Source organism: Leucopleurus acutus, assembly GCF_964270905.1.
Source record: "Leucopleurus acutus genome assembly, chromosome: 4".
Lineage (NCBI taxonomy): Eukaryota > Metazoa > Chordata > Mammalia > Artiodactyla > Delphinidae > Leucopleurus > Leucopleurus acutus.
Window position 1 is genome coordinate 56,977,016 of NC_139146.1, and position 72,089 is coordinate 57,049,104.

Consider the following 72,089-nt stretch of genomic DNA (forward strand, 5'->3'; position numbering starts at 1 on the left):
TTGAATAAAAGTGGCGAAAGTGGACATTCTTGCTTTTTCTTGATCTTAGAGGACATGCTTTCAGCTTTTCACCATTGAGTATGATGTTAGCTGTAGGCTTGTCATATATGGCCTTTATTATGTTGAGGTAAGTTCCCTCTAAACCCACTTTCTGGAGAGTTTTTAGAAATTAAATATTTTTTGATGTATGTGTTATGATTTTTTCAACCAAGTTTTCACCTAATATTTGTGAATCTCAAAGAACAAATAAAAGCCTACTAGCATATATCTTAATATTTAAAAGTTATAAATCAAGACAATAAATATCACATCTTGACACATACACCTTCATACTTGACAAATATTTTGAAACCTTGGATAGCTGATAATTTTGTTGCACAGAACATGCCATCTTTGTTCCATAACTGCAAAACATTTTGATTTATAGTTTTATAAAGAGTACTTAAATGAGCTAACCAATTAATTATTTCATTTTAAAATAATCTATTTCCTGCTTGTCTGTTTGTATACTCTCTTAACTTCAACATTTGTCCACTTACAATCTTTATCAAATAAATTTTGGCACAGATATCATAAAAGAATGGAAAACAACATCATATTCCATCATAAAATTTTCATTAAAATTTCATGAAGAAGATAAAAAAGTGCTGTCTCATTTTCTTTTAACAAAATGGGATGATCCAAGCGATTGTGATGAAGTTCTTCCTGTTGAATGACCCTAAAAAGAATAACACATTTTCTTTTTGCTTTTAGACATATATTTTTACATGTCATTTGTTGAGTTTGAGAAAATCCATGCAGGATATCATCGTCAAAAAGGACATGGTCTGAAATTTGACTTATACAACTGATTTCACCATCCTTAGAGTCTAGACTCAGTGTTGTCTTTTGCATTCATTTTCTGATTCATCTAATTATCGTAAAATGTCTTATATTGATAATTGTACTTTTCTTTAACTTTAAGACCAGAAAATAACAAATTGTGAATTTTAACTTTGTTCAAAGAATGTTGAAAAGCAGACCACAAATATGGTGCTTCCAGTCTTTTTCTTTTTTATAGGTTCTTGAAAGCTTATGCAATACTTTAATCTATGCAATAACAACACTAAAAAAGGTTGAATTAGTGACTATTTATTTCACTACTGTGTCATTCTTTAAGGGGCTCCATCATTCTGTTTCCATATTGTCTTAGTCTATTTTAACACAACTGGGATTAATTTATGAGTATCAGTAAATAATAACAGTAATGATTAACAGTTTAAATAACAAATAAGATGATAAAATAGAAAAAATGTTTCAATGTATAGAAACAATATCACTAAGATCTCATAATGTATCAGATTTATACAAGTTGTAGTGAATCCTATGGTAATTACAAGATAGATTTAATTTAATTTTATTCTATTAAAAATAAGTAATCATTGTTCTTTCAAAGACCTCTAAGAAAAAATAAAATTCATGAAATATCTATTCTTACAAATAGTTAGAGCTACTCAAAAAATAAAAATAAAAATTGAGATCAGTAGATCTTAATGTTATCTTGAGGGTTAACGGTGATATGATTTCAACTGATTTGCAGCTGCAGAATAAGATTTAGAGACTTCACTGGAAAACTTATCATGAGAGTTGGGGATCTGTAACTAATGACTCAAAACTGAGTCTGAATTATAGTTCAGAGTAATAATCTTAAAACTTTTTGAAAAAGTTTGAAAAACTCTGTAACCTCCTTGAGCATTTTGAACTTGTCATATATATTTTTAAATCATATGTTTAAAGAGTTTCAAATGATGCAATTTTTAGAATTTGTCAATATTGACATTTCAAATAAAATGTTACATCATTCTTCAACTCTAGCCAGTAGAATATAAATGACATTAATTTGATTCCTACTCTCTCCTTTCAGAAATATAATAAATATCTCCCTTAAAATTTAGAATTGTTACCTCTTTATATTTTCTCCTGTAACTAGCTTTTTCCCTCCATTTTTCTCACAAAATTTAGTCTTAAATTTGTGTTTAAAGATCTTTTATTAATCAACCTTTTATGCTTCTCTGCAGTGCATATATAATTAAATTTATTTTAGTAATAGTTACTATTTTCTCCAAGTGTTATTTTATTTCCTTCTGCATAGAGTAACTAAAGAACTTATTGTTAGTAATCAATTGATTAAAACAGCACAAATATATTACATATTTTCACAAACAAAAAATAAAATTCAAATTTTGTTGTGGTGATGCTCATAATGATATTGATGGATTTGGGATTTATGTTATCTTGATTAAAATTATAGTGAAATATTTCTTGGTGAGGAAGTATAGTTTGAATTCATGCACTTTTCAAAATATGTCCTGGAAACAGTAAGTACTTCCATTTATTTGGAGCAAAAGATAAGAGTGATAGTTTGTAAGCAGCCTTGATGTAATTAGAGCTGTGTTTTCTAAGGCTGACTTAATAAATGTAATAAAGTGTTTGATGTTACCTCCTTAATACCAGTCGCCTTCTGTAAAGACAAATTATATTTGCTTGTGGCTCAACTTATATTTTTACATGGAGAACTACAAGAAATCAAAGTTTACAGCATGAATATTACATAGTGGATATATTGAGAAATTAGCAGATCTGTCTCAAACTTACATTGCTATAATATTAATGGGCCAAAAAACATTACCTGAAAAATGGACAATAGGCTGTTAACTTCACTTATACTCCTATTTACAATGGTTTGTATTATTACTTCCATTTCCATGTTATAATTTTTAATGATATGGTTTTTATATGTTACTAATTCCGTTTTTAATTTTACTAAAAGAAATCAGTTATTCTTATTAAAATTACAGACTTAAATGTTGATCAATATGATTATCTTTGTGATTTCCAGTGAACAGAGAAACAGAAAATTCAGCTACCAGCTATGTCTAAAATGATTTATAATATGGCAATGTTTTTATTTTAATCTAGTAAGGTTTCTGGGAATTCAGTCTAGTTTATTAGAACTTACTTTCTCTAATCTAACGTATTGCATTTTCATTTAAAATGAAATTTGTTTGAGTGATATTAAGTTTTATTTCTGAAATGGAACACATGCTTAAGTTTGTTTGATGTGATATTAAATGTTTTTGAAATGTACACATGCCTAAATCTTTACATATTTCTTTACATTCTTGAGTATATGCATTGATGTGAAATTTCAGAATTCAACACAGTTTTATAGTTTTTAATGTATTATTTATTAGCCAAATACAAACATCTACTATTGTAATCTACTAGACAGAATAAGGGCTGTATTTCCTGGAACATGTGGATATATCACCATACATGGTAAAGAGACTTTGTAGATGTGATTAAGGTTACAGATCTTAAAATGGCAAAATTACCCTGGATTATCCATGTAAGCCTCTTCTAATTACATTAGTCCTTAGAAGCAGAAAACTTCCCCAGTTGTGGTCAGACGTAGATGTGACAACAGTAAAAGGGTCAGAAAGAGGTGATGTGGGAACCACTGGACCTATATAATTGCTAGCTTTGAAGACTGGAAACCAAGAAATGCAGGCAGCATTTAGACGCTGAAAAGGACATGGAAATGGAGTGTCCCCCTAAAGTCTCCAAAGAGGGACATACTCTACAAAGACCTTGATTTTTGTCCTGTGAGACCCATGTCACATTCCTGACCTCTAGAACCTTAAGATAATATATTAGTGCTGTTTTAAGACACTAAATTTGTGGAAATTTTTACAACAATAATAGAAACTAACACATTCATTATGTTATTTTGATTGAATAATAAAACACATATTTATTTCATCTGTTAACCAGTAAAATCTGTTATCCCCCAAAAAGTGTACAAGAGAAACAATACTTCTTTTTTTGGATGAGTCTGTCATTGATCAGTGCCACATTTCTTTGTGCTCAATAATTTCCTTATAAAATTGTCTAATCTTCTTATTAATAGCATTATAGAATCCTTTCACTAAATAGAACATTATTAATATCTTAATACCATGTATTGGGTAAGAATATAATTTCATTAACAATAATACCAGTAACAGAAATTAACAAATTAACTTTTCAGTACCTGAGAGAAATCAAATCAAGGTATGTGTTAGAAAATAGAATATGCTTGCAGGTTATTCTAAATGCTTTGCATTTATGTTGAACCTTTGCAAATGTGTTTCTAAAGCAAATCTCACTTGGTAGAAGCAGTTGTGAAAACACAGTTCTCTTAGTCCTCTTCAACACATTTCTTTTTACTCTCAGAATTATCATCACTTACATTTTCCATAAAATCTCAAAAGTAATATAATGATAATCATGCAAAGGGAGAAAAATGCTTAATAATTATTATAGCTCTTATAATAATTTATATTATTATATATTATAATTTATATTATTTATATATTTCTATGTAACAAATCACTCCAAAATTTAGGAGTTGAAATGACAACCATTTATTATTTCATATAGTCTGTGGATATAGGCACTTAGTGGGGTGCTTCTGTGGAGTTCAAGGTCTCCTACAAGTTTATTGCCAGGGTGTTGGCCGGGGTTACAGTTTTATCTCAGAACTTGATGAGCTGAAATATCAGGTCTCAGGCAGCTGTTGTTGCAGGATTCACTTCCTCATGGACTATTAAACTAAGACCTCATTTTTTTCCCATCATGCAGGGGCCTTTGCACAGGGTTCTTTACAACATGGTAGGTTCTCCAAGGGTGAACAGTCCAAAGAGAGAGTACATAAGAGCATCAAAAATGGAAGTCAAAACCTTTGTGATCTAAACTTCAATGCAATGTCCCAACACTCCCGCCGTATTCTGTTCTTTTGAGGCAAGTCATTGAATTGAGCCCATACTCAAAAGGAGGTTAAATAAAAGCATGGATGCTATGAGGCAGGGACCATAGGGTGCCATCTTGAAGGCTACATACCACACGAGCTCTTTAGATTCAATGTGTTTGTTAACTATTTATTTTTAACGAAAAAAGATATTTCTATTCAAATGTTACGTATTCACTGTTCCCTTTATTGCTTTGTGAGGAGTGGGGAGATTTTAGGAGTAGATGGGGAAAGTCAATGTACATGACAAATATAGAAATGTGGTCTTATTCAAAGCCATATACGCTGAAAGGAATTATAGTAAAGTATTTCCAAAAATGAATTATTCCTGAAATAAAGTTCATATGCCATACAGTGAATTAAAACTTAGCCTGTGTATTAGTTTCCTGGGGCTGCCATAACAAAGTACCACAAACTAGGTGACACAAACAACAGAAATTTATTGTCTCACAATTCTGAAAAGTAAATCTGAGATTCGGGTATCAGCAGGGTTGGCTCCTTCTAAGGACTGTTGGGGAAAATCGGTTTTAAATCTCTCTCCTAACTTTTGGTAGCCTCAAGCATTCCTTGGCTTGTATATGGCATTTTCTGTGACTTTGCATCATCTTCCCTCATGTGTTTGTTTCAGTGCCAAAATTTCCCCTTTAAAAAGGACACCAGTTATATTGGATTAGAGCCCATCCTAATGACTTCACTTTAACTTGACTACCTTTATAAAAATCTTATCTCCAAATAAGGTCACATTCTGAGGTCCTGGGGATTAGGACATTGACATATCTTTTTTGGGGAGACACAGTTAAATTCATAACATCCTGTGTTACACATTTTTATTATTATCATTCCTAAACCAGGAGGTAAATGTGTTTCAAGCAGGCATGTCATGCCTCATACTGTTCTATGTGTGGACCCCAGATGGTCAAAATCTGTATTCTGTGAATGCTGCAGAGGAACAAGAGCTGAAAAATAAAATAAAATAAAATAAAAAAGTAAAAAATGGCAATTTCTTCCAGAAATGCTAGAAAACCAAACTTATTGTTCAAGAATTGGCACACAAGTCTGCTCATTTCCTCTGATTCAAGAAACAGTTTGTGATCACAGCAGCTTTGCCAAAGTCCAGTAGACTGTGCTATAAATGTGACAAATAGTGAGGATGGCTGACTTTTAATCAAGAGAACAAAAAACTTGTGACTTCTTTTTTATGCAATGGTACCAAAACTGACTCTTCTATTAGAAGCATGCTCAATTTATTTTTTATAAATTATGTTGTTTTAATATAACACTGCCACAATGTCTTTTTCAGGGAAATAACAATTTACATTTTCATTGTGAAATTAAAAGATGAAAGCTATACAGCAATAAACTAATAGGGGAATTTTATTATGCTTCTTTTTGGCACGTACAAGTAAAATCTCGATTTGTCTTTTAGAAATATCATAGTACTACTTTAGTGTTTTTTTCTTTTGTTCTTTTTATTGTTACTCTTTAAATTAAAGGTAGATGATTTATTTTGTTTCTACAGTGAAAGTGAACTGCTCCGAGTTTAGTGCCAGAAGTACTCAATCAAACTCTAATTTAACTGTGTCCAAATTCCTTAATTCTGTGAATCATCAATAAAATAGAAAAATAATACCATTGAGAGTGGAAAAAATCTAAGATGACCACTTAGGTAGTTATATTAAATAGATAATTTCATTACAAAGTTGATTTCCAACAATGATACCTTTAAAAGTTTTGAATTAAATGCATTGGTATGTACTTGTTTTTATGATAAAAGATTATCCTTAATTCTGGGTTCTTTTAAAGAAATATGTCAGATACACATATAAGTACAACCAAATTTGATAAATTTTATGATATGTCCATTGGGTTCTATACACGGACCATGGTAAGATAGGTGTGCAAATAGTCTATTAGGGGTAGCACATGTGAAAGATAAAGGCAGAAGTGGACAGGAAAATTATTCAGAATATGATACATAACTGACAACTGTAAAAGAAAAGGAGGAAAGAAGAATATAGCAGGGAGAATCTCCAGCCATTATACAGATTGGACAACCCAACCAGGAGCTCCAAGGCAAAGATTATCCATGAGGTCATACCCCTGTTCTGCAACAATGGACTACTCTTGTATCTACATCATGACCAGTCATTGGCTTGGCTCCAAAGGTAAGATGCATCCTAAAAGAGATTTAGGTAGACTCTTTCAGCTAATAGCACACCTTGCAACTGAATGTCAAGTCCTCTCTTGAAGGAAGATTGCATTGGTACACTTCCATGGCTACCATGCCTTATGCCATATAGACTCACTTCCCTAGACATGTTTGGCATACAGCTTCTTCATGGTCAAGATGTCCCTTAAAAACAAACTTTCCCTTATTTAATCTTATGCTACAACCTCCTTGATCAAACCCATTTAAAATTAAGTCAAATAGGTATAACCACCTCTGGCTAATACTTGACGGTTAATTATTTTTTGTTATTTTTTTGTACAGCATTATTGAGATATATTTCACACACCACAAAATTAACCCACCACAGAATTCACCTACTTAAAGTATACAGTTGAGTGGTTTTTAGTACATTCACAGGTTTGTGCGACCATCATGAAAATCTACTTTCAGAATCTTTTCAACATTTCCCAAAGAAATCTCATACTCATTAGTAGCAATCCACATTCCACTGATCCCCAGTTCCAGGGAACCACTAATCTATTTTCTGTATCTACGGATTTGCCAGTTCTAGACATCTCACATAAATAGAACCATGCAGTAAAAAATCTTTTATACCACATTTCTCTCATTTTGCTGTTTACAAAGTTCATCACTGTTGTAGCATATATCTGTATTCTTTTTTTTTTTTTTGTAGAATAACACTCCATTGTATGGATACACCTAACTTCGTTATTTATTCATTAGTTGATGAATATTTATGTGGTTTCTCCTTTGGAGCTATTAAGAAAAATGCTGTTATAAACAACCATGTACAAGATTTTTATTGGTATATGTTTTCATTTACCTTGGGTATATATAGATATATATGACTAGAATTGTTGGGTCATACAGTGGCTCTATGTTTAGTATTTTAAGGAACTGCCAGGTTATTTTCCAAAGTAACAAGCAATGTATGAGGGTGTCCAAGTTTTTCACTTCCTTACAAACACATTTTATTTTATGTCTTTTTTATTTTAGCCATCCTAGTGGTTGTAAAGTATTACATTATGATTTTGACTTGCATTCCAGTAATGACTAATAATGCTAAGCATCTTTTCATGTATCTATTGGCCATTTGTATAACTTGTTTGAGGAAACATCTATTTAGATCATTTTCCCATTTTTTTAATTGGGTCATTTGTCTTTTTATTGTTGAGTTGTAAGAGTTTGTAATATATTTTGGATACTAGACACTGTATGTCTAGGTACTAGATAAATACATGTATGATTTACAATTATGTTATCCTTATCCTTATCCACTACCAAACTGTCTTCTTTACTTTAGCTCTATAGTAAGTTTTGAACTCAGGAAATGTGAGTCTTGTAACTTCGTTTTTTTTTTTAAACTTTTTCTTTCAAAATTGTTTTGGTTATTCTGAGTCCCTTGTATTTCTATATGAATTTTAATATCAACTTTTCAGTTTCTGAAAAAAACTGGAATTTTGATAGGGGTTAAATCTTCTAGTTCATGACTATAGGATGTGATTTCATCTATTTAGATAGTCTAATTTCTTTTGATAATTTTTTGTAGTGTTTAGTGCACAAGTCTTGTACTTTTCTTTTGGATGTTATTGTAAATGGAATTTTTTTAAAAATTCAGTTTGGATTGTTCATTGCTAGTGTTTATAAATATAATTGATTTTTGTATATAGTATCTTGCCACATGGGTAAACTGTTTTATTAGTTATAAGAGTTTTTTGATAGACTCCTTAATGTTTCTGTATACAAGATCTTGCTATGTTCAAATAGAAATAGCTTTACTTCTTAAATTCCAATGTGAATGCCTTTTATTTATTACTTCCAGTAAAATGTTAGATAGAAATATCTTTCCCTAATCTTAAGGAAAATATCAGTGAAAGACTGTTGATGTTAGCTGTGTGTATGTTTGTTTTTTCTGTTTTTATAGATGCCCTTTGTCAAGTTGAAGAAGTTCCTTTCTATCTTACGTTGTTGAGTGTTTGAATCATGAAACTGTTGAATACTGTCAAACACTTTTTATACATCAAGATGTGATTTTGTCCTTTATATTTTAATATGGTATATTAAAGTGGTAGATTTTTGGATATTAAACTAACATGGCATTCCTGACAAAAGGTGGAAGGTTTTTTATTGACTTGATATCTTCTTTATTTTTGAATATAGACATTTACAGGTTTGAATTGCCCTATGAGCCCTGCTTTTGTATCTCATAAGTCTTGGTATGTTGTGTTTTTGTTTTATTTTCTAATTCCCTTCATGATTTGTTCTTTGATCTATTGATTATTTAGAAATATTTTGTTTAATTTCCATATATTTGTGAATTTCACAAATTTTCCTCTGTTTTTGATATCCAATTTAAATTCATTGCAGTCAGAGAACATTTTTTGTATGAGTTAAATTATTTTAAATGTATTGAAGCTTGTTGTATAATTCCACACATGGTTTATTTTTGAGACTATTCCTTGTGTTCTTGAGAAGAATATATATCTGCTATTGTTGGGTAGAGTGTTCTGTAAATGTCTATTAGTTCTCCTTTGTTTATAATGTTCAAGTTTTCTACATCCTAGTTTATCTTCTGCCTATTCCATCTGTTATTGAAAGTGGGGTATTGCAGTCATCAACTACAATTGTTAATCTCCAATTACAATTGTTAAATTGCTTGTTTCTACCTTCAATTCTGTCAGCTTTTGCTTACGTATTTTGGTACTCTTTTGTTTGGTGCATATATTTATAGTTGGTATATATCCTCCTGAAGAACTGAAGCTCTTATTATAAAATGCATTTTTTTGTCTCTAGTAACCAATTTTGTCTTAAAGTCCATTTTGTCTGATATTAGCATAGTTACTTCTGTTCTCTCAGGTAGCTGCTTGCATGGTATATTCTTTTCTATTACTTTAATTTTTAACAATTTGTGTCTTTGAATCTAAAGTGTGCCTCTTATAGACAGAATATAGTTGTATCATATTTTTTATGCATTCTGAAAAACTGTGCTTTTTAACTGAAGTTTTTATTTTCATTTAATATAATTTACTAAATTATATTAATATTAGTTAATGTTGGCAGCTATTTTGAAATATAGCCTCTTTCTTCCCTTATGAAGCCCATTACATTCCCAGCTTGGTTATTGATTTAGACCTATGGGTGACAAACATGTCTTTGGCTTGCAAGCTGAAGCAGACCCTGAAAGTGCCCCATTTTGAGTGAGCTATTTGCACTTCTTGTAGCTGAATATCAATTTACTTTTTGATGGAATATCTGAGTATCTGAATCATTCACCTTCATGGATGCCATAGATATCGTATGAGCTTTTCTTTTTTCCTTTAATTCTCATTTTCTTTATTAACTTATTTCTATTGCCCAGAGTTTCATGGTTACATCAATTCCCAGGACTATGAACTTTGTGTCCTATTACCAAATAGCTGACTGATGACTTGGACACATTTTAGAAACACTGAATAATTAAAACTAGTCTAAAACTCAACCATTCATGTTTCATGATCAAATGGAGAGAAAAATATTATTCTGCATTATTATTATTCTATGTTACAGATGCATTATAAAATTCTGTAGTGAACTTGAAATTTATATGTGTATATTTCGGTGTAATTTGGACATGAACCCCAATAACTGATCTATAGCAACATTAATATAGGTATGCCTAATATATGTGTACTGCCCCTCTGTTGCTTGAAAACCCTTTTTATCTTCGTGCTTTGACAATCCACACCAAGCCCCAAGTGTTGACACCCTCCTCACTTGTCTGTGTTCTAACAATCTGTGTCAGGCAACTCCACTTCAAAGAAGCTCTCTTTATTCTACTTGGACTCTGACTTCCATACTGGCTTCCTTCCCACCTAAATGCCCTTTTCACTTATCTCAAGCTTTGTCTCCCTCACTTAGGCATCCTCACCCTACATAAACGCTTTACTCACCACACTCAAGCTCTGGTATCTTGTGCTCAGTGGCCCAGTTGTTCAACTCTGACATGTAATACCAGGCATTTCTCCTAAATGATTGCATTCCTCACACTGCCTGGGCTCTAACATCTGGCACTGGGCCATCCTGGCTCTTCCTTCCCATCAAACCCAGTGCAGACATCTAACACGCTTGGCACCATTTAAAAATAAATTAAATGTTAATCTTTAGAAAATCTTCTCTTGTTCTCTCTCTCACTCTCTCTCCCTCTGCATTGAATACTACTGAAAACAGAAAAATAACTGATTTTATAAGGGGAGTTAGTGAATCAGGAGCCACAGAATATCACTCTCCAGAGTGATAACACCTAGATGAAAAGGAAAGAAGAAACCTTTTGTGATCTTAAGAATATTAAATGACTTAACATTGTGTAACTGATTCAAATAATTTTAGTTAGATTTGGAAGGTATATATATCTTATCTAACCATTATTATGCATACAAATCCCTTGAGAATACTCCCGAGTTGTACAAGACACTTTGCAACAATTCTAGGGCTAGAAAATTTACTACTGTAGCATTCACTTATAGGGTCTAATCTAATGCTCTATAGCTAAAAATAAAGGTGTAAACTTCATAAAGTAATTATTCATTTATTTATTCCTTCTTTGTGTCCTTCATTCTTCAACAAATATGTTTGAGGAACTATTAAGTGACAAGTATTATTCTATGATAGTTTAAAAATGGACACAAATTCCTAATTTCATGGAGCTGACATTCTAATGGAGTAAAAAGAAAAAAAAAACAAGATTAATAAGTAAAATATAAGGCATATTGGTTAGCTATAATTTCTTTGAAGGAGAATAAAGCAAAGAAGGGGCATATGGAGTGTCAGCAAGCACTGGTGGTAATCCAAGTCATAATTTTTTTCTTCTAATGGTATAGTAGGCTGAGTAATCATCCACATAGATATTAAGTCCTAACTGATGGAATTTGTAAATGTTATTCTACATGACAAAGACTTTGCAGATGTGATCAAGGAACCTGAGATGGGAAGCCTATTCTGGATTATCTGGATGGGCCCTAAAAGTATTTACAAATATTCTAATAAAAGCAAGGCAGCAAGGGACTTCCCTGGTGGTTCAGTGGTTAAGACTCCATGCTTCCAGTGCAGAGGGAGCAGGTTTGATCCCTGGTTGGGGAACTAAGATCCCACATGCCATGCAGTGTTGCCAAAAAAAAAAAAAAAAAAAAAAAGCTAGGCCGCAGGAAACTGAACACACAAAAAGCAGAAGGCAATGTGAAGATGGGGCAGAGAAAATATTGAAGGTGGTGGCTTCGAAGACTGGACATTTGTGGCCACAAGCCAAGGAATGCTGCCAGTCACCAGAAGGTGGAAGAAGCAAGGAAGAGATCCCCCCCAGAGCTTCCAGCAGGAATGTGACCCTGCAAAATCTTTGATTTTGGTCCATTGAAACTTACTCTGGAATTTTTGGACCTCCAGAACTATGAGCAAATAAATTTTTATTGTTTTAATACACCTAGTTTGGGCTAATTTGTTATAGCAGCTACAGGAAACTAATGCTAATAGTGTCTGGGGAAGGACTCTTTGAGGTGATATTTGGGTAAAGATATGATGGTATGAGGGGTTGAGGGGTAGAGAGGTCAGAAGTTGGAGTTAAGGGCAGATTGTGCAAGATTTTAAATTTTACTTTTTAATTTGGACTTATATTCACAGGGAAGTGACATTTGAGCTGAGTCTTGAAAAAATAGTTCAAAATATTACAGGAAGAGGAAATAATATATGTAAAGTCTTGAAAGCATGAGAAATTGAAGAATACTCTAGGATATTAAAAGATTTAATACCTTACTGCATGCACCTATCAATTAGAAAGAGTTTAGAGCAAAATATGTCCTTTGGTATATGATAATGTTAAGCCATAAAACATGTATACAGCAGTTCCTTTTTCAACTTGGAAGTCTACTACTTGCATGGAAGAAAAGTGATCTATAACATGTACCTGATGATTAAATGATGTTCTTAAAAAGGTAAGCGCTCCTCTTGGCAGGAAAACTAGAAGTTATTTCATCTGATTAGGAATCATACTGAGGCTGACATCTTATCACATCTTCAGCTGAATTGTGATTCATTTCCATGAGGTACCCAATAAAAAAAATTAGCAGCAGTTAAGAAGTTCTAAATCTAAAGTTCATAACAGTTCAATAGAAAGCTAGACATGCTTTCTATTGAACTGCCTATCTATCTATCCATCATCTACCTATCTATTTATCCATCATCTACCTACATCTATAAGCTATCTAGTGGTTACTGTAACTCAATCTCAGTGAATAAATCAAAGTTGAAGTTCATTGTTATTCATTTATTTTTTCTGGTACATATACAAGTATTCATATTTTGAGTTCCTTATGAATGATACATGTATGAATAATAATACAAATACTTACAAGTGCTTCCTATATGCCAGGCATGCTTCTGAGAAATAATATGTATTATCTCATTTAATCTCTACAGCAATAAACACTATCCCCATTTTACAGATGAGGAATCTATATTTTGTTTTCAAACTGGAAACAGAATATTTAATATATTTATAACATTATTTGAAATATCTAAACTATTAGCTTGTAGTAATATAGAGTCAAATATCACAGGAATAAAATAAATGCAAGAGTCAGTTCTTATGTAGTAATATTAGAATGTCAAAAATATTCACAAGCATAAGTATAAGTCAAGGAGATGGAATCATACTGGATATTAGCATTGTATAGGCCAAGAGCTAAGTGGAGTGATTGTCCAATTCAGAGCTATAATGCAAGGTAAGATCATATAGGCAGAGGCAAATAAGCTACCAAGACATTAAGACTCAGTGATTATACATAAGTAATATAATTGTTATTCCATTCAACTACAACTTGTTGGTGTAAGGTCTCCTTTCAATTAGTGGTAAAGACTTCTGAGACCCTAGATATATTCTTGGCATGGGCACTGTGGGTAAGAGAGATGAACATATAGATGGAATAATTGTTAATTCCAGTAAGGACAAACCTCTTTCTCCTCTAGAGTATAAAGTGTTCGATATAATCCACCTGTCACCAAGTGGCTGGTTATTTTTCTCAAGAAAGAAAGATAATTAGAGGGTTTTGTGTCAATCTCTGTTGCTGGAAAAGTGTAACTTTCAGGAGAAAAAAATGAGCCCTTGCTCTTGAGTTTATTGCATGAATATCAATGCATAAACTCTTTCATGGGTCAATTGTGCCAACAAGAGGATGGCTATCTCAGGTCATGTCTCCTCCTATACAAATTAGACAATAGTACAAAACTGAAGCACTGACCACTGCATCTCCATCACCAAAGTACTATAAGGCCACCACAAATGGGGCTGTGATGCATCAGTTGCCCATTTTTGACAAGGACCAAACTTCAGCCAAATGTAGTCTATGAACTGGGCCCAAATTCTTTCTTCTGCCATTTGGCTGAAAGGAACCCTTACCTCCACTAGCTATAGGTATGAGTTGAAGAAGAGTGATCAGTGTAATAGAAATGGTTGACAAGTTATCTGTCTTACTGTTTGCATAATGTACTTTTCCCTTCTAGATCTGTTCCAACCTAATCCCAAATACATAACTTTATTTTAGTCCTATAGTTCTCCACTGTGCCTGCTTAACCGTAAGGTTTTGTGGATTTCACGATTCCCAGATCATGATGGGCTCTTTCAATCTCATGGTCACTTGGTGTCCCAAGAACAGCCCCCTTTACAGGTCTGAGAACTTAGAGTAAGATCCTGGTCTAACTTTATAGTTATAGTCAGCAGCTGCAAGTGATCATATTCCTAAAATTTTCAAAATCTGCAAAAGTAGCATTTCATATTTTGCCTGCATAGGCAGTAAGATGCGCTTAGCTTACAATTTTCCTCTTACAAGGCTTCCGTTACAGTTAAAATAAGCCAGTCCACTTCAAGCTCCTTAAAATGACCCCTGGCCCATGCCTTTCAAGTGACACAGCTGGCATATATCCTGATGCCTAACTTTTTGCCTTAATTTCATTCCAATCTACCATAAATGAAAGCTTTAATAATTGTGATGCCACCGTATGCCAAATGTTATCACTGCCCCACTAATGATGGTGTCCTAATATCTATACGAACAGGGAGAATCCATCCCAATATCCCATTCTGAGGGCCAGTTTTTGAATTTCATTCCCCATAAAGTAGGGGCAGAGGCAAGGGGCTTGTACGCTACTTCTTTATTAGGGAGTATAGCTTCATAGAGCAAAGGTGAAGAACACATGGAATGAACCCCTCAAAGCTTATCATCTCTCATTGCCCTTTTCAAATAATCTTATAATTAATTGTTTTATGCCTCCCTCTAGATGGGACTGCAAGCCCCTTGAAGGCAGGAACCCTGTCTTGCTCATGGTTATAGCCCAATCACCAAGCACAGTGCCTGGGTTGAAGTGTTTAATAAGTAATTGTTAAGTGAATAAACATTGGGGCTCTGTTCAAGGTTTCAAATGAGTGGTATCATAAAGCAAATGTGAACCCCTTTGTGTGGGCAGAAAACCATGTTGAGGATACAGGAGGACAAAGATTCAGCCACAGAAACAGGAACAGTGATGAAGCCAAATTCCTGTAACAAAGGAGTTAGGCAAAAGCGAGCCCTGGCGCTTATTTAATGCAAAGGAGTAAGAGTCAAAAATACTCCTCATGTCTTATTTTCTCTCATCTCTTTGTTAAAATAGAGAGTGGTGGGTAAGCTGTGGGTAACAACTTGAATGCTTGAGAGCTCCTAGGGAAGGATGAAAAAGCAAGTGAAAGAACTCATAAATTACTCTGGGAAGATGAGTTCCAGAAGCTGCTGGAGGCTTTTGATGTTAATAAAAATGTGCCAAAGAAAGCTTATGATATCTGTGTGTTGTCCTGCTGAGAACCAAACCACTCTGTTTAACTTGCCTTGCCAGGGGAAGGAATGCTGTTTGTAATAGGCATACTGGAGAAATAAACCATTTTAGCCCTTTTCAGTGTTTCCACGGCTAGGAACTGCTGCCACCAACCTCTCTGGGAAGAGCACAAGTCAGCAGGCCCTCCCAGCTAGAACTGTTTCATAGTTCTTGCAGGCTAGTGCCATCGAAGGACTTCAGCCTATCATGTTCAAATGGGATATCTCTTCTCTTCCTTGAATGTGCCTTATGATTCACATGACAGCTTCCTGATGACACAGGTTTTAAAATATAAGTTTGTCAGTAATTATTAAAGAGACATACTACCATGAAAGTCTAAATAGAAACAGTTGTAGGTGAAGTGGCCCACTTCTTATGGTTTGCTGTAAATTGACTGGGACAGAAAAACAACCTGCTTAGACTTCTCCTTTGTGGAAAGTTCTAGAACCCACCCTTTTACTCTTCCATCCCACCCAAACTCCCACAAACTGAAATTCATCAGTTTCCTGTCCTCCTGTTCTTCACTCTGCTTAGACCTCTCGTACTATCAGACTGTATTCTTCCTCTGTAGTTTTTAAATAATTTTGGCCTTGGACCTCTATCTTATTCATCATTGCATTCCCCATATGTGTTCACTAGGGACATACTGGAGCTCAGTAAATACTTATTGATAAAATAAAGGAACAATCCTCCTATGTACAGAGCCCTGATGACTTTTGCAAATGCATTCAATATTAATTTTTTTCCCTCACCTATAGAAGTTTTTTCTGCTGGTCTCCTCTAAATACCTCCTAACTGGTTACCTGACTCAAAGCTTCATTTTTCCGGCTTTATGGCTTTGATCCTTGGGATCTCTATTTAAATGTATATTACATTATGAGATATAATACTTCAAGCTACTGCTTTTCAAAACATTTTTTAATTTAATTTAACTTTTTTTTATACATCAGGTTCTTATTAGTTATCTATTTTATACATATTAGTGTATACATGTCAATCCCAATCTCCCAGTTCATCCCACCACCAACTCCACCCCCGCTTTCCCCCCTTGGTGTCCATACGCCTGTTCTCTACATCTGTGTCTCTATTTCTGCCTTGCAAACCAGTTCGTCTGTACTATGTTTCTAGGTTCCGCATATATGCATTAATATATGATATTCGTTTTTCTCTTTCTGACTCACTTCACTCCTTTCAAAATTTTTAACAGCAGGAGCCTTTTGCTGCCCTGGCTGAAGTGAATGCTACTTGCTCAAATGACTTAAGCTTGTAAAGTCCAGATTACTCACACTGCTTTTTAACAAATTACCTGCCCCCCCAATACATATACTAATGACTAGGAATTATACTTTAAAACAAAAGGAGTATCATAAAAAGGAGGGGTGAAGGCTTTGCAGGTTGAGAAGAGAGGCAAAATAGAACCATAATTTTAAGCTGAAGTCTGTGTTGCTCCTGTTTCTCTTCACAGGACTCCACTATCAGGCAAAGCTTTCTCAAAGATGAGCAAGCTTGAGTTTCAGAGTCACTAAGTAAACTTCCTGTGGAAGTTTCCAAAACAACAACCAATTTATAACCATAAAATTTTCCAGCAGTTTATAGATAACTCAGGTATTTGAAATTCAAAATACATTTTGCCTGGAGGAATAGTTTATCTGTCTTGGTTAGGTTCTTTTATCCATTTAGGAGGCTAAATGCCAGAAGTACAGCACTGTTCCTACAGCACTATAGAACCTCAGCACAAGGAAAGCAATTTAGGCACCTTTAATGAATTGAGGTCTCTCCTATTTCTCCCCACTCTCCACTCACTCACTCATGGTCAAGGAGAATAAAAATTCTTCGTGCCAGTCATCTGATAGCCTGAGGCAGAGGCTATAGTAGGCGGGTCTAGGACAATGAAAGACTTGAATGGAAATGCTGAACAATGAGGAACAGACCTCCTGACATTTAGGAGCTTTAAACTGGTAAAGAGGAACAGCAAGGATGATGATCTCTTTCTTCAAATCCTACCTAATTTGCCAGGTCAGGTGACAGCTTTTGTTATTTTCTTCTTATTAAAGACCTCAAGAAGTGACTAATTTCACTGTTTTTGGTCTTCATTTGAAGTGTCTCTCATTGACAGACTAGATGTCAAATTAGAAATAGAATAATCTCTCTCTCTTTTTTTCTTTTTCCCTGTCTCCACTTCCTTCTCCCTCTCTTTCTTTTACATTTTAGGTTACCCTAGGTCTATTTTTCTTAAGATGTGGAGTGGGATGTGTAATTCTGGAGTAAAAAGATATGGCTTAATAAAGATTTGTCAAGTGCCTATGAAGTTAAGTATTCACCGGATGTATTGAGGAGCTAGAACGGTGTTCTTCGGAGGCATGGTGTCTCAGGTGGCGCCGAGGGACGGCAGTGGAAAGTTAATGGGGATACAGTTTATCTCTTTTTATTACTTTTTCTTGCCTCCAACAGCCAGCCCAGGCCCATGATCATGAATGTTTCCTACAAATCCAGTGAAGAGGTGAGACTAGAAATTCCAGGAGAGAGTGCACATTGGAAGAGAGGAGACAGATCACTCCAGGCATTGTCTTCTGGAAAGAGTAAGAAGAAATAATGAAAAGGGGGCTATTGGGAGAGGGAAGCAGATTTTCCAGCGTCCACTGGTCATTCTTGGTTGATTATTTATGTGTAATGGACAGCTAAGCCACCTAAGTCAAGGACTGCCTGAATACATCCTAAAGGCAGCAATGGCCTACTTCATTAAATGCAGCACAATGTTCTTGGAATAGTGTGTCAAAATAGAAAAGTAATTGCTAGTCTTATTATCTTAAGCTGCATATGCCATGACCTGAAAGTCAGTATGTAACCAGAAATGTTTCCTTAAAGAGGTGATCATAATTTCCTGGAAAATTAACATAACTAAAATGAATAAATTAGCAGCCAAAGAAAAAAAATCAAAATGTTCTTCAGTTTTTAAACAATACATATGCTACAAAGGACAAAATAATTTATATTTATTTTCATGAACTGGATTTATCTGTATTAAGATAAGCTTCTTATTTTACTCTGAATCTTTCTCCTAACCAAAAATTGTACAGGGATAATGAATGGATAAAAACTTGAGAGGTCAATCTATCTAAAAATAATACAGAATTATCTATAATTTTCTCAATTAAAAGAACATATATTGTGCATAAAATATCTTTCTTGTTGAAAGTCATGTACCATACTTTAAAAAAAAAAGAGAGAAATCAGAACAGAGTTTATGTTCACAGCCAGTTTAAATGATAAATGTTCCTGCAAACTTGAAACTTTCAGTAATAAGCTCAAATCATTTTTATAATCAATTATTTAGCATTTTTATAAAATGCATTTTCTCTAGAATATAGTAATTTATATAGGAAGAGTTTCTTCCACATATATTTTGTTCCATTTCTCATGAATTTTATGCTATGAAGTCAAATTGTTTGATATATTATTAAAATAAGCTCATTAGACTTTTAACATTCTGGTAGAACTGGTAGGTCAGCTGCTAGGTCATTGGTTGTGAAATACAAGAAAGTGTGCTGTTAGGACACATATAATAAGGGACTTGCCAATTTACAAAAAAAAAAATTCCCCTCTCTCAACAAGGTTAAAATAAAAGATGCAGGAGCAAACATATAACATAGTTTGCTGTTAGAGAATTTAGGCAGTGTCTTGACAATAACTCTAACTAAAGTTGTCACTGCTTTGACCTGATTAGACAGAGAACAATAGTACTGCTACCTTAGGATGGTAAGCAGTGGATGATATATATCTTTTGACAGCCACGTTAATTATAACCTAGCTGAATGTATTTCTTTAGAGTAGATTTTTTAAAAACAAAAGGAAAGGAAATTGTAGTGAAAGCTGTCAGAATATTTCTGAATATTGCTAATGACTGTATCTAATAGCTAAAAAATGTTAATTTTCTTGAGATTTTTTCCCTTATTTTTACAATGTGCTCAACATCTTTTCCACAGTTCCACAGGAGTATTTGCATAAGAGTATCTGAATTACCAAAGTAGGTCAAAGTAATGGTCAGTCTCTCCCAATAGTAACATTTCAAGTTTATTTGCTTCTTCTTGATTTGGCAAAGTGAAAACAAATGCCATCTTGTCATAAGTTAATGAGTTTAGAATTCCTCCATTCTAGCTTTGTCATGATAGTGCCATTTTGGCATTTGATAGAGTATTTTGTAGGCAAAAATATTAGTTGCTTAATGGATGAAGTGTATATAGTGTGATTTCCATTGCAATATCAAACTATGTCATGACTTTGTAATGTTATTTGAAGAAGAATTTTGATAATTACCCTCCCCCCGAGACTCCAGTTTCAACATATATTAAGCACCATAGGTCATGTCAAAAATACTATAACTTAGAATATAGGAATTTTAAGCTACTGAATATATGCCAAACAAATTATGTATATGGTTACCTTGATCATGATATTTCTATCTAACCAGTGTTTTTAACTGAAGATATTTTATATGAAACTGTTGAAGCCACTGAAAATTTTAAGTTCTTTGTCAAGCCTAAGCCTTCCAACCAAAATGAGAGTTGGTAATCATCTATTTTTTTAATTCAAAAAGTTTTATCTATAACTATATAGAGTTTAACGTTTTAGTGGTTTTCAATCTCTAATTCTTTTCCATTAATTATCAGAATTGAGTTGAAATATATATATATATAAAATTATCTGATTCTCTGTGCGTATGGCTTGACCACGTATCAATTGAATGAATTAAAATTAAAACGAATGAATATTTGTTCACTAATTGTCGTGTGTATGTTCCAAGCTTGATATTGTGGTGTAATGGACTGAATTGTGTCCCTGTCACAATTCATATGTTGAAGCCCTAACTCCCAATGTGACTATATTTGGAGATAGGGCTTTTAGAAGGTAACTACGGTAAATGAGGCTATAAGAGTGGGATTCTAATTTGATAAAACCTGTGGCCTTATAGGAAGAGGAAAAGACCTCTCTCCCTCTCTCTGCTATGTTAGGACACAACCAGAAGATGGCCACCTGGAAACCAAGAAGAGAGCTCTCATAAGAGCCCAATCACACTGGCACTCTGATCTCCAAATTCCAGCCTCCAGAACTGTGAGTAAATACATTTCATTTCTATTGTTTATTCCACCCAATCTATGGTATTTTTTATAACAGCCCAAGATGATGAATATATGTGAGGAATAAATAATTGGCCTCTGTTCTTCATATTACATCAAAGAGAGAATTTTACATAAAATCATTTAAAAAATTCTAAATTCTTATACTAATGTGATACTTTAGCATTATCATTTTATAATCAGGTAACATGCAATACAGTAATGATATAGACATATAAGTCCAAATGTAGTTTATGAAGTGTTGCAAAGAAAATGTTGGACTTGACGTCAAAATCTTTCTATTTAAGCCCTTTCTCCACACCCACCATAATTATTAGAATAAGGTCAAGTTGCTTTCATATTTTGAACTTCTTCTTATTTACCTATGAGATGATGATAATAATTCTTGCTGCACCTAACCTATACTATAGTGAGGCTAAAGTTCAATGACTCAGTGCTTGCAGAATTTCTTTTTTAATTGTAATGTCCTTGGAGTAGGTAGAATTCTACCATGTTCCTCGAGATTTCCCACCCCTGATGTAAATGCCCTGCCTAATCCTTTGGACTATAAATCTGACAGATTATTTCTGTGATTGGATTATGCTACATGGCACACAAATGGAATAAGTGTCTCATATATTCTTCCTTGGCTACTGCTAACACAAGTGAGACAAATCCTGGAGTTCCTTTGGGGGTATAGTCTCTTTCTTCTCTAATCAGGTCCAACATGCCTTTGGCCAGATTATGTTGAGATTTGACCTTAATTATTGGCCCATGGCCAGAGTGGACCTTTTGGGGCAGATTCTGAGGGAAAGAAATGCTGTCTTCAGGGAGAAAGGATCTACTTTGCCTTCAAGGAAAGGAGAGTGCTAGACCTAATAGGGAGAAGTGGGCCATTTCTGCAGACTCAGGGAGTTTAAGAGATCTGGGAATTTGAGATTCATTTTTGGGGGGTAGGATTTGGATCCTCAAGATGTTTCTACCCCATATATAAAGGTTACTCTTTCTTAATCTGGGCCCTGGCCTGCCTTGCTTGAGAGTTTAACCTTCCTGGGAGCTTTGATGTTCTTATAATTAAATCTTGGGCTTGATCCTCAGCTTTGTCTGCTCTCTCCTACTGCAGGAGATGAGAGATTTTTTGCATGCTACTAAGGAGGCCTTCTGGATTTCAGTTCTAGCTTTTAGTTGTGGTACCATCAGCTTTTCCTTATCTTTTCTTCAAAACATCAAGTAAACTCAACCATAGCCATCCAATACTATCATCTTTACATTTACCTTTTCTGCCATTTCCCTCAAATGTCTGATACCTGGCAACTGCTAATGCACTCCCTTCCAACAATATACCATCTCAGTTCACCACTGTTGAAAGCTTTAACAATTGAACCATCCACTAGTAACAAAGTTTCTCTGCACATTATCTACCACGAGTGATGGGGTCCTTATTAACACTGAGATGACAGGTGATGCAATTCTTATATCCTATCCTAGCATCTACTTCCTTGGGCCAATTCCAGTACCAATTGTTGTAGGTTGTGTTCCCAGGAATCAAAGTCTGAGATGGTTCTTAACATGCAGGAGGATGTACATTAGCAAGTGCCCTTGAAAATGATAAAACAAAACAAAGCAAAGCAAAAAAAAAAAAAAAAAAAACAGAAACACCTGTAGAAGGGAAGGAAAATAAATAGGAATGAGTAGCAGAAGAAATCAAGCTGTCATGGAGTCTCTAGGGAAGTCTTAAATGACCCTTCAGGCAATGCTGAACATTGGATAACTAGTCAGAGCTACCTCAAGTTGAAGCAAGAGACTGAGGCCTATATACCTCCTCACTCTTTGGATGCAATAGACTCAATAGCTGGGCTAGCAAGTGTGTTATTCCCAAAAGGGAATTCCATGTGGTGTCTCATAATGTCCACCATATCAGTTGTTCTTTCCAGCTGTACTAGTTAAAGAGTGTTAACTGCCATTATAAAGAATGTAAAATCTCTGACTTAACAAAAGAAAATTTTATTTCTTCATCCTGGTACAGTCCAATGTAATAAGAAGTGGGAATAGAGTTCTTCTATACTCAGTCACCTACAGAACCAAGCTTATTCCTTCCTTTAGTCAACACTACCCAATAGAACTTTTTACAATGATGCAGCTGTTTTATATTTGTACTGATCAATACGGTAGCCAAACGTGACATTTAGCTATTAAAGACTTGAAGTATGGCTAGTGTGACTGAGGAATTGAAATTTTAATTTTATTTAATTTTAATTAATTTGAATATAAATATAAATAGTTTTTTTTTTTCAAGCGTTACAGGGGAAAATGGAAGACCACATATGCGATGACTTTGTGGGCCAGGACTGAAAGTGATATATATCAATTTTACTCACATTCCATTGGCCAGAGTTCAGTCATATGACTACATCTAACTGCAAAGGAGGCTTGAAAGTGTATCCAGCTGTGTACCCAGGAAGAATAACAGAAAAAAGATATTGGAAAGCAATGGTAGACTCGGCCACATCAGATCATTCTTTCTAATGAACATATTCTAACAGTCTTCAAAACTCATTGGGAACTAAAATCCATTCCTTCTTCTTATCTTTCACTTATTTTTCCCTCATTATTGTGAAAGGCAGAATAAAGCTCATGTCCTAATCCCTGAAACCTGTCAATATGCTATCTTACATGGCAAAAGGAACTTTGCAGATGTAATTACATTAAAGACCTTATAATGGTGAGATTATTCTCGATTATCTGAGTGGGCTGAACAGAAGGGTTCTTAAAAGTGGAAGAGAGAAGCAGTAGAAGGTGTCAGTTATGAGACATGAGACAGACTGGTCATCACTGGACTTGAAAATGGAAGAAAGGGTTCAATAGCTAAGGAATGTGAGCAATCTCTAAAAACTAAAAGTCACAAAGAAGTGTTTTCTATGAGCCTCCTAGAGAGGACCTCAGCCTTTCTGACACTTGATTAGAGACCTGAGTCTGACTTTTCACCTCCAGAACTGTAAGATAATAATCTTGTGATGTTATTTGATACAGCAGCAAAGGGAAACTAATATAAACATGCTCTCTTTCTTATTTATCTTGAATCCCTTTATGCATTATTATACTAATCACATTTCCTTTCTCTTATTTTATTATACTCACTTGCTTATTCTAACTCTCCACCTACTTCAGGTCTGTACCCATGCTGTATAATACAGTCACCAAAATTATCTACCTTACTGACTGGTCTTAGGGTTTTAACTGTCAATTTTGGGGAATCCCTAGCTCTATATAACATCCTACTACATTTGTGTAGTCTCCACACTGCCTTACCATTCCAAAGGACGACGTCACATCTCTACAGTCTCCTCAAACCTCTAGGAATTTCGATCCCATCTCCAGACTCAACCAACTTCCCAGTGTTTTATTTTGCTGAGAAAAAAAAAACCCAGAAGATAATTTCTACATGCTCTCACAACCACTGTTACACACCTACCAGCTGCAGAACTCATTGACTCTGTTACTATGAGTGAACTCTTTGCCCTGCTAGTAAAAGCCAGCTCTTTATTTGACCCCTAGATCCCAGCCACTGTTATCACTCAGTCATTGCTCCATCTTTGTTGTTAATTCTCCCCCTCCCTTTTTTTGTGGTATGCGGGCCTCTCACTGTTGTGGCCCCTCCCGTTGCGGAGCACAGGCTCCGGACGCACAGGCTCAGCGGCCATGGCTCACGGGCCCAGTCGCTCCGCGGCACATGGGATCTTCCCGGACCGGGGCACGACCCCGTGTCCCCTGCATCGGCAGGTGGACTCTCAATGACTGCGCCACCAGGGAAGCCCTCTCCCCCTCTCCTTGATCATTTCCATCAGGCAGAAATCCTGCTGAATTGCTCATTTTAAGTAAAACCCTTTTTTGACTTCACATTTAGCTCCACCCAGTTTCTAAAAGATATCTAGATAGATATAAACATAGATACAGATTTTATGTAGTTGATTGTATTTTGTGTAGTTGATCATTCTCCCATTCCTGAAACACCTTTTTTTCCCCCTGACATTGTCTCCAAGAGATCACTATCCCTTTATTCTTTTTTCATCTCACTGGCAGTTTGGCAGCTGCTTCTCAGTCCTTTTGCTGATTTCCTTTGATCTTCCTGACTAAATTTTAGAGTACCCCTGGAATTAATCTTTTGATATCTTTTCTTCCCAATACACCCTAACTTCTAGATAATTTCATCCAAATGCATTGCTGTAAATATTGGTTTGATAGTTTCCAAATATATATCTCTACTTCTGAATCTCAGACTTATATATCCAAGTATCTATCTGATACCTCCAAATGGATGTCTAGTATAGGTTACAACTTCATATGTCCAAAATTTAATTGCTGATCTTCTCCAAAACTCCCAATGCACTTCTTTCTCATCTCAGCACAGCAACCCTCTTCTTCGAGTTGCTAAGGCCAAAAAATTTGAAGCCATGATCCTTGGCACCTCATTTCCTCTCACATCCCATGTCAGATATATTAAAAAACCTTGCTCCACAATTTTCAACTTTTTTCCAGAATACCAGAATTACAAACAACATAATCATTACTTTGCCTCCTAGATTGGATCCTAACTGGCCTTGTGGTTTTGCAATTATATCACTCTGATCTATTTCCAGCACAAAGCAAAAGTCAGATTATGTTATTTCAGTTTTAAAACTTTTTAACAGCTTCCAATTTCATTCAGAGTAAAAACCAAAGTCCATACAATAGCCTTAAAAAACACCCTGAATATAAAAACAATAAACTGAACTCAAAGCAAGCAGAAGAAAGGGAATGATAAAGATTAGAGATTGAGAATAAAAAAATATTAGAGAAAGTCAATAAAACCACAAGTTGGTTCTTCAGAAAGATCAATAAAATTGATAAATTTTAGCTAGATTGGATAAGAAAAAAAGAAAGAAGATACAAATTATTAAAATTAGAAATAAAACTGAGGACATTACTATTAACTCTACAGAAATAAAGAGGATTATGAGAGTACAATGGACAACTGTCCACAAACAAATTGGATGACCTAGATGAAATTGACAAATTCCTAGAAAAACAAAACTGAATCACAAAACACAAAACTGAAGAAATGAAAAAATAGGAATAGAACTATAATTAGTAAGGACATTGAGTCAGCAATAAAAATCCTCCCCCGAAAGAAAAGCTCTGCACCAGATGGCTTCATTGGTATGGGTGAGTTCTACCAAACAGTTAAAGAAGAACTATTCACCAATACTTCCGTAACTCTTCCAAAAATTGAAGAGGAAGAAACACTTCCTAACTCATTCTATGAAAACAGTATTACCCTGATATTGATATTGAAACTGGACAAAGGCACTACAGGATAAAACAAAGCAAAATAAAACTACAGACCAAATATTCACTACGAATATTGATATAAAAATCATTAACAAAGTACTAGCAAACCAAACTGCTGCATGTTAAAAAGATTATATTTCATGCCCAAGTCAGATGCTTATTTTTTTTACCATATATGAAAATTAACTCAAAGTAGATAATAAAACTAAATGTAAGAGCTAAAACTATACCTCATGTAAGAATACAGTGGAAGAGCTTCATGACATTAGATTTGGCATAATTTCTTGGCATGATTTCTTGGCTATGACACCAAATGCACAACCAAACAAAAAAATAGATAAATTGGGCTTCATCAAAATTAAAAACTTTTGTGCATCACATAATATTATCAACAGAGTAAAAAGGCATCCTATAGAATGGAAGAAAATATTTTCACATATATCTGATTCAGGATTTATATCCAAAATATATAAATAACTCCTACAACTTGATAACAAAACTACCCCAAACAACCTGATTAAAAAATGATCAATGAATTTGATTAAACATTTCTCCAAAGAAATTTACAAACAGCCAAAAACACATGAAAAGATGCTCTACATCACTAATCATTAGGGAATGCAAATCAAAATCAAATACCTCTTCACACCCATTAGGATGGCTACTATCAAAAAACCACAAAATTGCAGAAACTGACACACCATTGTAAATCACTTATACTCTAATAAAGATGTTAAAAAAAAGAGCAAGCAATAGGGAAAGAAAAAAACCCCACAAAACATCAAGTGTTGGCAAGGTTGTGGAAAAATTGGAGCACTTTTGCACTGTTGTTGGGGAAATAAAATTAGGCAACTTCTATGGAAAACAATATAGCATTTCTTAAAATAATTGAACATAGAATTACCATATGATTCAACAGTTCCATTTCTGGATATAAGCAGGGACCTGAGTAGATATTTGTACACCAGTGTTCATAGCAGCATTATTTACAATAGCCAAAAAAATGGAAACAACCTAATTTTCCACTGACTGATAAATGAAATTTGGTATATATATATGATGGAATATTATTCATTCTCAAAACTGAATGAAATTCTGACACGTACTAAAATATGGGACAAAATTGGAAGACATGCCATGTGAAATAAATCAGTCAGTAAAGGACAACTATTGTATGACTCCACTTATATGAGATACCTAGGATAGTCATTCATAGACACAGAAAGTACAGTAGGTTACCAAGGGCTAAGGGCGGAACAATGGTTAATAATTATTTATTGGGTAGAGAGTTTTAGTTTGGAATGATGACAAAGTTTTGGCACTTGATAGTGATGATGATTCCACAGCAATGTGAATAAACCTAATGCCACTGAATGGTACACTTAAAAATGGTTAAAATTGTAAATTTTATCTTATGTATATTTTTCCACAATTAAAAAACCCTGAACAACATGCACCTCCCTAATTTTACCCAGTGTAATTCTAACCTCTACATTATATTCCATGTTTTTTCTCCAACATGCGAGACACTTTTCCATCTCAGAACATGGGAACTTCGTGTTCCCTCTCCCAGAATCTCCCCCTGATATCTTCCTTCCACTTACCTACTTTTATTCTCCATAGTGTGTAATATTATCTGAAAAAGAATGTATTTATTTGTGAATTTATCTACTTCTATCTTTGTCCACCAGCTGTTAAGCTTTATTTACTAATACATATTCTAGTTCCTGCAAGAGCACTTGGTACAAAATAGGTACTCAATAATGTTAGTTCAATGGATAATTGAAAAATTAAGGCATAAAACTTTTACTATGTGGGATTTCCATTCCTATCATGCATCTTAACATGTCATTAAGGATATTTTTCTGGCTTGCTTAAGGAAGATTGACTAAACTTTCATTCATACAGTTAGCAGTGTTATTACATTATAGAAAATGATAAAAATGCTTTGCCCCCCCAGTTCTTCCATTTTATTTTATTTATCTTTGCATTGTTGTATTAACTTCTTTTTCTAATTAAAGAATTACAGTTGATTTGAAAACTGTTCATCTATTCAAGCAGCTTGTGTCACTGTTACTCTGGGAAAAAAGAAAAAATGACCAATATGTTGGAGCAGCGCACACATACACACAAAGCACAGAGAGAACAGATTATGTATATTGTTTTTTCATGCAATTTTTTTTCTGGGGCAGTAGGAGAATCATTGCCAAGAAATCAATATTTGGAATTTGTTTAGATCATTATATTTGAGTGACTGCTACCTGAAAATGCACAGAAAAATAGGTCTACCAACTATAATTGTGAGAAGAAAGGAAATATTTTTACTTGCATTACTCCAGGATAAAATTAAGTAGCATTACGGATTAGTAGATAGAATAAGTGCTCTGTCAATCCTTAGCATATTGTCCAAGTAGTACACAAACTCTGTCCCAAGCAAGGCAATTGAACCTGCAAGAATACTTCTAATATGTGTTTGCTTTGTATTTTAGATTGTCTATCAATCAGAAGCCACTGTACTTGGTTATAAGTGGTGTAGGCAGCACCATTTGGTGTCTTTACATTTTTTGCTCCCTGCAAAATGAAATGATTGGTTTGTAAATGTCTTAGTTTCTTTTTCATCTTTTCATAAATATGGTGTAAGTGTTGAATAAAATAAAAATAAATGCTGAAATAGAAAATGAACAAGTCCTAGAAAATTGTTGAAAGTATTCCCTCTTAACAAGTAACTAATATATTGAGACAAATATAGGGAAAAAAATAATTACCTTGAGTAACCATATTATTTCATCATATTGTATGATCTTCAATGAATATTATTAATAAGAAAAAATGAAGGGAAAAGTATGAATTTAAAGACAAAGCACTGCTCTGTTAAAGGGTTCAACTGTTTGGACTGAAACCCTGAAGACATCTATGACATGGTAACAGACTGATATTACATATCAGTTTCTCTTTGTTTCTTGTATCTGATTTTGATCTAATTACTGAAGTGTGGTGGCTCTTTTTTTTTATGATTATACATCTAGAACCATTCATTCTCACAAAGCATTTACTGAAAGCCTAGGAAATGCTACATTCTGTGATCCCTATCTGATCACTCTGATACCATGTAGAGGAAAATGATGTATAAACAGAAAATTACACCAAAGCCTCAAGAACCAACTGATTCGTGATATTGTGACTTATTGCATTCTTTGCATCATGAATGATTCCACCAATATGAAACACCAGAAGGCACTTGACTGATTTTTTATGGCAAAATAAAGCTTTTATTTCATATGCATCTAAAAATGAAAACTTTGTGGATCAGAAAAATTCATTCTTTGCCATTTATGTCAATTGATTGAGTAGCTGTACAATTAGTAGTTTGGTTCCTGGAGAGTTACTGGGTTGACCAAAAAGTGCCTTCAGTTTTTAAGTAAAGATAAAAGACAAATTTTTCATTTTCACCAAGAACTTTATTGAACAACGTATTCACCCTTTTGTTCCACTACCTTCTGCCTTTTTTCAGGCAACTTCATAATTCTGTCTTCCCAAAACTTTTTAATCTTTTTGAGCAAAGAACTGTTCCAGGTGCATTTTACAGTCTTCTAGGGAATTAAATTTTTTTTCCATTAAGAGAAACTTGTAAAGATGAAAATAAATGGAAATCTGAAGATCCCATGTCTGGTGAGTACAGCAGATAAATCAGAATTTCCCAGACATCTGTAACAGTTTTTGCCTGGTCATCAAAGAAACATGTGGTCTTGTGGTATCTTGATGGAAGATTATGCATTTTCTGCTGACTAATTTTGGACGCTTTTCGTTGAGTGCCACTTTCAGTTGGTCTAATTGGGAACAGTACTTGTTGGAATTAATTGTTTGGTTTTCCGGAAGTAGCTCATAATAGAGGACTCCCTTCCAATCCCACCATATACACAACATCACCTTCTTTGGATGAAGACTGGCCTTTGGTGTGGTTGGTGGTGGTTCATTTCACTTGCTCCACAATCTCTTCTGTTCCACATTGTGGTACAGTATCCGTTTTTCACAGCCTGTCACAATTTGTTTTAAAAGCAGAATGTTTTCATTACATTTATGTAGAGAACCGCATGTGGAAATACTGTCAAGAAGGTTTTATTCACTTAACTTATGTGGAACCCAAACATCAAAGCAATTAACATAACCAAGATGGTGCAAATGATTTTCAATGCTTGATTTGGATATTTTGAGTATGTTGGCTATCTCCCACATAGTAGAATGCTGATTGTTGGCAATGTCTTGATTTGATCGCTATCAACTTCAACTGGTCTACCCAACCATAGAGTATTGTCCAGCAAAATCTCCAGCACAAAACTTCACAAACCACTTTTGACATATTTGATCAGTCACAGCACCTTCTCCATACACTGCACAAATCTTTTTTTGTATGTGTGTTTCATTTGCATTTTTACCTTTCTTGAAATAATAAAGCATAATAGGCCAAAAATGTTGCTTTTTTTCTTCCATCTTCAATATTAAAATTGCTACTCAAAAGTTCACCGATTTGATGTCTTTTTTCGAATTCACGCTGATATGACAGCTGTCACATACAACTTAACAAAATTGCTTTGAATGAACTTGAAGACAACTAAGTGCTCCTAGAGCTATCTTATAGAAAAAACCTGAATGAACCAACCAGCCAATAAAAAGTCTTATATTTAGTATAGAATGGTAACTACTACTTATATAGTAAAGAGAGTTTCTTTTGGTATAATTTGAAAAATAAAAAGCAGGAAACATATGAAACATAATTAGTCATTTTGTTTTATTTTATTATTTATTTTTATAATTGAAGAAGAATTGATTTACAATATTGTGTTAGTTTCAGGTATATAGCATAGTGATTCAATATTTTTACAGATAATACTCCAGTAAAATTGTTACAAAATAATGGCTGAAATTTCCTTTGTTGTACAATATATCCTTCTTGTTTATCTATTTTATACATACTAGTTTGTATCTCCTAATCCCATACCCCTATCTTGTCCCTCCCTACTTCCCTCTTGCCACTGGTAACCACTAGTGTGTTTTCTATATCTGTGAGTCTGTTTCTGTTTTGCTATATATATATTCATTTGTTTTATTCTTTAGATTCACATGTAAGTGATATCATACAGTATGTGTCTTTGTCTGCCTTATTTCACTAAGCATAATATTCTCTATGCCTATCCATGTTGCTGCAAATGGCAGCATTTCATTCTTTTTATGGCTGAGTAATATTCCATTGTATATATACGCCACTTTTTCTTTATCCAATCATCAGCTGCTGGACACTGGGTTGCAGCAATATCTGACTATTTTAAATAGTGCTGCTATGAACATTGGGGGAGATGTATCTTCTTGAATTAGTGTTTTTGTTTTTTCCTGATATATTTAGGAGTGGAATTGCTAGATCATATGGTAGTTCTACTTTTAGATTTTTGAGGAACCTCCATAGTATTTTCCATAGTGATTGCAAGAATTTGCATTCCCATCAGCAGTGTACAAGGGTTTACTTTTCTCCACATCCTCTCCAACATTTGTTATTTATAGATTTTTTGATGATAGCCATTCTGGCATGTGTGAAATGATATCTCATTGTGATTTTGATTTGTACTTCTCTAATAATTAAGAATGTTGTGTATGTTTTCACATGGCTATTGGCCATCTGTAGGTCTTTGGAAAAAAATGTCTATTCAGATCTTCTGCACTTGTTTTGATTTGTTTGTTTTTTGATGTTGAGTTGTATACGTTATTTATATAATTTGGATGCTAACCCCTTATCAGTTATATAATTTGCAAATATTTTCTCCCATTCTGTAGGTTGCCTTTTCATTTTGTTGTATATCAGTTATATAATTTGCAAATATTTTCTCCCATTCTGTAGGTTGCCTTTTCATTTTGTTGATGGTTTCCTTTGTTGTGCAAAAGCTTTTTAAATTAGGCCCCATTTTAAAAAGTCTTTGCTTTTATTTCTTTTCCCTTAAGAGACAGACACAGAAAAAAAGTATTGCTATGATTTATGTAGAGTGTTCTGCCTATATTTTCTTCGAGTTCCATAGTTTCAGGTCATACATTTAAGTCTTTAGTTCACTTTGAGTTTATTTTTGTATATGGTGTGAGGAAATGTTCTAATCTCATTCTTTTACATGTAGCTGTTGAGATTTCTCAGCACCAATTATTGAAGAGACTTTTCTCCATTGTGTATTCTTGCCTCTTTTGTCTTAGATTAGTTGATCATAGGTGCATGGGTTTATTTATGGGCTCTCTATTCTGTTCCATTTATCTATGTGTCTGTTTTTGTACCAGTACCATGCTGTTTTGATTACTATAGCTTTGTAGTATGGTCTGAAAACTGGGAGGGTGGTACTTCCAGCTTTCTTCTTTTTTCTCAAGATTTCTTTAGCAATTGAGGGTATTTTGTGGTTCCATATAAATTTTAGGGCTATTTGTTCTAGTTCTGTGAAAAATGTTGTGGGTATTTTGATAGGGATTGCATTGAGTCTGTAGATCACTTTGGGTAGTAATGGCTGTTTTAACAATATTAATTCTTCCTATTCAAGAGCACAGGATATCTTTCCATTTCTCTGTATCCATTTCTCTGTATTCCATTTCTCTGTATTCCATTTCTCTGTATCATCTTCAATTTTCTTCATCAATGCTGTGTAGTTTTCAAGTATAGGTCTTTCACCTAATTGGTTGTTTATTCTTGGGTATTTAAAGTCTATTCCTTGGTAGTTTATTCATTTAGATGCAGTTTAAACAGGATTTTTTTTCACTTTATCTGTCTGATAGTTCATTATTAGTGTATTGAAAAGCAATGCATTTTATATCAATCTTGTATCCGGCAAACTTACTGAATTTATTTATTAGTTCTAATAGTTTTTGGGTGGAGACGTTAGGATTTTTCTTTATACAGTATCAAGTCATCTACAAATAGTAACAGTTTCACTTCTTCCTTTCCAATTTGGATGCCTTTTATTTCCTTTTCTTCTCTGATTACTGTGGTCAGGACTTCCAATACTATGTTAAATAGAAGTGGTGAGAGTTGGTATCCTTATTATGTTCACGACCTTAGAGGAAAAGTTTTCAGTTTTTAAACATTGAGTAGGATGTTGGCTATAGTTTTTTCATAAATGGACTTTATTATGCTGGGTTATGTTCCCTCTGTACCCACTTCGATGAGTTTTTATCATGAATTGATGTTGAGTTTTGTCAAATGATTTCTCTGCATCTATTGAGATGATTACATGGTTTTTATCTTTCCCATTGTTAATGTGGTGTGTGACGTTGATTGATTTGCAAATGTTGAACCATTCTTGCATCCCTGGAATAAATCCAACTTGATCATGTTGTGTGATACTTTTTATATATTGTTGGATTTGGTATGCTAAAATGTTGTTGAGAATTTTTGCAGCTATATTCATCAAAAACATTGGCCTGTAATTTTCTTTTTTGTAGTGTCTTTGTCTGGTTTTGGTATGAGGGTAATGGTAACCTCATAGAATGAATTTGGGAGTTTTCCATCCTCTTTAATTTTTTAAAATAGTTTGAGAAAAATACGTATTAGTTCTTCTTTATATGTTTGGTAGAACTCCCCTGTGAAGCCATCCAGTCCTGGATTTTTGTTTACTCGGAGTTTTTTTTTTTTTTTTAATTACAAATTCAATTTCACTACTAGTGATTGGTCTATTCAAATTGTCTGTTTCTTCTTGATTCAGTCTTGGCAGGCTCTATGTTTCTGAAAATTTGTCCATTTCTTTTGGGTTTTCCAATTTGTTGGTATGTAATTGTTTGTAGTATTTTCTTATAATATTTTTGTATCTGTTCCATCAGCTGTTATTTCTCCACTTTCATTTCTTATTTTGTTTATTTGGGTCATCTTTCCTTCTTGGTGTGTCTTGCTAAAAGTTTATCAATTTTGTTTATGTTTTTTAAAAAAACAGCTCTCTCATTTCTTTGATGTTTTCTCTTTATCTTGTCTCTATTTTATTTTATTTTTCTCTGAACTTTATCATTTCTTTCCTTCTGATGACTTTGGGTTTCTTTTTGTTTGTTTTTCTAAGTCCTTCAAGTGGTAGGTTAGGTTGTTTATTAGAGATTTTTCTTGTTTCTTGTGGTAGGTCTGTATCACTATAAACTTCCTTCTTAGAACTGTTTTTACTTCATTCCATATATTTTGGAAAGTTGAGTTCTTATTTTCATTTATATTGAAGTATTTTCTGATTTCCTTTTTGAATTTTTCATTTATTCATTGCTTTTTTAGTAGCACTTTGTTTAGTCTCCACCTGTTTGCTCTTTTCCCATTTTTCTTTCTGTAATTGATTTCTAGTTTTATATCACTGTGTTGGACTAAATACTTGATATAATTTCTATCCTCTTATATTTGTTAAGACTTGATTTGTGATCTAGCATGTGATCTGTCCTGGAAAACATTTCATTTTCACTTGAAAAGAATGTGTATTCTGCTGTTTCTGGGGTGGAATGTCCTGTAGGTAACTATTAAGTCCAACTGGTCTATTGTGTCATTTAAGACCACTGTTGCCATTTTGATATTCTATCTGGATGATCTGTCCAGTGATGTAAGTGGAGTGTTAAGGTCCCCTACTATTATTGTATTATTGTCAATTTCTCCCTTTATGTCTATTTGTATTTGCTTTACATATTTAGGTGCTCTGGATTGACTGCATATATGTTAATGAATATAATATCCTATTCTTGTATTGATCTTTTTATCATTATATAATGCCCTTCTTTGTCTTCTATTATAGTCTGTTTTAAAGTTTATTTTGTCTAATATGAGGAATGCTACCCTTGCTTTCTTGGCATTTCCATTTGCATGAAATATCTTTTTCCATCCCCTCACTTTCAATCTGTGTGTGTCTTTACCTCTGAAGTGAACCACTGTAGGCAACATATAGAAGGATCTTCCTTTTTTTTTTTTTTTTTTTTTGTGGTACATGGGCCTCTCCCATTGCGGAGCACAGGCTCTGGACGCACAGGCTCAGTGGCCATGGCTCATGGGTCCAGCTGCTCCACAGCATGTGGGAGTCTCCCAGACCGGGGCACGAACCCATGTCCCCTCCATCAGCAGGCAGACTCTCAACCACTGCGCCACCAGGGAAGCCCTAGAAGGATCTTACTTTTTTATCCAATTAGCTACTCTGTGTCTCTCAATTGGATCTTTAAGTCCTTTGACATTTAAAGCAATTGTTAATAGGTATATACTTATTGGTATTTTATTACTTGTTTTCCAGTTGTTTTTGTTGTTCTTCTCTGTTCATTTCTTCTTAATTTATTTTCCTTGTGGTTTGATGATTTTACTTAGTAATATGTTTGGGTTCCTGTTTTTTTTGTTTTGTTTTGTTTTAGTTTTGTCTATCTATTGTAGGATTTTGATTTGTGATTACCATGGGGTTCCTATATGTTGACCTATAACTTATCTACATGTTTTAAATTGTTAGTCATTGAGTTCAAACACATTTTAAAAGATCTACAGTTTTTGTTCCTCTCCCCCACATTTTGTGGTTTTGATGTCATATTTTATATCTTTATGTTTATCCCTTAACTGTTTTTTGTAGTTATACTTGCTTTTGCAATTTTTTGTTTTAATTTTTGTACTGGCTTATTTAAGTGGTTGATGCTCAATCCTTACTATATATTTACCTTTCCTAGTGGTATTTTTCCCTTTTCTATAGATTCTTACCTCATTTCCACTTAGAGAAGACATTTAACATTTCTTTTAGGGTAGGTTTGTATTGATGAACTCTTTTAGTTTGTGCTTGTCTGAGAAGATGTTTATGTCTCCTTTGATTCTAAATGGTAATACTGATGAGCAGAGTATCTTAAAATACAGTTTTTCCCTTTCAACACTTTGAATATATCATGCCACTCTCTCCTGGCTTGCATAGTTTCTATAGAGAAACCAGCAGATAGTCTTATGGGGATTCCCTTGTATATGATTCTTTATGTTTCTCTTCCTGACTTTATAATTCTTTATTTTTAACTTTTTCAGTTTTAATTATAATATTTCATGGTAGAAGTCTGTTTGAGTTTATATTGTTTGAGACCTGTTTTTTCTCTATGGGGATATCTGTTTCTGTCTTTAGGTTTAGTTTATCAGCTATAATTTTCTCAAATACATTTTTGATCCCCTTCTCTCTCTCTTTTCCTTCTGGGACCTTTATAATGTGAATATTGGTAAGCTTCATGCCATTCCAGAGGTATCTTTAAACTGCTTTCTTTTAAATTTTTATTTATTTATTTATTTAATTTAAGTCCTTTACTTTTTTTTTAAACATCTTTATTGGAGTATAATTGCTTTACAATGGTGTGTTAGTATCTGCTGTATAACAAAGCGAATCAGCTTTACACATACATATATCCCCATATCTCCTCTCTCTTGCTTCTCATCCTCCCTATCTGACCCCTCTAGGTAGACACAAAGCACCAAGCTGATCTTCCTGTGCTATGTGGCTGCTTCTCACTAGCTATTTTACATTTGGGAGTGTATATATGTCCATTCCACTATCTCACTTCGTCCTAACTTACCCCTCCCCTTCCCCATGTTGTCAAGTCCATTCTCTACATCTGCATCTTTATTCCTGTCCTGCCCCAGGTTCTTCAGAACCTTTTTTTCTGTTATTTAGATTCTATATATATGTGTTAGCATAAGGTATTTGTTGTTCTCTTTCTGACTTACTTCACTCTGTATGACAGTCTCTAGGTCCATCCACTTCACTACAAATAACTTAATTTTGTTTCTTTTTATGGCTGAGAAATATTCCATTGTATAGATGTGTGTCACATCTTCTTTATCTATTCATCTGTCTTTGGACACTTAGGTTGCTTCCATGTTCTGGCTATTGTAAATAGAGCTGCAGTGAACACTGTGGTACAGGACATTTTTTAATTATGGTTTTCTCAGGGTTTATGCCCAGTACTGGAATTGCTGGGTCATATAGTAGTTGTATTTTTAGTTTTCTGAGGAACCTCCACACTGTTCTCCATAATGCCTGTATCAATTTACATTCTCAACAACAGTGCAAGAGGGTTCCCTTTTCTCCACACCCTCTTGAGCATTTATTGTTTGTAGATTTTTTTAATGATGGCCATTCTGACCAGTGCGAAGTGATACCTCATTGTAGTTTTGATTTAAATTTTTCTAATGATTAGTGATGTTGAGCATCTTTTCATATGTCTGTTGGCAATCTGCATATCTTCTCTGGAGAAATGTCTATTTAGGTCTTCTGCCCATTTTTGGATTGGGTTTTCTGTTTTTTTGATATTGAGCTGCATGAGCTGCTTGTATATTTTGGAGATTAATCCTGTGTTGGCTGCTTCATTTGCAAATATTTTCTCCCATTCTGAAGGTTGTCTTTTCATCTTGTTTATGGTTTCTTTTGCTATGAAAAGCTTTTAAATTGCATTAAGTCCCATTTGTTTATTTTTGTTTTTATTTCCATTTATCTAAGAGGTGAGTCAAAAAGGATCTTGCTGTGATTTATGTCATGGAGTGTTCTGCCTATGTTTTCCTCTAAGAGTTTTATAGACCTTACATTTAGGTCTTTAATCCATTTTGAGTTTATTTTTGTATATGGTTTTAGGGAGTGTTCTAACTTCATTCCTTTACATGCAGCTGTCCAGTTTTCCCAGCACCACTTATTGAAGAGGCTGTCTTTTCTCCATTGTATATTCTTGCCTCCTTTTTCAAAGATAAGGTGACCATATGTGTGTGGGTTTATCTCTGGTCTTTTGATCATATTCCATTGATCTATATTTCTGTTTTTGTGCCACTACCATACTGTCTTGATAACTGTAACCTTGTTGTATTGCCTGAAGTCAGGGAGCCTGATTCCTACAGCTCCATTTTTCTTTCTCATGATTGCATTGGCTATTCAGGGTCTTTTGTGTTTCCATACAACTTGTGAACTTTTTTTGTTCTAGTTCTGTGAAAAATGCCATTGGTAGTTTGATAAGGATTGCATTGAATCTGTAGATTGCTTTGTGCAGTAAATCATTTTCACAATGTTGATTCTTCCAATCCAAGAACATGGTATATCTCTCCATCTGTTTGTATTATCATTAATTTCTTTCATAGGTATCTTATAGTTTTCTGCATACAGGTCTTTTGTCTCTTTAGATAGCTTTATTCTTAGGTATTTGATTCTTTTTGTTGCAGTGGTAAAGGTGAGTGTTTCCTTAATGTCTCTTTCAGATTTTTCATCATTAGTGTATAGGAATGCAAGAGATTTCTGTGCATTAATTTTGTATCCTGCTACTTTAACAATTTCATTGATTAACTCTAGTAGTTTTCTGGTAGCATTTTAGGACTCTCTCTGTATGATATCATGTCATCTGCAAACACTGACTGTTTTACTTCTTTTCCAATTTGGATTCCTTTTATTTCTTTTTTTCTGCTCTGGTTGCTGTGGCTAAAACTTGCAAAACTATGTTGAATAATTGTGGTGAGAGTGGGCAACTTTGTCTTGTTCCTGGTCTTAGTGGACTTGGTTTCAGTTTTTCACCATTGGGAACCATGTTGTCTGTGGGTTTGTTATATACGGCCTTTATTATGTTGAGGTAAGTTCCCTCTATGCCTCGTTTCTGGAGGTTTTTTTCTTTTTATCATAAATGGTGTTGAATTTTGTCGAAAGCTTATGATGTATCCTGGAGAATGTTCCATGAGCACTTGAGAAGAAAGTATAATCTCCTGTTTTTGGATGGAATGTCCTATAAATATTAATTAAGTCCATCTTGTTTAATGTGTCATAAAGCTTGTGTTTCCTTACTAATTTTCATTTTGGATGATGTCCATTGGTGCAAGTGGCATGTTAAAATCCCCTACTATGATTGTGTTACTGTTGATTTCCCATTTTACTGCTGTTAGTATTTGCCTTATATATTGAGGTGCTCTTATGTTGGGTGCATGAATATTTACAATTGTTATATCTTCTTGGATTGACCCCTTGATCATTATGTAGTGTCCTTCTTTGTCTCTTGTAATAGTCTTTGTTTTAAAGTCTATTTTGTCTGATATGAGAATTGCTACTCCAGCTTTCTTTTGATTTCCATTTGCGTGGAATATCTTTTTCCATCCCCTCACTTTCAGTCTGTCTGACTCCCTAGGTCTGAAGTGGGTCTCTTATAGACAGCATATGTATGGGTTTTGTTTTTGTATCCATTCAGCCAGTCTATGTCTTTTGTTTGGAGCATTTAATCCATTTACATTTAAGGTAATTATTGATATGTATGTTCCTATTACCATTTTCTTAATTGTTTTGTGTTTGTTATTGTAGGTCTTTTCCTTCTCTTGTGTTTCCTGCCTAGAGAAGTTCCTTTAGCATTTGTTGTAAAGCTGGTTTTGTGGTGCTAAATGTCTTAGCTTTTGCTTATTTGTAAAGGTTTTAATTTCTCCATCAAACCTGAATGAGATCCTTGCTGGGTAGAGTTATCTTGGTTGTAGGTTTTCCTCTTTCATCATTTTAAATATGTCCTTCCACTCCCTTCTGGCTTGCAGAGTTTCTGCTAAAAGATCAACTCTTAACCTTATGGGGATTCCCTTGTATGTTAATTGTTCCTTTTTCCTCACTGCTTTTAATATTTTTTCTTTGTATTTAATTTTTGATAGTTTGATTAACATGTGTCTTGTCATGTTTCTCCTTGGATTTATCCTGTATGGGACTCTCTGTGCTTCCTGGACTTGATTGAATATTTTCCTACCCATATTAGGGAATTTTCCTATTATAATCTCTTCAAATATTTTCTCAGTCCTTTTATTTTTTCTCTTCTTCTTCTGGGTCCCCTATAGTTCGAATGTTGGTGCATTTTATGTTGTCCCAGAGGTCTCTGATATTGGTCTCAATTCTTTTCCTTCTTTAATTTTGTTCTTCCCTGCATTAGTTGTTTCCACTATTTTATTTTATTTTTTATCATAACAGGTCATTTATCTGTTCTTTTGTCTCAGTTATTCTGCTATTGATTCTTTCTAGAGAATATTTAATTTCATTTATTGTACTGTTCATCATTTTTTGTTTGCCTTTTAGTTCTAAGTCCTTGTTAAACATTTCTTGTATATCCTCCATTCTATATCCAAGATTTTGGATCATCTTTAGTATCATTACTTTGAATTCTTTTTCATGTAGACTGCCTATTTCCTCTTCATTTGTTTTGTCTGGTGGGTTTTTACGTTGCTCCTTCATCTGCTGTGTGTTTCTCTGTCTTCTCATTTTTCTTAACTTTTACTGTGTTAGGGGTCTCTATTTTGCAGGTTTCAGGGTTGTAGTTCCCGTTGTTTTTGGTGTCTTCCCCCTGTGGATAAGTTTTTTTCAGTGGGTTGTGTAGGCTTGCTGGTGGAGGGGGATTGGTTCCTCTGTTTTGGTGGATGAGGCTGGATCTTGTCTTTCTGGTGGGCAGGACAGCATCTGGTGCTGTGCATTGGGGTGTCTGTGCACTTAGAATGATTTTAGGCAGCCTCTCTGCTAATGGGTGGGTTTCTGTCCCTGTCTTGCCAGTTGTTTGGGATAGGGTGTCCAACACTGTAGCTTTCTGGTCATTGAGTAGAGCTGGGTCTTAGCATTGAGATGGAGATCTCTGGGAGAGCGTTTGCCATTTGAAATTACATGGACCTTGGAGGTCTCTGGTGGACCAATGTCCTGAACTTGACTCTCCCACCTCAAAGGCTCAGGCCTGACACCTGGCCAGAGCACCAAGACCATGTCAGCCACACAGCTCAGAAGAAAAGGGAGAAAAAAATAGGAAAGAAAGAAAAAAATAAATACAATAAAGTTATTAAAAGAGAAAAATTATTAAAAATAAAAAAGATAGAAAGAAAGAAGAGAGCAGCCCAACCAAAAACAGATCCTCCAATGATAAAAAGCACTAACAATTATGCTAAAAAAAAATAATAAGAAACAAAAAACGGAAGTCAGAACCCAGGACAAATGACAAAACAAAGCTATACAGACAAACTCACTCAACAAAGCATACACATACACACTGACAAATCTATCAATCATAATAAGCTCTAAATACTAAACTAAGATAAACATAAAACCAGAAATAAATTAGATGCAGAAAGCAAACCCTTAGTCTACAGTTGCTCCCCAAATCCCCTTCCTCAATTTTGGGTTGATTTGTTGCCTATTCAGGTATTCCACAGATGCAGGGTACATCAAGTTGATTGTGGAGATTTAATCCACTGCTTCTGAGGCTGCTGGGAGAAATTTCCCTTTCTCTTCTTTGTTCACACAGTTCCTGGGGTTCAGCTTTGGATTTGGCCCTGCCTCTGCATGTAGGTCACCTGAGGGCGTCTATTCCCCACACAGACAGGACGGGGCTAAAGGAGCAGTTGATTAGGTGGCTCTGACTCACTCAGGCTGCAGGGAGGGAGGGGTAGGGAATGTGGGGTGAGCCTGTGGTGGCAGAGGCCCATGTGATGACATTGCAACAGCCTGAGTCACACCATGTTTTCTCTCAGGCAAGTTGTTCCTGGATCGTGTGACTGTAGCAGTGGGGGGCTTCACAGGCTCCCAGGAAGGGAGGTGTAGATAGTGACCTGTGCTTGAACACAAAATTCTTGTTGGCTGCTACAGCAGCCTTAGTGTTTTATACCCGTCTCTGGTGTCTGCACTGATAGCCATGGCTTCATCCATCTCTGGACCTCTTTTAGGTGGTGTTCTTAATCCCCTCTCCTTGCACACCCCAAAACAATGGTCTCTTGCCTCTTAAGCAGGTCCAGAATTTTTCCCAGACTCCCTCATGGCTAGTTGTGGCACACTAGCCCTCTTCAGGCTGTGTTCATGCAGCTAACCCCAGTCCTCTCCCTAGGATCTGAACTCCAAAGCCTGAGCCTCAGCTCCTAGCTCCCACCCACCCCCGTGGGTGAGCAAACAAGCCTCTCAGGCTGGTGAGTGCTGGTCAGCATTGATCATCTGTGCAGGAAACTCTCTGCTTTCCCCTCTGCACCCTGTTGCTGTGCTCTCCTCCATGGCTCCAAAGTTTCCCCCCACCCACCTCCCATCTCCACCAGTGAAGGGGCTTCCTAGTGTGTGGAAACTTTTCCTCCTTCATAACTCCTTCCCAGAGGTGCAGGTCCCATCCTTATTCTTTTGTCTCTGTTTTTTTCTTTTGCCCTACCCAGGTATGTGGGGAATTTCTTGCCTTTGTGACGTCTGAGGTCTTCTGCCAACGTTCAGTAGGCGTTCTTTAGGAGTTGTTCCACATGTAGATGTATTTTTGATGTATTTGTGGGGAGGAAGGTGATCTCCACATCTTAATCCTCTGTCATCTTGAAGGCGCCCCTCCCTTAAGTCCTTTCAACATATAGATTCCTTTGTACCAGGAGGCACTGTGTCAACAACTGGAAGGAAAAGGTGAAATAAGAGCTGGTCCTTAAGTTTGCAGACTAGATTGAGGGACCCTTTCCTTTATCCTGGTGCTGCCCCCCAGACTTAGCAGGAGGGTGACCCAGGCCACCTGCACCCCAGAGGAAGCTTGTGTATTTGCTTTCTTTTTTAAAATTTGTTTTTGTTTTTGCTGTTCTGATTGGGCAATTTCCATTATTCTATCTTCAAGATCACTTATGCGTTCTTCTATCTTCAAGATCACTTATGCATTCTTCTGTTCACTTAGTATGCTATTCATCCCTTCCTTATTTTACTTATTGAATTCTTCATTTCTGAATAGGTCTTTTATATATTTTCTAGTACCTTATTAAAACTTTCACAGTGTTCATCTATTCTTTTCCCTAATTCATTTAACATTTTTATTACCAATGCTTTGTATTTTTTATCTAGTAAATTATTTGTTTCTTTATTTATTTTTCCATGGGTTTTCTCTTTCTCTTTCAATTGAGAGTAGTTCCTCTGCCTTTTCATTTAGCTTAACTTTCTTTGCCTCTCTAAATTTAGGTGAAATCATTATCTATTGCAGTCTTTAAAGGGTGACCATATGTAGGAGCAACCCTATACCAACTGCTTTCTCCCAATGCCTGTGGTGGGAGAGCTGGATTTGACATGGATGCAAGTCAGGCCTTTCCTCTGGGTTTGCTGGTAGCTGTCACATTTGTATAGGGTGGGGCTTGGGGTGGTGGGACTAGAGCTGATGCTGGGTATAAGGTGGGACTTCCCATATGCTCAGTGGCCATAACTGCGCTATCAGGCAGAAGGCGGTTCTGATCCTAAGTTTCTGGAGCAGAAGCTCTGAGGGTCAATGTTGAGCTGGCTCTGTTCCCTTTAAGTGTTTAATTTCTTCTCTTCCAGCATTGGGACACTTGGCCCAGAATAGAAGAGTGCTGAATCAAGGTGGGGCCCGTGCATGTCCTCAGCTCATATCAGCTAAAGGTAGAGGTCCAAGCTGTCTCCAATAGGCTGCCTATGCAGGCACCCACAATTTTTTTCCCTCATTCTGCTCAGGTGCATCCTTAGGTGCAAGTCCCCTTTGTCCCTCACTGCCAACCACTGCCCCCAGTCTATGCCTTATAATTAGTCATTTTGACTAATAAAGTGAATATTTAATATATATTATAATATGTTGTATTGAAAAAAAGTGAGAGTTTTTAAATTTTGTGATTTTGCTAAATATATTTTGTGAAGCAATTTGGTTAAATTGTTGGGGCTTCCATTCATTTCTTTCCAAATGAGCATAGTGATACCTCCATAGGTTTTCTAGACTTCTCAAATGGGATAATAAATTTGAAACTTTTTGGAAATTGGTAAAAGTAACATATTACCCTTGAATTCAGGAGAGCTCCATTTGTGTCACAGCTGGCTCATACTAAGTCACTTAATCTCTTAGAAACTATAAAATGAAGAATTTGGTTGATGATTACTAAGGTCATTTTAAAAAATTATCAGACTATGAATCTAAGATAAAATCACTATAAAATACAAGTAATTATGATAATACAGTACTAAAGCAACTGTTTTAGTTTAAAAGTAAGTATTTTATAGTGTCGTATTCTCAGGCAAAGCATAATGAATTGGTCTGCTTGTGGTTGTTGTTTATTTCCAATTTTTCTTTATACAGTGCCTTAGAAACTCCAGTCTTTAATAACTCAAACCACCATGTCTCCAGTTTCAAAAAATATATTAGTGATTTCTCCAAACAACCACAGACCAGACTGGTTTTTCCCTCCATATAATATTAATCTTTGAGTTTTAAAAATACATAGGATATGTGAAGAACAGAGCAAAATCAAGTTTGGTGTTTTTTCTTGAAAGTCTCAGCTCCAGAAGGCAGTGCTTCCAGGAATGGTAGCACACTGTCAGCTCATTTGTGTTGCCAGTGCTGCCACCTCATTCCCAGAAGAGCATCTGTGGATTTTTGGAGAGAATGCTATACTTCTGGGAATGGTGCCCAGAACATGTAAGCTTCCGTGTCATTTTAGAAAGTCAGAAAGGGGACAATAAAATCTTCATTTGCTGCAGTCTTTTATGTGCAGTCATCAGTCCTGGGTCTAATAGCTGCAATAATCATATATTCTTATTTGTGGATTTAAAAAAAAAAGACTTTTCCTGCATTGTGAGTGTGGCAGTTTCTCCTCCTCCAAGCTCACGTCTACCCCATCTGCTTTTCACTTTCAAAGTGATAACATGAGCATTAACAATAACCAAGGACACTATTGTCATATGTAAGTGATATGTATAAATCAAATGAAATTATTATATTCCCTCAGCTCAAAGGATCATCTGAAAATATTAAAAGAATTTTAACAGGTAGTATATGTATTTTATGAAAGCTTAAGCTGTACAGATATGTAATCATTATTCTAATATTTGTTTACTTATTTTAATGTACATTAGAAAAATATAACACACCAAGCTTAAGATTTAAGGAATGTTTTGCTGCTTTAGGAACTAGCTAATTAAGTAGTGATACAGTAAAGCAATCTGATTTACTATGATCAGCTGAGTACAGACATGGTGCTCAGAAAGTCCAGAAATGGTTAAGCCTTTAAAACAGAATGTTTTACCATTATGGTTTATAAGTATGGATAGAAGGGTGATATAATTTGGAGATAATGATTTTCATATACTGATTGACATGTCTGTTATCTGTTTTTTCATCATGGTATTGGAACTCCATTTCAAGAAGTTAATATTAAGCTTGCCAATTATGGATAAATAAAATAAGTATGACTTGGAATTGGTTCTGTGTTCCATTTTTTGTTCATCTATGTATTGTGTGTGTGTCGATTTCTTCTCTATTAAACCATTTTGGATCAGTGGTTTAAAGAAGAGAATATTAATACATAGAAGTGAAAGTTATTTAAATATAATATGAGGATTCAAACAGTTGATGTGATTAAACAATATCAGGCACATAATATAGATACTAAATTATAGCTATTACTACTATACCTCTGGTACTACTATTATTTTATTAGGTTTTGTTATGATAAAATCTGCATATGTCTTAAGAGAGATACACTAATTAATAACCTTAATTTTTTGTTAGTGTTGTAGAAGTAACAACTGTAATGTAAATATTGAAAATATAAAATATTTAAAATTTAAATTTTCATGAAACTGTAAACAAGAAAAAACTAGTTCCTTTAAGTCTGGAAATGCTCCCAAATTCTATGGCATTATCTGACCACAAGCAGCATTGTGAAACTCCCAAAGAACAAAACAAAGTGGAAAGACGTTCAAGCATTTTAGAAACTTAACACTCTAATTGGATAAAAATGCTAATACTTTAGAATACTCATTTATCATGTTTTATTTACTTGCAAAGCTTATAGTTGCTGAACTAATTTGTAAATAAACTTACCACATCCACTGCCAAAATGGCTTAAATAATAAGCAGGGACAAGCAAAGGAACTGGTGAGATTCTTCTGTCAAATAATATTGTTCATTGTAAAATTATAGATATGCCTAAAAACTTAAGGCAGCAAATATTATCACAACTATAATAAAATTTATTCTATTCACTCCACATGGATAAATCCTCTGGGGTTGTGATTTTAGATGGTATTCAGTGTCATATATGAGCTAAATACTGAGACCATGGAGACCTTTAGTTCTACCAGTCTTGGCCAACTAGCACAACTGGGGTAGAGGTTTTAAACCTTATTAATAAGTTCATGATATCATCTGGAAGAGATTTATTGGGATAAGCACCAATAGCACTAAAGTCACAGTTGGTACAAAATGAGAACTTGTTCCACATAGCCAAACTGTATCACAGAAAGTAATGCCCCAAATCCTCCATCCCTATCTTCCACCCTACACCACCTCAGACATGTGGAAGACTTAAAAGGCATACATAAGGCTCTAAAAACATATCAATCATTGAAAAGAGAGGACACTGAACTCTTGAAATGTTTTCTAATATTTGTCTAGAGTTGGGAAATTATAAGAAATAAAGATTTTTTTTTTTTACTAAAATCTGTTTTATTTTTTATGCTGAAACCATCCCTTTTCTGTTGAGGCAAAAACAACAACAGCAACTTTAGTGTATTTTTCTTTACCTTTAATACATGACATTGTATGCACTAACAGGGACTGCCTTCACATATTAGAATATTTTCCAGATCTATTAGCCCAACAGGACAGCCTTAATTTATTCTTACAAAATCCATTTATATCAGTATTCCACATGCAAGACAAACTGAATTCATTGATAGCAAAAGTGAAGCATCAGCCATCAAGCCTTGATCATGGTATGTTAGATTATTTTATGTATTAGAAAGCCTTAGTTATAAATTCATTTGAAGTACTTGTTGAAAAGTATTTTGAACATTATAAAGACATTGTGGATGGAGAACAAAAATAAAAGGTCTTCATTTATAATCTTCCAAATTGAACACCACTTTTGTATTGCTAAGAAATGCTTTTGTCCCCTGGTAATGCAAATATTAGCATATTACTTGACATATTTAGAAGAACAGAATTTGGAAAACATTTCAGATGGTTTCTTGGAACAAAAGTTTGCTGTTCAAAGTTGCTCATTTTAGTTCAATTAACAGTGAATTCTCAGTTTCAGAATTAGTCACAAAAAGCAATGAAATAATTTTTCTAGTTTCCAAATGTGTATGTTTCAATTGAGGTTCTTGGGATTGGTCAATATAAAAAGCAATGAGCTTGTCCTGTTAAATTAAGCTTCATCATAGTGTTTAATTAAGTTTTAAGAACCCAAAACTTGATTGCTGAGCAACAATAGACATTTCCATTCTACTTTTTGAAAACAATTTTTAACCACATAATTGTTATATTGATTAAATTGATAGCTATATTTGTTGATTAAAACATTTTTAACAATTAATAATATTTTGCTATGATGGTATTAACTATTGCAATGGTGATAAAACATATATAATATGTTTTGGGGCAAAACATAATACCAAATACTACGTAAAAACAGTAGAACTAGTAAACACATATAGCAAAAAAATAGAGGTTTTATGTAAATGACTTACTTTTGAGATCTAGCCCCTTAAACTAAAAAAATCTTAGTGAGATACAGAAGAATAAATCTTTCTTGACTTTTAATCCATTGAAGATATGACTGAATGTGAAAATCTGGTATAGTGTTTGTCAAGTAGGTAAAAAATCTGTATAACTAAGTTTATACAGGTTCACTCAAATGTTTGTCATCAGACATACAGAATCTTTTGTGAGAAAGATCAGTTTTCTGGATCAAATTTTAAATTATATGAATTTTTGATTCTCATTTGTTAGAGATTTTATTAATCTGCAATGAAGTTATCAGCATTGAAGTTAGTTTAGTAAATCTATTACTATTGCTGATAAAAATATGTGCAACACTTTGTTTTAAAACAAATTTTATTTGTAATTCTTAGGTCATTTGGGGGATACAGTTGTATTCTTTGGAAAGAAAAATATATATATTGGTTAGAGAACCTGACAAATTTCCTTAGAAATTTAGAAATATTTCCAGTTCTTAGTAACAATTGTTTCAAGGATTTGAGACTAAAAAACAAGTGACTTTTGTCACATTTGGTTACTGGACGGATTTCATAGTCAACCTACACACTCAACCTACACGCCACACTTGGCATCAAATGTTAGGACAGACTGTGACAATAAAAGTGACACTACAGAGCACAGCCACTTCTTGGCACTGCAAGCCATGATCTTGGTACTTCAATAAAAAGACAACAGTTAAATAAATCTACTACTTTCCTTGGGAAGAGAACACTATCCAGAGAAGGACTTAGAGCTAAAAATGCATATGAAGAAATGTACTTAAATATTTGAAAGAAGAAAAGTATGTACAGAATCAAGCGGTCAATCTCTATTTGCTACAGTATCTACCATTATCTGATCATTGGTTATGGGAAGATAGTGACCCCAGTCATTCAAGATTATTTCATCTCCTTTACCCTAAATAAACTCTCAGGTAATATCTCATATCTCAAGCATTGTTCCCAAAGATAGATTGCTGGATCTGCAGACTTTACTGGTGCTCTGATTTTAAAGATGTTCATATTACAAGGACAAAAGTAGAGAGATGATTCTGGGTTTCTGGCTTAAGAAATTCAGACATCCAAACACCTAAGTGCTCCCAAATTTGATCACACATTAGTTTCTCTTTACTGATACTATAATCTCAAGATAATTAATTCTCATAATATTCATTGCTCGGATATCAATGATTTAACAGTATCTACTATTATTTCTTTTGGTGGGATTTGCCTGTCCATGACTCATGGAGTATAAACAACCACAAGCCTGTAATATTAAAGCCAAAAGGGACCTCATGAATTATTTATTTTAATTTGTTCATTTTTGGACAGTGAAATTGCAACTCAAAAATTGTAAGTACTTTTTCTAATATTGTGATAATTAGTACCACACGTAGCTCCAAAACCCAAGTCTTCCAATTACCCAGTGTTTATCCACTCCTAAAAGGTGTTCTATATTCCTAAATTTAGGGGGTTTTTATAATAAATTTGTTTATTTACTTTTGGCTTCATTGGGTCTTTGTTGCTGCATGCAGGCTTTCTCTAGTTGCGGTGAGCGGGGGCTACTCTTCGTTGCAGTGAGTGGACTTCTCACTGTGGTGGCTCCTCTTGTTGAGGAGCATGGGCTCTAGGTGTGAGGGCTTCAGTAGTTGTGACACATGGGTTCAGTCATTGTGGCACATGGGGTTAGCTGCTCCACGGCATGTGGGATCTTCCTGGACCAGGGCTATAACCCGTGTTCCCTGCATTGGCAGGCAGATTCTTAACCACTGCAACACCAGGGAAGCCCTAGTTTTTATTTATACCAGAAACCTGGCCATATATTTTATTATGTAACTAGTTAGGGGTCTGACATTATGTTAAAGTCACTTCACTAAAGTCTGAACATCAGCAAAAGAGGCACTTAAGTGTTTGGTGTTTGATCAAAAAGATACAGATTTTTATATGTGTATTTAAAGTTAACTATTAGTATTCTGGTCTTTACTACATACCAGACATGGTGATAAGTGCTTGACATATGATAGCTTAAATAGTAGCTGATGGAATTGACACAGATAAAGAGGGAGGGACATGCAGGGAACAATCATTATGTGCCAGATGTTATATATCCCCCAGATCACACTTTATAAGGTCAACACTGCTAAAAATAAAAGCTACCATATTTTGTAGTGAATTGTACTAAACGTTAGTCACTTTACAAATAAGGTCATCTGATTTTCATAAAAAAACTTCCTTACTTTTATTCCCAGAAATACATTATAGATAAGAAAAGTAAGATTGGGAAATTTTAACTGTGGTCTATTGTCCAGGCTCACTTCCTCAGCAATATCTCACACATGTGCCATATACTCTCAATATACATTTATTTTCATGACTGTAGAACTCATTTTCTCATTCTCTTCAAAATGTCTCAGCACATCAGTTTCCCTCTGCCTGGAAAATCATTCCAGACATCTTTCCCATTTTCCCACAATCTATTTCTCCCACTAGACAAAGAGCACAATGGATTTGGGATTATCTTTCACATCTGTGTCAGGATTTAGCATGGTATTGAACATAGATGAAATACTCTCAACATTTTTTTAAAGAACAACGTTCTTTCACTGGGGCTGATGAATACTCTGGTGAATAATTAATAACAAATATCAGTTAGAATGTTTCTAATTACACTCAGCTGGGTCCAGTTATTTAGGAATAATTATTTCACAGAAAATTAATATCAGTGTTACCAAATCAGCCCATCAGTATTTTGGACCTTGTACATCAGTTACCTTTGACCTTATTTATAGAAGTAGAATTCCACCTTGGAAAAGCTCTGTATTTGTCAGGATTCTCCAGAGAAACAGTACGAATGGCGTTACACTGTTACATATTAACAGGTTTATTTTAAGGCATCAGCTCACATGATTGTGGGGACTGGTAGGCTTGCCAGCTGAAAAAAGACAAGAGTTGATGTTGCAGTCTTGAGTTTAAAGTCCATAGAGCAATCCAGTGGACTGAAAACTCAGACAAGATTTACAGTCTTGAGGCAAAATTCTGTCTTCTCGGGGAAACATCAACTTTGCTCTTAAGACTTTCAACTGATTAGATGAGTCTCACCCACATTATGGAGTGTTATCTCTTTTACTTGAAGGCTACTAACTGTAGATGTTAATTACATCTACAAAGTAACTTCACAGCAACAACTAGACTAGTGTTTGACCAATAACTGGACCCCATAGCCTAGCCAAGTTGATGCATAAAATTTATCCATCACAAGCTCCACGGGTACTAGCCCCAAAGAGTGCTTGTATGTGAAGGACAGAGAAGACATAAGGCTTCCAGAATATCTTTCTATGCATTGTTTAAACTCTCACTAAGACTGAGGACAGATGGTAGAAGATGGTTTGAGGTGTTATAAAAACAACTGCCCACTAGTAATCCAGCAGAACCTATAACTGTGTGTGAACAGGGTACACTCTGAGCTGAAATAAACCTGGTAAATCTTGGCCACTGGTCTCTGTCAATCAGCTCTAGAGGGTACATAGAAGTCAAAACCATCCTCAGAACCTAAGTATTTGCTTAAGAGTATAAGGTGTGATGGTAAGATACTGGGTACTTTCATATCAAAATAACTGACAAAAACATGTTTGAAATGAGAAAGGAGAAACCTTTCAAGAAATCTAACTACATTCAGGAAGTTTTCACCTGGAATTACCCGGTAAAGTTAATATAGCTTTCAAAGTATTCTTGATCTTTGGAAAAGTAGCTACCCATTGTTGAGTTATGCCCAAGAGCTAAGGGTCTGGCATATTTCTAATTCTGTTTTCAATTTTAAATGCAATACTTAGGGATTAAGCATAGTGCTTAAACAGTGTTTTCTTGTGAACAAATCCTGAATTTTCCACACAGAAGACATTTATCATGATGCATTATCTGTTGTTAAGAAATGCAATGTGGTTTACAAAAAAAAGTTTTTCTTTATAGGCAGGAAACTCAGGTTGAAATGTGCCCTGCTACTGACAACCCTGTGCATATCTACTTTAAAAATAAGCCAGAGTGAATCATGAGTAATCATTCATGTTGATGAGCCTGTTTCACACAATTCTGCTTTTATCCAAACTTACAATGGATGGGTTGTAATAGCTGAAATTGGCACCAGCATAAGTTGTAGACTTTTATGGAAGTATCCATTAAACAGAAATTTCCAGAGAAAAACTACATATCCATTGACATAAATAAGAGTTAAGGATTAACATAGGATCACACAAAAAAATTATAAAGTAATTGGCATGGGTAGAAGTATGATTATAAATAGGTAATCATAGAATTTACCTAACTTAACTGTTATTCTGACCTGACTTTAATTCTTATTTAGAAAACACTTGATATCTCAATTCAAACCAGTATTTGTTTCACTAAAAAAACTAATATTGTAAGGCAAATGAAATAGTAACATTCAACAGCAGTTTCTTTTCACTGCCACATAGAAATGATGACACAAAAGTCAATAGCTATTTGACATTCTCAGTAGTATCTTCATTCTGACAGATTTGAACTTACTGTATGTCTGTTTTTAGTAAGATTGCAGGCAGAAACCTCTTTTCTTAGTCATCTGTTTTGTTTATTTTCAATATAGAATGAAAACAACATATGGTTTTTAGCCAAACAAATGATGGACAACTTTTTTCCAAAATGTTCTATGAATTATTATTAGTCACAGGGTCAGTTCAAATTTCAGAAAAGAAATCATTAACAGATCTTAGGAGCACAGGCTCCAGATTTTGTGATACACCCCTGCTTCTTTCCTGATTTTCAAGAAGGTGGGAAAGAGCCTATATGTAGTTTCACTAGAAGACCTCAAACTTGAAGAACTCTCCACATTTTTTCTTGTTGCAGTGATTTGATAGGAAGTTTAGCCCAGAATTTTGCATGAATAAAAATATATCTTACTGAAGGGCTAGTTATTGTTTGGGTTTTTATTTTGCCATTACCCTTGGAAGCTGAAGCGGTACCTTCAGTTATTCACCCTTTTTTTTTCTCTTTAAGAAAGCAGATTAGCAAGAAGAGTGGCCCCATCTTCCAGTTTAGAATGGATTCTTTTTCTTGCTTTTTCTTGGAAGGGAGGATAACAGCGACTTAGCGTGCATGTTTTCTTTGAATCACCTTTATGCACATTTTTAAACTTTCAGTGAAAATGAATCACACATATAAAACACTGAGCCTATCTCTTTTGCCTTTTCAAATTACGAACTTGAATTACACATGTTGAGCTTGCTAGCATTGGCCACTTGCCTCAGGGAATTATTGTTGAAAGACAATTTAAAACATTGACTTGAAGAGTCACAGTCTCTTAGGATATCAAATATTTCATACAACAAAATCTTATCATTTTGAATTTTAGAGAATTATAGCAACAATTCTATGACCAAGATTTCTTAAAACCATGCTGATGTCTGACTCATGAACGGCTATTTGTTGTGTATGATCTGTATGGAGGCAAGAGACTGTTTCTTTTTTCATTTTTATTGTGTACTTGTTAATCTATTTCTAAAGGTATTATGCTAATTATAACACTACTCTTCCCATTTAGAATCCGAATTGCTCATTTTCAAGTTTTTCTTTTTTCAAGTTGTAATCTGTTAATTACTTGTTTAATGGAGTGTGTAATTACCTACTTTAAGTTAGGAAACTGTTTCCATTTCAAAGATGAAAACCTATTTTAGAAATGAAAGAATATAAATGTCATCCTTTCTGGTACAGAATATAACTCTTTACTTCCCTTAATGGTTCTAAGTGAGAAAATTAGATTGAAAAACAGCTCTTATTTTCTTTTTAAGTTTTTGTGCATACCATATCAATCACAGGTGAAATTTATGATGAAGGAAACAGGTTACAATTCAGCTACACTTTGCAGAGTAATTTTGCTCTCTGAGTAATTTATGACACAAATGACTAGAGCAGAAGGAAAATTACTAATCTCCAGAGGAGAAGGAAAACCAGGTTATTAATGTGATATATTTTTGAAAGTGTTTTCTCTTCAAATACTTGGCCAGAAGAGCAAACTGAATCAAAAAAGAGATTAAGTGTGGGAACAATATATAAGAGAAGTGGAACAATTTAGGAAATACAATAATAAATAAGATTAATTGAGTTTGGGGCTTATATATGATTTATGTGGTTTATATGGATGAGTTAATTCTATTTAAGCAACAGCAAATACAAGGAATAGCCAGGATAATCTTGTGTCACATATGAGGAGACTGAGCCTTATAGATACTAAGTAAAATTGGTTATTGCCACTCAAGCAGAAGTATAGGCTTCACACTCCAAGCCAATGCCTACAAACAAATTTCTAGCTACTATAATGGAGATAATTGGATTTCTATACTCTTAAGGAATAAAGGAGAATTGACTTACTCATGACATTTTGATGAACATTTACTCTCTTGATGGTCTTTAATGTTGGGGGGTTGAAAATTTATCTTGATAGCAAAATCTCTGTATTAAATGGGTAAAGAGCAATATACTAGGGCTTTTGTTTTGTTGAAAATGTCTGTAATGCGGGGACAACTGGCTGGTAACCTAAGTAAATGCCTTAAAATAAAACAGTGGCTATATGGACTTATGTCAGCAAAAAGTAGCAAATTAAGAAACTCTAAAATTTCTGTCCCCATAAAAGAAAGGATGACATTGGCAAAAACTTGTTCAGATCAACTTTTTCAGGTCACTAGAAATTAACCAAAGGTTTGCAGGAGGGTTGAGGACTGTTTATTTAAAAAAAAAAAAAAAGTTAAATCTCAGTATGAATAATGACATTTTGGCATTTTAGCTTGCCCTGTTCTTAACCCCTTCCCCACCATTTTAGCTTTTTAGTAGCCTTGACCACTAGCCCAGTAGACCCTTAACAAATAGCTCATAAACATACTAAAATCCAGTATCCTTGTGTCCAACAGAGGGAAAAGAAAAGGGTTGGAGCTCCTCAAATTGTCATCCCCAGAGAATCATTGTTGGCTGGAGGTTCCCTGGAAGATTCTGCTTGCAAGGATATCTTTATTTGAACAGAGTTGAAGTTCATGCAATAAGAAAAGGCTTTTCTCTGGAGCTGTGCATTGGAAATGATAACTTAGAGATCACGGTTTACCTTGCAAAGTTGTCTGAGACAGTGGACAATAGTCAGGGCCAAGAACGAGGTAGTCAAAATGCTTAAAATGAAAAGCTAGGGAATAAGATGTCCATAGGATGTCCTGGTACTCTAGCAGGATATGTACCCTCAGAAATATTTTAAGAATGTTATAATCTCTCAATTCTGGCTGACCTTGAAGCTCTGAGGAAGCATGAAGTGAAGGCTAAGCTGTCAACTGCCTGTTGAAGGCATGCCTCAACATACACAAAGAGTTTCATCAGCTAGGACTAGGAGAGTTATTAAGAAAATATATGTCCATTTGTTCAATACTTAGCAGACCTCTAAACTAACCAAAGACTTCAGTAGCCACACACAGAATAAAGCATAGAGACCTTAAAGAATTAGTTCAGAAATGTTAAGAAAAAAAAAGAGCAAAAGCAACCACAAACAGCAATAACAACCACCCTGGAGAAGCAAGAGAAACTGATTTTCAGAGTTGTCACATTACATTATTTAAAATATCCAGTTTGCAACAAAATATTGTGAGGTATGCAAAGAAGCAAGAAAGCATGAACCATACAGAATAAAAAAATGCTATCAATAGAAATTAGCACTGATGAAGCCCACATGTTTGATTTACTAGACAAAGACTTTAAATTAGCTTAAAGCTATGTTCTGAGAACTAAAGGAAACCATGTCCAAAGACATAAAGAAAAGTATAAGAATGCCATCTCACCAATAGAGAATGTCAATAATGGGATAGATATTATTAAAATATTAACTTTAATGTTGAAGATATAACTAAAATTAAAATTTTAATACAGGAGGTCAACAATAGATTTGAGCAGGCAGAAGAAAGAATCTGTAAATTTGAAGAAGTTCAACTGAGATTATTCAGTCTGAGTAACAGAGAGAAAAAAAGAGGAAAACAGTGAAAAGATTCTCAGAGATCTGAGCACATCATCAAATATACCAACATCTCATAATGTGAGTCTAGAAGGAGAGAAGAAAGAGAAAGTAGTGGAAAAACTATTCCAAAAATTAATACCCAGAAGCTTCCCAAATTTAATTAAAAAAATTAGTCAACACAACCAAGAAGCTCATCATACATCATGTAGGTTAAACACAAAGAGATTCACAGCTAAGTACTTTGTAATCAAAATGTTGAAAGCAAAGGTAGAGATAATCTTAAAAGAAGCAAAAAAAAAAAAAAAAAAAAAAAGAAGTGACTCATCACATATATGAGATCATCAATAAGATTACAACTAATTTCTCATCAGAAACCATGAATTCCAGGTGGCAGTCAGAAACCATACTTCTCCAGGTGCTGGAAGAAAAAATCATCAACTATAAGTCTATATTCAGTAAAACAATCCTTCAAAAATGAAGGAGAAATTAAGCATTGTAAGAGAAATAAGCACAAAAGACTTAGTCACTAGTAAACTAGCCATAAAAAAATACTAAAGGGAGTCCTGCAGGCTCAAAAAAAGGATACTGATAGTGACTCAAAGTTTTGTGAGGAAAGAAAGAACTTCAGTAAAAGTAACTACATAGGTATATATAAGAGATAGTGTAAAAACATATATTTTTCTGTAACCCTTTTTTTCTCTCTGTTTTAAAAGACAATTGTATAATGCAATGTTTATAAAATGTGTTGATGACATAAAATATATAAAGATGTAATTTGTATGGAAATAACAGAACAAATGACAGGAAAAGAAATGGAGGTATACAGGAAAAAAGGGTTTTGTATATTCTTGAATTTAAATTGGTACTAATTTGAGCTATAACTTTATAAATTAATTTTTAAATGATAACCCATATTAACAAATAACTTTAAAAATATAGTAAAAGGGCTTCTCTGATGGCGCAGTGGTTGAGAATATGCCTGCTAATGCAGGGGACACGGGTTCGAGCCCTGGTCTGGGAGGATCCCACGTGCCGCGGAGCAACTGGGCCCATATGCCACAACTACTGAGCCTGCGCATCTGGAGCCTGTGCTCCGCAACAAGAGAGGCCGCCATAGTGAGAGGCCCACACACCACGATGAAGAGTGGCCCCCGCTTGCCACAACTAGAGAAAGCCCTCGCAGAGAAACAAAGACGCAACACAGCAAACGCAACATCTTCTTAAAATATATATATATATATATATATATATATATATATATATAGTAAAAGAAGTGACAGGGAAATAAAATGTTATGCTAGAAAGCATCTATTTAACACAAAATCAGGAAGTGATGGAAGAATAGAGTGTTAAAAAAAACATATAGTACACATACTCACACACACACACACATATGACACAGCAAATGGCAGATATAAGTCTTACCTTATCAGCAATTATGTTAAATGTGGATGTATTTAAAAATCCCAAAAAAAGGTAAATGTTGGCAGTACAGTTTAGGAAAAAAGACAACAAAACATGATCCAACTAAGTGCTGTCTATAAGAGATATACTTTAGATTCAAAGACACAAATAGATTAAAAGTAAATGAATGAAAAACGATATACCATGCAAACAGTAACAACAAGAAAGCTGGAGTGGCTATACTATTATTAGGCAAACAGACTTTGAGAAAAAGTTATTACTGATAGAAAACAAAAAAGATATTTCACAAAAAAAAGTCAACCCAAAAGAATATATACCAATTGTAAACATATATTCATCAAACAAATAAGCTAAAAGCACATGAAATAAAAACTCAGAATTCAAGGGACAATTCAATAAAAATAGGTTTATACTTCAATTTTTAATAATAGAACAATTTGAAGATAAATAAGGAATGAAAAGATTTGGACAATACCATTAAACAATTAGACCTAACATATGTCTATAGAGCAAAAACAGCAGAATGCACATTCTTCTCAAGTGCACAGAGAACACTTTTCAGATCAGACAATATAACAAGTCTTGATAATTTAAAAAGAAATAAAATTATACAAAGTATTTTTTCAAAGCTCAGTGGAATGAAATTAGAAATCAATGAGGAGAGACATGTGGGAAATTCACAAATATGTAGAGATTAAACAACACTCTAAACAACCATTGGGTCAAAGAAGAAATCACAGAAAAAATAGAAAATATTTTTGATGTATGAAAATAAGTGTACAGCATTCCAAAATTTATGAGCTGCAGGAAAATTAGTTCTCAGTAGAAAATTTGTAACTGCAAATGCCTACATTTAAAAAAGAATTCTCAAATCAATTCCACCTTAAGAAACTAGAATCTGCAGACCAAACTAGACCTAAAGCAGATGAAGGACCTGATAAAAATTAGAGTGGAAATAAATTAAATAGAAAACCACTAGAGTAAAACCAACACAAATGAAGTTTGGTCTTGAAAAATATCAATAAAATTGACTAATATTTAGCTATACTAATCATAAGAAAAGAGAGACCTGAAATTACTAAAATCAGAAATGAAAGAAGGAACATTACTACTGACATTACAGAAATAAATAGAAATATATGGGAAGACTATGAGTAAATTGGATAATCTTAAAAAAAATGGACAAATTCCTAGAAAACAGAAACTACTGTAACTAATTCTACAAGAAATGTATAAAACTGAAAAGTCCCATAACAAATAAAGAGATTGACTTAGTCAGAAAATTATCCACAAAGAAAAGTCCAGGATCAGATGGATTCACTGTTGAATTCTACCAAAAATTTAAAGAGTTAATACCTATCTTCCACAAATTCCTCCAAAATATGGAAGATAAGGAAACACTTCCCTATTCATTCTATGAGGCCAGTTTTAACTTCACACAAAAAAACAGGTTTAAAAATTCACAAGAAGAGAAAACTATAGACCAATATCCCTTTGAATACAAATGTAAAAGTTCTCAATATTCTCTAAAAAATGTTAGCAAAAAAAAATCCACTAATGTATAAAAAGGACTGCACACCATGACCAGGTAAGATTTGTGGCATTAATTCAATGCTGGTTGACCATTTGAAAACCAATTAATGTAATGTACTATAACAATACAATAAAGGACAAAATGCACTCAATCATGATAACACACGCATAAAAAACATTTGACAACTTGTATCTTTTTTTTTTTGGCAGTACGCCAGCCTCTCACTGTTGTGGCCTCTCCCATTGCAGAGCACAGGCTCCAGATGTGCAGGCTTAGTGGCCATGGCTCACGGGCCCAGCCGCTCCGTGGCATTTGGGATCTTCCTGGACTGGGGCACAAAACCGTGTCCCCTGCATCGGCAGGCGGACTCTCAACCACTGCGTCACCAGGGAAGCCCCACAACTTGTATCTTTTAATGTTAAAAACACTTAAACTCAGAAGAAATGAGAAATTCCTTAACCTGATAGAGTGCATCTGCAGGAAAAAGATCAGTATACAAAAAACAATTGCATTTTCACACTAGCAATAAACAATAAGAAAATTAAATTAAGAAAACTTCAAGTTACAAAATTGTCAAAAAGAATAAAATATTTAGGAATAAATTTAACAAAACTGCACTGAACACATGCACTGAAAACTACTAAATATCATTTAAGGATAATAAAGAAGATCTAAATAAATGGAAATATATCCCATTTTCTTGGATTGAAAGACTTAATACTGTTAAGTAAACAATACTTCCCTAATTCATCTACAGATTCAATTCCTACAAAAAAAATTCAGCTAACCTTTTTCAGAACTGAGAAGCTGATCCTAAGATTTATATGAAAATTGAAAAAACCTAAAATAGAGACAATCTTGAAAAAGAAGAATAAAGTTGGAGTACTTACACAGTCAAATCTCAAAAACTTACTACAAAGCTATAGTAATCAAGAAAGTATGGTACTGTCATAGGAGAAAAATATAAATCAATGGAATAGAATTGAAAGTCCGGCAATAATTCCATACATTAATAGGCAATTGATTTTGACAAGAGTGCCACGACTACTGAATGAGGAATGAATAATCTCTTTAACAAATGGTGCTGGTACCATTTGCAAAAGATTTTCTTAACCAATACTGTTTTCCATGAACACAGAGCTCAGGTAAAACTCAACATTGTCAATCTACTATAGAATAGTATATAACTTATTGAAATACCAAAATAACAATTCTCCCCATGGAACTTTTAATGTTGTAAGTATATTTTGCACTCCCAAGACTTTGCTTTCCTTGGTGACAGAAGTTGTATTCATCTCCCAATTATCAGTTTTAATGATTCTGGCCAAATTAATGTCTTGGACTGAACTTTCCCAGGTCCTGCCTTAGTCTTGCATGGGCTAAATGCGTACATGACTTAGAGTGTTCTCTACCAGGAAGGTATCTTACCAAGGTCTTTTAAATTATATTTTTCCTTTATTTGAACTTTCCTGTTCAATATCTGTAAATTTCTCTTACTTCAAAAGTAGAAGCCACTTTGTAAAAGCAATTGGAGTCATGTGGTTGACAATACAAGTCTCAAGGAAATAGTAAACAGGATACTATGTTTATGCACATTTGTTTAGTTTTTGTAGGAAAAGGCCCCAAACAGTTCAAGGATATTTGAAATATTTGGTGATCCTCAACACATGTCAACATTATGTCTCTGGCCTTCCACATTATGCCAATATGAGTATTTCAGCTTGCAGGATAATTATATTTTTATTAAAAATTAATCGATTAACATTTCAGTATTGTATGTCAGTCTAATAAACTTAATTAACATGAACCTGTCCTTGAAAATGCAGCCATACTTTCAGTTTTTCTACAATAGCAAATAATAAGCTTGAAAGACTGTGTATGAAGACTTCTTTCTAAAGTCACCAAATTAATAAATTGGCTTGGGACTAAAACTATTGGTATTAGTAGATACCCCTTAACATTACCTTTGTTGGACACAAGCATTTTGCTGTTGTTATTTGTATTTTTATAGTCTATGTCTTTAAAAAATATTTGTCTGGTAAGTTTACTGTGGTATCAACAATTTGCACAAGTAAGTGAATAGTTAAGGAAAAAGAGCTACGATTGCATATCTTAGACTATTAGAGATTATTAATTGCCAAGAACCTCGGCTTTGTGTTAGATGATTTTGCCCAACTGTAAGCTAATGTAAGAGTTCTGAGCATGTTTATGGTAAGCTAGGCTAAGTTATGATGTTTGGTAAGTTAGAGGTATTAAACGCATTTTCAACTTACAACGTTTTCAACTTAAGATGGGTTTATTGGGATATTATCCCATCATAGGTTGAGGAAGATTTGTATTTGCATTATAAATTAGTTAAGTGCACAAAATAAATCGGTACTACAACCTCAGAGGCTAAAAGTGAGATAAAGTATAATTCAAAAAAAAAATTAGCAACTAGGCTCTTTTTAAACTTAAATGTTAATGATGCACACAGGTAACCTAGCATGCAATGAATTAGGAAAGACCATATGTCAATGTCATTGCTTTTTTTTTTTTTTATGAAGGTAAAGGAAAAATTTTAATTGTTCCCAGTCTGGTGGGAATTTTCATGTATATATATCAGGCATTGCTAAACCCTTGTTAAGCTGACAAAATCAGTGATACTCTGTGTAATCTTCAGTTTCCCTTAAAGGCCAGTGATACCAAATTCATTTACAACACAACTGAGTAATCTCATTGCTTTTTTGGGGAGAAGAGAAGGTTGCTATTAATAAAACTGCTGATCAAAATTGGAGTGTAAATATAAAAGGGGTCAGGGGAAAAAATCTAAACATGAAGCAAGTTTAATGTAAAAAAGAAGTAAACTTGTCTCTATTCTTTAGAGAAAGAAATGTTCTTACAAAATACACAAAAATATATGAAACAGAATTAGGGAATTACTGGTTAATTTGATAACCTGACCTTTGAGCCTAAGGACAATTAAAAAGTGTTTTGTAGATTAAAATTAAAAAATACTGTTACAGACATGTAAAAAATACATGTTTTAGCTATATTTTATTCTTAAAATTGAATAAATGAGAAATTATTAACTTTGTATTCAGAAAAAATACATCTATTTTGATGAATAAATATACACTGTTAGACCTACACACTGATGCATAAAAAAATAATAAATTGAGGTTTCTGTACAAGATCCAAACTTCTATTTACATTGGCTAATTTGTGAATAATTTTACTGAAATCTGATTTAAAGATTAATTGTCTGAGATTTACATTATTTATGTGCATGCATTTATTTATTTAAATTTCGAGAGTAGTAGAATGAAATATTCTGTTTAAAATTTTTTGCGAGGTAAATAAAAGTCAAGTAATAGTGACCAAAAATGTTTGTTCCTTAGATATCATCTGCAAATATTTAAAAGTGATTGGGTCATCATAGGATGAACATGAGATAAAATTCCTGAGGTAGTTGACACATAAACTGATTTAAAAGAGGTACTTATTTGGGTAATTTCGATTTTTTGATGGCTCAGCACATATAAAGTCAATTTTAATTAACATGGATAAATATAAAATTCATGCAAACAGCATGAGAATCTGCATCTTTATGTTCTTCTCACAAAGCAGACTGAAATGACAAGGTCATCCCTAAAGGTTTTCCTTAAGGTTAATAAATCAGACTTAGGCTTTTTACAACCTTCATCCACCCCCTTTCCCATTTCTTGGAAAGCAGGTTTCTGGGAAACCAAATCAGCCATTGATTTTAGTGTTCTGGCTCTGGCTATGCCTTTCAAAAAGGATTTAAAAGTTTATAAAATATACATATGATATCCTATAAAGAAGTTCTATGCACTTAAATGTATGTGTAAAATACCCTAAAATAACTAATATGAAACACATCAAACTTTATAGTAGAAAGTTGGAGGTGAGCTGGAATTATAAGGGAATGATCAAGAGGGATTACATTTATTTAATATTTTACTTTAAATAACAAATTACCCATAGAGTCTTTGTAGACATATTTTACAATATATGTTTAAATAAATCAATATATATGGATATATGTGTAGACAGACAGATTTTTGAATGAAATTATTCCAGAACATTAACAGAGTTTAAATCTGGGTGACAGGAATAAGAATATTGTTATCGTCTTAATTGTATCCCCCAAAGTTCATGTGTTGAAGTTCTAACCTCAGAACGTGACTGCTTTGGGAAACAGAGCCCTTAAAGAGGTAATTAAGGTTAAAGGAAGTCATACAGGTGGACCCTAATCCAAGAAGACTGGTGTTTTTCTAAGGAAAGATTATTAGGATGTAGAAGAAATACCTGGGACATCCACATACAGAGAAAAGGTCATTTGAGGACACAGAAAGCAGGTAGCCATCTGCAAGCCCAGGATAGAAGCTTCAGGAAAAACCAAACTTGCCAATACCTTGATTTTGGATTTCTAACCTCCAGAACCATGAGAAAATAAACTTTTGTTGCTTAAGCAATCTAGTCTGAGGTATTTTGTTATGGCAGTCTAGCAGACTAATACAGATTTCTATTTCCACGTTTGAATGTTTCTGGAGAGGCCATAGAAAACCTTTCAGGAGTTCTGTGGGGGTCACAGTGATACTTAAATATTATTTGTTTTTTCCCCCTTCTATTGATCTTTGTCATAATGGTAAAAAAGCAAGCATGGGTAAAATATCTGGTGTCCTAGCATCAATCAAGCTAGTGCTAGTAATCAATCAACTGTGCTAGTAACCATTCAGCTCCACACTTTCACAGGGGAAAGAAAAAAAAAAAAAGGAAAGAAAAAGAAAAGGAAAAAAACATGATAAAGCAGTAACAACTAATATTTTTATTAAATCTTGATGCTTGAGTATGTATTTTTGTAATATCTGGTGTGACAAAGTAGAAAATATGCATAAAGCACTCTATTGTATACCAAAGTACGATTGTTCCCAGAAAAATCATGGCAATTGTTTGGATTAAAAGCTGAGTTAGTTGATTTTTTTTAAATGAAATATCATTTGTACTTTAAAAAATGATTTATTGATAGATTATGTTTTTTAGAATTAGGTATTTAACAAGCATTTTCTCAAAATTAAATGATGTGAGCCTGTTACATTATGGAAAATGAGTGACAGTGGTTTTTGCCAATATTAAAATTTGAATGTTCAGAATGAAAATTAGAATTTTGAAAAACTTAAATACACCCCTATGAGTTTCACAGCTTCTTGATACTTAAGGACATTTCTAATGAGACTGGAGGTGATATTTATAAATGTGACTATTTGATATTATAAAATGAAATGTGTAAACATTTGTAGTATTTTAATAGTTCAGTGAACCAATGCCTTCCACATGACCAATGCATAACGTCATAAAATCATGCAAGGGTAAAATATATTTTCACAGTGTATGGTGGTTTCATGGGATTTTAACATAACAGAGCATGAACAATTAATTAACTTAGTTTTAGGTTCTACTTTGCAACTTATTTTAAGGTAGCTGTTATTTCACAAATTTTGGTGTGGTATAAAAGAATATCGACAATTTTCTAAAAGGCAACTAAACACCCCTTTCTTTTTTAACTACATATTTGTATGAGCCTGAATTTTCTTCACAGACTTCAAGCAAAACAACATATTACAATAGATCAAATGCAGATGCAGATATAAAAATTCAACTGTTTTCTATTAAGCCAGATATGTAAGAGATTGGTAAAATTGTAAAATGATGTTATTCTTCTTGCTGATTTATTATTTATTTTTTAAAATTGGTTATTTTTATTAAAATATGCTATTTATGTTTTATGTAAAAATTATTGTTATGTTAATAAAAATAAATACATATTAAATTTTTTCAGTGGTAACTTCTAATACAGTAAATATTGATAGTTATAACCTACATAAACTAAAGTCTTTTGCATTTTCTAAGTAATTTCATGAGTGCAAAGGAATTTTGAGGACAAAATGTTTGATATCTACTGAAGGTAATATTTTTGTGGGGAGATAATTTAAAGAAACCCTGATAGCCTTTTATAGTTGAATATCTCAATACTTCTACTAGCTCTAAGTACATTCCCTTCAGAATTTATTCATATTACAAGAAGTTATATTTTCTAATTCATTTTTTCATTCAGTCAGCAAATACTGGCACTATTCCAAATGGTGAAGATATAGTAGAAATTATATCACACACCACCGAATTTTAAGCCACAAAGTATGTAAGTTCTTCTCATTAGTGGAATTTAATTCATAACTGCATGCAAGTGATTCTGGGAAATGTAGTTCTTGGGCTTCCACATTGTGGTGGAGGGCATAGAAGAATTTGGGAATGAGGCTGGTTATTGGAAAATAAAAATAACATCTACTGCAGCAAGATAATAAATATGCCAAGATAAATGCTCCATAGTGAAAATCTGAAAATAGAAAAAAGAAAAAAATAGCTACTCCTTATGAGGCGTCTGGCAATCAAATAACTATTCACATTATAAAAATCTTTTTGTGGTGATTTAATAAGTCAAAAGTCTTACATAAAATATAAGATTTTAGTAAGGGGGAGAGAATATTACATCACAAAATGACAGCATCTGATGACAGCTTGAAATCATAATGGAGTAATCATAGTTCAAGCATACAAAATGGAGTTGGGTGGCTATTGAGGATCTGGTCTCAGACATGTCCCTGCACCACTGCAAGCTTGAACTTTCTGAGAACTGTACCAAACTCAAGGACACTATCAGCCGTTAAAAAAAAAAAAAAATCTGCTAGCTGCAACCTTGGTGGTCTCAAGGTTGTTCCCCCTTGTAACTATGCAGCCAGTCCAGACCCCAACCAATTCTGGCTTAACAAGCACCCTCACTTCTTGTCAGCTCTATTTATAATTCTTGATGAACAACTCACATAACTAACTGTGACCTTGAGGATTTTGCCTTTATAAGCTGCCTCCATTTTGGAGGCATAAATAAATGCTTGTTTATTTCAATCAGGTCTCTATTTCTGAAATTTTGGTTCACATAGCTGGTGTAGTTGGCAGGATCCAGATCAGCCCCCCTCAGCAGTCTGCAGCTCCTTTAGACTCAGTGTACAGTAACTACATGGACCCATTGCATGCAGATATCTCTTAGGTGGCTTGGAGGCTGTGAATTGAGGACTCCTGGATCCAAACATCCCATTTGGTTGAGGTCCGAGTCTATTTGGGTGTTTCCCAGTGTCCACACTAGTCCACCTCTCTTTTTGGGGGTGGGGAGGAGTCTGTCTTGATATTTGGGTTTCAGTTTTGTAAAAAAAATTTGGTGTGTACTCAAAATAATGGGAAGTTCTTATAACAAAAATTCAAAGAAACATGAACCCCTCCAAGAACCACTGCCAGATTTATGTGTAACACCTATGGACCCTTATCCTGTGACCACCTATCTACATGGGTCCATTTAACCCACGATGATTTAGACTTGCACTGGCCAAAATGAGGAACTTTCCAAATCCCAAATTAGTCTTTCTTCATGCATGACTAAAAAATGGATCGGACCAGACAAAATAAGTAGGAAGCATACTTTAATTGGCATCTAGAGGCCTCCAAAGGTAACACTGAGAAAATTACCTCTGTCCAAACTATAAATGAAAAGTTGACTCAGACTGTCTCTAAACTTAAAAAATCAGCAGAAATTTCTTACCCTTCTCTTACACCTCTCCCAAATTTGCACTTTCTCCTTCATCCCTTTACTTACCTTTTCCTGAACTTCCCTTTTATCTGACGAACTCACTTCCTCCTCCTCTATTAATGGACACCCCTGAGCCCAGAGCACCTCTTGATACCTTGTCCTGGCAGCCCCTTTTAAAACTAACCCCACCAGATGAGGAGAAAAACTGACCCATCTCCTCAACAATTCCCCAGGCCTTCCTACAAATAATCAGAAAGTAAATCAGCTGGAAGCCAATATTCAGGGGCTAATAGAAACAACAGTCTTTAACTTGTAAAGTCCTACAAAATCAGAAATACAACTCTAGAAACAAATCAAAGTCCACTTATATTTACCAGTCCCAAGGCCTTGCCTATTCCTCTCAAGAGGATTATAGCTATTTTAAAAGATCAGGATATTAGAGCCAAACTGTCCAGTGCTTAAGAAAAATATTAATAATAATTACCCTAAGACTTATAAAAATAGATAAATATACTTCAAAACTCCTAGGAGTAAACTTACATGTTCTCTTTCTGTCCCTTAAAGTTGTAAATCTTATCATGTCCTTGAAATGTAAACACAGCCCACATCACCTGAGACTGAGCCCAGATTATTCAGTCAGTAGAGCCTGAAAGTAAATTGAAAAAAAAAAGAGAGGGAAAGAGGCCTTTTAAAGCACAAACTACTGTTAAAAGGACTCTCTTGTCCTAACAGCCTCCTTAAAATTGCTTGTCAAAGGCAAATGCAGATCTTAAAAATCTTCTCCACAAATAATAAAATACTTTTTAGCCACCTGAGTAATCTAATTTATTCAATTGTTATTTATAAACTAGTAAGCTTTGTATTATACCTGATTCATAACTAAAGTTTTAAAATGAAAACTATGAGATCTCTGGTTGTGTTTATATGTGTATAAGTCTATGTTATAGATATGTTATTTTCCTACCTCCAACAATATTGCCCAAATTAATTTGTAAAAGATCTCTATTTAATTGGCTTAAACTAACAAGTACTTCTATAAGAATTCTCAAAAATATAATAAAAACTAATCCAAAAAAATAAAAAACTAATCTAAATTTGTTTTTCAAATTTATGTGATATAGGATAATTTTTAGTAAATAAAAACTAATTTTAAGCTTGTTGAGTTAATTAATACAGGTGTGTCTACAGAGTTTACATTAAATATAATGGAGATGAATAATTTCTGTTCTACCTGGGTTTCCTAGTCAAATGGGCTAATGTCTCTGTTACAAAACTGTCAACAAAGGAAAAAATATGATAACTGCTTAAATATCTCATGATATTTTCATGAGTAATTAAAATATGATTGTTAAGAAAATTTGAATTAAATAGATGTAAATGAGATAAGAGTTTTTAGGTGAACATTTTAACAATAATTGTTTTATGATATGTCTACTTAAATCATTTCCTAAATCTCTTTGAGGATTTACACCCCAAGAGTTTTGCTAAGTCAAATTAAATGATGGAAATACATTGAATATCTAGATCATTTCCAAATAAGGTAAAATATTAAACATTAATTGCTAAACAAGTCCCAGTTTACCTATTTTTGACCTCTTATTACAGACAGACTAAGTATGTTTGGGTCTATTAATAAATATATTTTATGCTTTATTGAAATATCATACTATGAAGTAGGATGTTTCTAGAAATTATAAAATATATTTATAAGTTCACCAAGCCACAAAATATTAATACAGTTCACAATTGTTTGCTTCTGCATTTTCACTTAAAAATTAAGGTTTCAAAAGATTAACAATTCTAATTAATATATGTGGTTAAAGCTACCAGATATAATAATAGAAATAAGATGTGTTCTGTGGTAAGAAAAAGTATAAGATGTGGAGATATTTTTGTTAAGAAAAAAGAAAGTGAGTTTGTTCTAAAGCTGGTTATTTCTAAATGAGAAAGAAAATGAAGGACAAACTAAAATGGATATATGGAGTTATAAAATGTTTGGAAAAGAGGAATCTTTAGAAAGGAATTTTATGTGTGGTCAGGACTGGATAATACTTGAATGAATTTAATTAAGTAAATGCATTTTAATATTAAAAATAAACTGGTGCAAAATTGAAATTTGGTTTTCTCTCTGTTAAAAGAACAAATTTTTCCTATTGTTCTGCTCTTGATAATAAGAGATTATGAAAGGTTTTTCTTTACATTTATTCTACCTAAAAATAAAACATGTCAAAATAATCACTCATGTTCTATATTGTCTTTATCAGGTCTTTGATTACTTAAGTAAACCTAGTTTTCTTACTATTAAGAGCTAAATTTTTCTCAAAACTATATAAACTTCTATATTTGCCTATGATTTTTTAAATTATTTTGGTTAAATGGATAATGTGTCACAGTGACCTATTTGACTAAGTATTTTAAAACCTTTCTGATATTTTTGACTAACTTTCTGAAAATCAGATTCTAAATGAAGTCTTTTTGTCTTAGAACTAACTTTGAGATATCCTCTCTCCTTATAAAAGGAGAAATATTAAACTAATTAGGCATATTTGACATGTAAAGTTACATAGGAAGCATTATTAAATAAGAAGAAACATTAAGCCTTCTTTATGTTGCATCTGTATAGGTATGAATTAAAAGTATTCTAGAAATTGTGTGAAACTCCTGGAATTCTTAAAAGTCCTGACATAAAGTGTTATCTGTCATCGAAACTGAAGCTCACACTAAAAGGAATGAACCCAAGTATTGGGGAAATGCTCAAATGACATTCATGCAAAGGCAGAAACAACAGAAAAACGTATAAAGATTCTAACACATGTGGATAAAGTCCATTCTATTTCTGAAAAAAACAAAAAACAAACAACCCCCCCCCCGAGCCCTCTTTGCCAGATTTTGCCATCCTGATGTTCTTGTAACATGTAACACTTTATTCCTAAATTATTGATACATAAATTAAGATGGGTCAACAATAGCTGTAAATTAAAAAAATAGGGCTATGGGAAAACCAAGATGGCCACTTGGTTGTTCTCAGCTTCCTGACAAAACCCATTTTTTGCTTGAAGAGTTGAAGACTTCCTTTTCTGTGAGGCTGATGCAATTACAATGAGAAAGAAACGAAAATGTGTTTTCCACCTGGGGTATTCCCTTCCACAGTCTCCAGTGATGAAGGCACCCACTTCACTTGGCAAATGATACTAACCTTAACAAAACCTTGTAAATTTCCTGAAATTATCCCTGTCCCTATCACCCTCAATCATCAGGCAAGGTCAATAGAACAAATAGAAAAACTGGACTCAAGCAAAACAAGAATTAATTACCTGGGATTGAATTAACTGATGAATACAATTATAATTTATGACTCTACTGTTTAAAATATTACTATATTTTTAATCTTTTGTTTCCGTAATACAAGGAAAATTTTTTTTAAGACTCAGAAAAATTTGGTAAATTATACCTTTGTAAGCAGAATTGAAACATTTATCTTTTCTCCCTAACTGATTCCTCAAGTATTCACTAACTCTCAAACTAAAACAGCCCTCTCCTTTTCTTTTTTTTTAAACATCTTTATTGGAGTATAATTGCTTTACAATGGTGTGTTAGTTTTTGCTTTATAACAAAGTGAATCAGTTATACATATACATATGTCCCCATATCTCTTCCCTCTTGTGTCTCCCTCACTCCCACCCTCCCTATCCCAGCCCTCTAGGTGGTCACAAAACACCGAGCTGATCTCCCTGTGCTATGTGGCTACTTCCCACTAGCTATCTATTTTACTTTTGGTAGTGTATATATGTCCATGTCACTCTCTCACTTTGTCCCAGCTTACCCTTCCCCTTCCCCGTATCCTCAAGTCCATTCTTTAATAGGTCTGTGTCTTTATTCCCGTCTTGCCCCTAGGTTCTTTACGACTTTTTTTTTTTTTTAGATTCCATATATATGTGTTAGCATGCGGTATCTGTTTTTCTCTTTCTGACTTATTTCACTCTGTATGACCGACTCTAGGTCCATCCACCTCACTAAAAATAATTCCATTTCATTTCTTTTTAAGGTTGAGTAATATTCCATTGTATATATGTGCCACATCTTCTTTGTCCATTCATCGGTTGATGGACACTTAGGTTGCTTCCATATCCTAGCTATTGTAAATAGAGCTGCAATGAACAATGTGGTACATGACACTTTTTGAATTATGGTTTTCTCAGGGTATATGCCCAGAGTGGGATTGCTGGGTCGCATGGTAGTTCTATTTTTAGTTTTTTTAAGGAACCTCCATACTGTTCTCCATAGGGGCTGAATCAATTTACATTCCCACCAACAGTGCAAGAGGGTTCCCTTTTCTCCACACCCTCTCCAGCATTTATCGTTTGTAGATTTTTTGATGATGGCCATTCTGACTGGTGTGAGACAATATCTCATTGTAGTTTTGATTTGCATTTCTCTAATAACTAATGATGTTGAGCAATGTTTCATGTGTTTGCTGGCAATCTGTACTTCTTCTTTGGAGAAATGTCTATTTAGGTCTTCTGCCCATTTTTGGATTGGATTGTTTGTTTTTTTTGATATTGAGCTTCATGAGCTGTTTGTACATGTTGGAGATAAGTACTTTGTCAGTTGCTTCATTTGCAAATATTTTCTCCACTTCTGAGGGTTTCCTTTTGGTCTTGTTTATAGTTTCCTTTGCTGTGCAAAAGATTTTAAGTATCATTAGGTCCCATTTGTTTATTTTTGTTTTTATTTCCATTTCTCTAGGAGGTGGGTCAAAAGGATCTTGCTGTGATTTATGTCATAGAGTGTTCTGCCTATGTTTTCCTCTAAGAGTTTGATAATGTCTGGCCTTACATTTACGTCTTTAATCCATTTAGAGTTTATTTTTGTGTATAGTTTTAGGGAGTGTTGTAATTTCATTCTTTTATTCATTAGCTGTCCAGTTTTCCCAGCACCACTTATTGAAGAGGGTGTCTTTTCTCCATTGTATATTCTTGCCTCCTTTATCAAAGATAAGGTGACCATATGTGCATGGGTTTATCTCTGGGATTTCTATCCTGTTCCATTTATCTATATTTCTGTTTTTGTGCCAGTACCATACGGTCTTGATGACCATAGCTTTGTAGTATAGTCTGAAGTCAGGGAGTCTGATTCCTCCAGCTCCGTTTTTCTCTCTCAAGATCGCTTTGGCTATTCGGGGGCTTTTGTGTTTCCATACAAATTCTGAATTTTTTTGTTCTAGTTCTGTAAGAAAGGCCAGTGGTAGTTTGATAGGGATTGCATTGAATCTGTAGATTGTTTTGGGTAGTAGAGTCATTTTCACAATGTTGATTCTTCCAATCCAAGAACATGGTATATCTCTCCATCTATTTGTATCATCTTTAATTTCTTTCATCAGTGTCATAATTTTCTGCATACAGGTCTTTTGTCTCCTTAGGTAGGTTTATTCCTAGGTATTTTATTCTTTTTGTTGCAATGGTATTTGGGAGTCGTTTCTTAATATCACTTTCAGATTTTTCATCATTAGTGTATAGGAATGCAAGAGATTTCTGTGCATTAATTTTGTATACTGTTACTTTACCAAATTCATTGATTAGCTCTAGTAGTTTTCTGGTAGCATCTTTAGGATTTTCTATGTATAGCATCATGTCATCTGCAAACAGTGACAGCTTTACTTCTTTTCCAGTTTGGTTTCCTTTTATTTCTTTTTCTTCTCTGATTGTGTGGCTAAAACT